Source organism: Mesoplodon bidens (genome assembly GCF_964165515.1).
Source record: "Mesoplodon bidens genome assembly, chromosome: 11".
Lineage (NCBI taxonomy): Eukaryota > Metazoa > Chordata > Mammalia > Artiodactyla > Ziphiidae > Mesoplodon > Mesoplodon bidens.
The window spans coordinates 80,762,851-80,834,939 of record NC_138167.1 but is presented as its reverse complement, the minus strand read 5'-3'; positions in this window follow the sequence as shown (position 1 = coordinate 80,834,939).

Below are 72,089 nucleotides of genomic sequence, written 5' to 3'. Positions count from 1 at the left end.
ACAGCTCGATTTTGAACTTGTGGCTCAGAGAACTTTGAGAGAATAAAGTTCTGGGTTGCTTTGCTGTTTGTTTGTGTTTTTTTTTTGCTACCTGGTTTGTGGTAATTTGTTATGGAAGCCCTGGGGAACTAATACAGGGGATGTTCTCAGGAATGGAATATGAGTGGCGCACCTGGCTCTTTCTTGAACGGTGTTTGTTGTCAAGGTAGAGACTGAGAGGAGAAAGAAAAGAGAATAATGAAAGGACAAGACTTCAAAGAAAGCCACAAATGATGTGGCAAGCTCTTTGAATAGGAATGGAGAAACCCACAAACATTTGAGACATAGTAGAAAGTAGGAAAAGTAGGCAATTATCAAGACTGGATAATTGGTGTTATGTGTGAGACAGACTTGCACAGGAATAAGCTAAAGATGGGAAACTATTACAAAAGCTAAAGGAAACGTAACATGGGATTAAATGGAAGCAATGGTAACAGAGTTGAGAACTAGCAGATGTTGGGCTGAGGATTCTGTGATTAGCTGGATGGGTTAGGGAGCATGAGAGAGAAGGCCAAGCAAAGCTTGTGGAAGCGCTGGTTTTAAGGGTTTAAATAAGGGAAGAGAAGCCAGTAAATGAGATCTGGATTCCACCAGAGGAGGAGAAAAAGAACTGGTGGAGTTCCAAAGGAGGCTAGAATTTGGAGGAGCAGGCACTGTCTAACGTTACAGACAGGTCACAGGCTTAACAAAGAGAGTTTGGTGATTAGGTGGTTGGTGGAAATTTTTGAGAGCCCAGTAGCTATGGAATAGCAAGAAGGGCATACAAATTATAAGAGAGTAAGAAAGGAAATGGACCTATCAAGTATAATGTACTCCCTAAAGATTATTTTGGTAAAAGAGAATAATATAGGATGTAGCTTGAACTAAACTGTGTGAAGAAAAGGTTTTTTAGACTTTGATTAAGCTTTAGTATGTTAACATGCTATCTCCAGAGAGCCCCTGCTAACCTGCAAAGTATATGGGAAACACTAATTCATAGCATGAATACCTTTGCCAGATGAGCTAACTGTCACTCAGAAAGAGCTCTCCTTCAAGGATGCCTGAGGGACTGGAATATAGCATGAATCTGCATTTACTAGGAAAGAGATCAGAGCAGAACAGCTTATGTTTTAATGGCATGTACAGCTGATGGTCCTGGAGAGCAGGGAGGTAGCATGAAGCCTTGGGAAAACAAGAGGTGGGAAGTGGGGACAGGGTAGGGAAAACCAGATGCACCAAATGACAACTGTACCTACTTTGCCATTCTGCCTAGGGACAGCCTTTGCCTTGCAGGTCCTCTCGTCAGTCACTCAGTGATTTGTCTGGTAATTATATAGCAAGTATCCTCCAAAGAGAATTCAAGAAATGGGTAATAACCTGAAAGTACACACTGCCTCTGATTTCTGGGCCTTTTCATATACTCAAGAGTATTTTTCAAGAGTTTTCAAGAAAGTGCAAGGCAATTGCTGCCAGTCCAAGAAAATTTTGTCCAAAGATCCTCTCAGAGTATCAGAAACAGAGAATTTCTAAGTGGAAAAGACAAGTGGTCAGCCAGCCCTGCTCTCTGCAGCAACACAGGTCATTATCCAATATGTATATCATGGAACAAGCCCTCAGCAACTCATTTCTTCCTGTTTGTTTACCACCTTAAATATTGGGGCCCATCATGCACAAGTTTCTTGCTAGCAGAGAATATCCAGAAACTTAACGACATTTATAAAGGAACATGAATAAGGTCAGAAAATCAAGATATTCAATGGCCATTTGAAAGCTCCCTTAGCCTCTCGTTTTCCTATCCCAGCAACTCTGCCTATGCCCTCAAAACTGGTAAGAATTTACTGTGGTTTTTAAATGTTTTATTCAAAATTCCACAGCCATGTGGAGCAGCTGAGGATTACGCAGGGGGAGGAAATATGGAAAAATAGAAGATTTCCATTTTGTGGAAGATAAGACAATTCATAATAACAGCTGACTTGGTTATTGTCAGGTTTGAATGGAGAGCACAGTCTGAACAAGCACCTACAAACTCAGCGTTTCATGGAACATAGGAAGCGCCTCAATCTCCTGGGAACCTCAGTGAACACGTTAAGGTTGGCAGTAAAGATCCAGTGACAATGAGGTTAAGACCTGAACAAAGAATAGCAATACATATTTACCCCAAGCTCAGAAGTCACAGACTTCCACTCACTCAACAAATATTTACTGACATCCTGCCATGAGCCAGACAGGGCTAGAAAGGCAAGGAACTCATTATGAATCAGGAAGAAGCCAAAAGATTCAGCCTTTATTATAGTATGAATCATTTATAATGTGACATTGCATGGTGGTCCTCAAATGTGGAAAGAGACTTCCTCAACTTTCAGAAGTGGTAACGCATGTGAGTAAGACAGAGACTACAGGACAGATTGTGACAATAGCCCACAGAGTGACTGGAGATGAGGAGGATTCTAGAATCCCTTGGAAGTATGTGCCTCCAATGGGAGAGCAACAAATAGACTCTGAGTCATCGTCAAGGGAAACTCCAGTGGTTCGGTTGTCCCAAGCCAAGGTCCTGCACAAATCCGATGGATGGCTCTTCTTGCCCCTGCACAGTATCTCTCCTCCTTGATTCTACTAACAGAACCCCAACTGCCTCTAGAAAAATCCATTCTACATGACTCAGGTGAGACTAAACCTGCTTTAACTCTGACCTTTCACAATACCCATCTCCCTTGTTCCTATGACGAGACTACCAGAGTCCTAGACTTTTATTGTCAGACCTCTCTTTCTGCTGCACTTGAGAAAGAGCTTGTCCAAGAGGTGGAGAGAAATGCAGAACCACAAAGACATGGCTGGGGCACTGGAAGCCAGAATCTACCCCTGGACTTTTCATTACCTGAGACTTAGCTGCTTTGAACCAGATTTCTATTAAAAAAAAAAAAAACTGAAAAACTCCTAACTATTACAAAAGAAAGCATGCTCCAAACCACTCCTAAACCAGGCTTGGTGAAGAACAATTAAAAAGTGGGAGGACAATGTTATGAGACTAGATATCAATTACAGGAAAAAACGTATAAGAAATACAAACACATGGAGGCGAAACAACACACTACTTAATAAACAAGAGAACACTGAAGAAATCAAAGGTGAAATCAAAAAATACCTAGAAACAAATGACAATGAAAACATGACGACCCAAAACCTATGGGTACACCAAAAGCAGTTCTAAGAGGGAAGTATATAGCTATACAAGCCTACCTTAAGAAACAAGAAATATCTCAAATAAACAACCTAACTTTACACCTAAAGCAATTAGAGAAAGAAGAACAAAAAAATCGCAAAGTTAGCAGAAGGAAAGAAATAATAAAGATCAGATCAGAAATAGATGAAAAAGAAATGAAGGAAGTAATAGCAAAGAACAATAAAACTAAAAGCTGGTTCTTTGAGAAGATAAACAAAATTGATAAACCATTAGCCACTCATCAGGAAAAAAAAGGAGAAGACTCAAATCAATAAAATTAGAAACGAAAAAAGAGAAGTAACAACTAACACTGAAGAAATACAAAGGATCATGAGATTACTACAAGCAACTATATGCCAATAAAATGGACAACCTGGAAGAAATGCACAAATTCTTAGAAAAACACAACCTTCTGAGACTGAACCAGAAAGAAATAGAAAATATGAACAGACCAATCACAAGCACTGAAATTGAAACTGTAATTAAAAATCTTCCAACAAACAAAAGCTCAGGACTAGATGGCTTCACAGGCGAAACCTATCAAACATTTAGAGAAGAGAACACCTATTTTTCTCAAACTCTTCCAAAATATAGCAGAGGGAGGAACACTCCCAAATTCATTCTACAAGGCCACCATCACTCTGATACCAAAACCAGACAAAGATGTCACAAAGAAAGAAAACTACAGGCCAATATCACTGATGAACATAGATGCAAAAATCCTCAACAAAATATTAGCAAACAGAATCCAACAGCACATTAAAAGCATCATACACCATGATCAAGTGGGGTTTATCCCAGGAATGCAAGGATTCTTCAATATATGCAAATCAATCAATGTGATAAACCATATAAACAAATCGAAGGAGAAAAACCATATGATCATCTCGAGACGCAGATAAAGGTTTCGACAAAATTCAATACGTATTTATGATAAAAAAACTTCCATAAAGTAGGCATGGAGGTAACTTACCTCAACATAATAAAGGCCATATAAGACAAACCCAGAGCCAATTTCGTTCTCAATGGCGAAAAACTGAAACCATTTCCACTAAGATCAGGAACAAGGTAAGGTTGCCCACTCTCACCACTATTATTCAACAGAGTTTTGAAAGTTTTAGCGACAGTGATCAGAGAAGAAAAAGAAATAAAAGGAATCCAAATCGGAAGAGAAGAAGTAACACGGTCACTGATGCAGATGATATGATACTATACATAGAGAATCCTAAAGAGGCTACCAGAAAACTACAAGAGCTAATCAATGAATTGGTAAAGTAGCAGGATACAAAATTAGTGTACAGAAATCTCTTACAGTCCTATACACTAATGATGAAAAATCTGAAAGAGAATTATGGAAACACTCCCATTTACCACTGCAACAAAAAGAATAAAATACCTAGGAATAAACCTACCTAAGGAGACAAAAGACCTGTATGCAGAAAAATATAGTACAGTGATGAAAGAAATTAAAGATGATACAAACACATGGAGAGATATACCATGTTCTTGGATTGGAAGAATCAACACTGTGAAAATCACTATACTACCCAAAGCAAACAACAGATTCAATGAAATCCTTATCAAGATACCAAGGGCATTTTTCACAGAACTAGAACAAAAAATCTCACAATTTGTATGGAAACACAAAAGACCCCGAGTAGCCAAAGCAATTTTGAGAAAGAAAAATGGAGCTGGAGGAATCATGCTCCCTGACTTCAGACTATACTACAAAGATACAGTAATCAAGAAACTATGGTACTGGCACAAAAACAGAAATATAGATCAATGAAACAGGATAGAAAACCCAGAGATAAACCCACACACGTGTGTTCACCTTATCTTTGATAAAGAAGGCAAGAATATACAGTGGAGAAAAGACAGTCGCTTCAATAAGTGGTGCTGGGAAAACTGGACAGCCACATGTAAAAGAATGAAATTAGAACACTCCCTAATGCCATATACACAAAAATAAACTCTAAATGGATTAAAGACCTAAATGTAAGGCCAGACACCATCAAACACTTAGAGGAAAACATAGGCAGAACATTCTATGACATAAAACACAGTAAGATCCTTTTTCACCCACCTCCTAAAGAAATGGAAATAAAAACAAAAATAAATAAATGGGACCTAATGAAACTTCAAAGCTTTTACACAGCAAAGGAAACCATAAACAAGACGAAAACACAACCCTCAGAATGGGAGAAAATATTTGCAAATGAAGCAACTGACAAAGGATTAATCTCCAAAACATACAAGCAACTCATGCAGCTCAATATCAAAAAAACAAACAAACAACCCAATCCAAAAATGGGCAGAAGACGTAAATAGAGATTTCTCTAAAGAAGATATACAGATTGCCAACAAACACATGAAAGAATGCTCAACATCCAAATCATTAGAGAAATGTAAACCAAAACTACAATGAGATATCATCTCACACCAGTCAGAATGGCCATCATCAAAACATCTACAAACAATAAATGCTGGAGAGGGTGTGGAGAAAAGGGAACCCTCTTGCACTGTTGGTGAGAATGTAAATTGATACAGCCACTATGGAGAACAGTATGGAGGTTCCTTAAAAAACTAAAAATAGAACTACCATATGACCCAGCAATCCCACTACTTGGCATATACCCTGAGAAAACTATAATTCAAAAAGAGTCATGTATCAAAATGTTCATTGCAGCTCTATTTACAATAGCCAGGACATGAAAGCAACCTGAGTGTCCATCAACAGACGAATGGATAAAGAAGATGTGGCATATATACACAATGGAATATTACTCAGCCATAAAAAGGAACGAAATTGAGTTATTTGTAGTGAGGTGGATGGACCTAGAGACTGTCATACAGAGTGAAGTCAGAAAGAGAAAAACAAATACCGTATGCTAACACATATATATGGAATCTAAAAAAAAAAAGAAAGAAAGAAAATGGTCAGAAGAACCTAGGGGCAAGATGGGAATAAATATGCAGACTTACTAGAGAATGGGCTTGAGGATATGGGGAGGGTGAAGGGTAAGCTGGGACAAAGTGAAAGAGTGGCATGGGCATATACACACTACCAAATGTAAAACAGATAGGTAGTGTGAAGCAGCCGCATAGCACAGGGAGATCAGTTTGGTGCTTTGTGACCACCTAGAGGGGTGGGATAGGGAGGGTGGGAGGGAGATGCAAGAGGGAGGAGATATGGGGATATATGTATTATGTTTTTTAGTTATAAAAGTTACATATTTTTATCACAGAAAGCACTTAAAAACAGAAAACATACTCCCACCACCCGGAGGAAAATAGCATTAAACATTTTAACATGCAGATTTTTAAATGCATATACAACTTTTAAATGCATTTTTAAATGCATATACAACTTTTAAAATTATCCTTCCCCCTTTTAACTTTAACTTAGTACTACATAAACATTTTCCACATGAATCATTATTTTTTTAACATCTTTATTGGAGTATAATTGCTTTACAATGGTGTGTTAGTTTCTGCTGTAAAACAAAGTAAATCAGCTATACATTTACATACATCCCCATATCTCCTCCCTCTTGCATCTCCCTCCCACCCTCTCTATCCCACCAGTCTAGGTGTACAAAAAGCACTGAGCTGATTTCCCTGTGCTATGCAGCTGCTTTTCACTAGCTATCTGTTTTACATTTGGTAGTGTATATATGTCCATGCCACTCTCTCACTTCGTCCCAGCTTACCCTTCCCACTCCCCGAGTCCTCAAGTCCATCCTCTACATCTGCATCTTTATTCCTGTCCTGCCCCTAGGTACTTCAGAACCACTTTCTTTTTTTTTTAGATTTCATATATATGTGTTACCATATGGTATTTGTTTTTCTCTTTCTGACGTACTTCACTCTGTATGACAGTCTTGAAGTCCATCCACGTCACTACAAAAAACTCAATTTCGTTTCTTTTTATGGTTGAGTAATTCCATTGTATATGTGTGCCACATCTTCTCTATCCGTTCATCTGTCGATGGACAGTTAGGTTGCTTCCATGTCCTGGCTATTGTAAATAGAGCTGCAATGAACATTGTGGTACATGACTCTTTTTGAATTATGGTTTTTTCAGGGTATATGTCAAGTAGTGGGATTGCTGGGTCATATGGTAGTTCTATTTTTAGTTTTTTGAGGAACCTCCATACTGTTCTCCATAGTGGCTGTATCAATTTATATTTCCACCAACAGTGCAAGAGGGCTCCCTTTTCTCCACACCCTCTCCAGCATTTATTGTTTGTAGATTTTTTAATGATGGCCATTCTGACTGGTGTGAGGTGATACCTCACTGTAGTTTTGATTTGAATTTCTCAAATGATTAGTCATGTTGAGCATCCTTTCATATGTTTGTTGGCAATCTGTATATCTTCTTTGGAGAATTGTCTATTTAGGTCTTCTGCCCATTGTTGGATTGGATTGGGTTTTTTTTCATATTGAGCTGCAGGAGCTGCTTGTATATTTTGGAGACTAATCCTTTGTCAGTTGCTTCACTTGCAAATATTTTCCTCCATTCTGAGGGTTGTCTTTTTGTCTTGTTCATGGTTTCCTTTGCTATGCAAAAGCTTTTAAGTTTCATTAGGTCCCATGTGTTTATTTTTGTTTTTCTTTCCATTTCTCTAGGAGGTGGGTCAAAAAGGATCTTGCGGTGATTTATGTCATAAAGTGTTCTGCCTATGTTTTCCTCTAAGAGTTTTATAGTGTCTGGCCTTACATTTAGGTCTTTAATCCATTTAGAGTTTATTTTTGTGTATGGTGTTAGGGAGTGTTCTAATTTCATTCTTTTACATGTGGCTGTCCAGTTTTCCCAGCACCACTTATTGAAGCGACTGTCTCTTCTCCATTGTATATTCTTGCCTCCTTTATCAAAGGTAAGGTGACCATATGTGCGTGAGTGTATTTCTGGGCTTTCTATCCTGTTCCATTAACCTATATTTCTGTTCTTGTGCCAGTACCATACTGGCTTGATTACCATAGCTTTGTAGTATAGTCTGAAGTCAGGGAGCCTGATTCCTCTGGCTCCGTTTTTCTTTCTCAAGATTGCTTTGGCTACTCGAAGTCTTTTGTGTTTCCATACAAATTGTGAAAATTTTTGTTCTAGCTCTGTGAAAAATCTCATTGGTAGTTTGACAGGGATTGCATTGAATCTGTAGATTGCTTTGGGTAATATAGTAATTTTCAAAATGTTGATTCTTCCAATCCAAGAACATGGTATATCTCTCCATGTGTTTGTATCATCTTTAATTTCTTTCATCACTGTCTTATAGTATTCTGCATACAGATCTTTTGTCTCCTTATGTAGGTTTATTCCTAGGTATTTTATTCTTTCTGTTGCAATGATAAATGGGAGTGTCTCCTTAATTTCTGTCAGATTTTTCAACATTAATGTGTAGGACTGCAAGAGATTTCTGTGCATTAATTTTGTATCTTGCTACTTTACCAAATTCATTGATTAGCTCTAGTAGCTTTCTGGTAGCATCTTTAAGACTCTCTGTGTATAGTATCATGTCATCGGCAAACAGTGACAGTTTTACTTCTTCTTTTCTGATTTGGATTCCTTTTATTTCTTTTTCTTCTCTGATCACTGTCGCTAAATCTTCCAAAACTCTGTTGAATAACAGTGGTGAGAGTGGGTCACCTTATCTTGTTCCTGATATTAGTGGGAATGGTTTCAGTTTGTCGCCATTGAGAACGAAATTGGCTGTGGGTTTGTCATATATGGCTTTATTATGTTGAGGTAAGTTCCCTCTATGCCTACTTTCAGGAGGGTTTTTATCATAAATACGTGTTGAACTTTGTCGAAACCTTTAACTGCATCTAGAGATGATCATATGGTTTTTCTCCTTTAATTTGTTAATATGGTTTATCACATTGATTGATTTGCAATATATTGAAGAATCCTTGCATTCCTGGGATAAACCCCACTTGATCATGGTGTATGATCATTTTAATGTGCTGTTGGATTCTGTTTGCTAATATTTTGTTGAGGATTTTTGCATCTATGTTCATCAGTGATATTGGCCTGTAGTTTTCTTTCTTTGTGACATCTTTGTCTGGTTTTGGTATCAGGGTGATGGTGGCCTCATAGAATGAGTTTTGGAGTATACCTCCCTTTGCTATATTTTGGAAGAGTTTGAGAAGGATAGGTATTAGCTCTTCTCTAAATGTTTGATAGAATTCGCCTGTGAAGCCATCTAGTCCTGAGCTTTTGTTTGTTGGAAGATTTTTAATTACAGTTTCAATTTCAGTGCTTGTGATTGGTTTGTTCATATTTTCTGTTTCTTCCTGGTTCAGTCTCAGAAGGTTGTGTTTTTCTAAGAATTTGTGCATTTCTTCCAGGTTGTCCATTTTATTGGCATATAGTTGCTTGTAGTAATCTCTCATGATCCTTTGTATTTCTACAGTGTTAGTTATTTCTCCTTTTTTGTTTCTAATTTTGATTTGAGTCTTCTCCTTTTTTTTCCTGATGAGTGGCTAATGGTTTATCAATTTTGTTTATCTTATCAAAGAACCAGCTTTCAGTTTTATTGATCTTTGCTATTGTTTTCTTTGTTTCTATTTCATTTATTTCTGATCTAATCTTTATGATTTCTTTCCTTCGGCTAACTTTGCAGGTTTTTTGTTTTTCTTTCTGTAATTGCTTTAGGTGTAAGGTTAGGTTGTTTATGTGAGATGTTTCTTGTTTCTTGAGGTAGGATTGTATTGCTGTAAACTTCCGTCTTAGAACTGCTTTTGCTGCATCCCATACATTTTGGTTCGTCATGTTTTCACTGTCATTTGTTTATAGGTGTCTTTTGATTTCCTCTTTGATTTCTTCAGTGATCTCTTGGTTACTTAGCAGTGTATTATTTAGTCTCCATGTGTTTGTATTTTTTTACAGATTTTTCCTGTCATTGATATCTAGTCTCATAGCGTTGTGGTCAGAAAAGATACTTGATATGATTTCAATTTTCTTAAATTTACCAAGGTTTGATTTGTGACCCAAGATATATCTATCCTGGAGAATGTTCCATGAGCACTTGAGAAGAAAGTGTAATCTGCTGTTTTTAGATAGAATGTCCTATAAATATCAATTAAGTCCATCTTGTTTAATGTGTCATTTAAAGCTTGTGTTTCCTTCTTTATTTTCATTTTGGTTGATCTGTCCATTGGTGGAAGTGGGGTGTTAAAATCCCCTACTATGATTGTGTTACCGTCATTTTCCCCTTTCATGGCTGTTAGCATTTGCCTTATGTATTGAGGTGCTCCTATGTTGGGTGCATAAATATTTACAATTGTTATATCTTCTTCTTGGTTTGATCCCTTGATCATTATGTAGTGTCTCTTCTTTGTCTATTGTAATAGTCTTTACTTTAAAGTTTATTTTGTCTGATATGAGAATTGCTACTCCAGCTTTCTTTTGATTTCCATTTGCATGAAATATCTTTTTCCATCCCCTCACTTTCAGTCTGTATGTGTCCCTAGGTCTGAAGTGGGTCTCTTGTAGACAGCATATGTACAGGTCTTTTTTTTGTATCCATTCAGCCAGCCAATGTCTTTTGGTTTGAGCACTTAATCCATTTACATTTAAGGTAGTTATCAATATGTATGTTCCTATTACCATTTTCTTAATTGTTTTGCGTTTGTTATTGTGAGCCTTTTCCTTCTCTTGTGTTCCCTTCCTAGAGAAGTTCCTTTAGCATTTGTTGCAGAGCTGGTTTGGTGGTGCTGAATTCTATCAGCTTTTGCTTGTCTGTAAAGGTTTTAATTTCTCTGTCGAATCTGAATGAGATCCTTGCTGGGTAGAGTAATCTTGCCTGTAGGTTTTTCCCTTTCATCACTTTAAATATGTCCTGCCACTCCCTTCTGGTTTGCAGAGTTTCTGCTGAAAGATCAGCAGTTAACCTTATGGGGATTCCCCTGTATGTTAATTGTTGCTTTTCCCTTGCTGCTTTTAATATTTTTTCTTTGTTTTTAATTTTTGATAGTTTGATTAATATGTGTCTTGGCGTGTTTCTCCTTGGATTTATCCTGTATGGGACTGTCTGCACTTCCTGGACTTGACTGACTATTTCCTTACCCGTATTAGGCAAGTTTTCAACTATAATCTCTTCAAATATTTTCTCAGTCGCTTTCTTTTTCTCTTCTTCTTCTGGGACCCCTATAATTCGAATATTGATGCATTTAATGTTGTCCCAGACGTCTCTGAGACTGTCCTCAATTCTTTTCATTCTTTCTTCTTTATTCTCATCTGTGGTAGTTATTTCCACTATTTTACCTTCCAGGTACTTATCCGTTCTTCTGCCTCAGTTATTCTGCTATTGATTCCTTCTAGAGAATTTTTAATTTCATTTATTGTGTTGTTCATCATTGTCTGTTTGCCCTTTAGTTCTTCTAGGTCCTTGTTAATCATTTCTTATATTTTCTCCATTCTATTTGCAAGATTTTCAATCATCTTTACTATCATTACTGTGAATTCTTTTTCAGGTAGACTGCCTATTTCCTCTTCATGTGTTTGGTCTGGTGGGTTTTTACCTTGCTCCTTCATCCTCTGTGTATTTCTCTGTGTTCTCATTTTGCTTGACTTTCTGTGTTTGGGTCTCCTTTTTGCAGGCTGCAGGTTCGTAGTTCCCATTGTTTTTGGTGTCTGCTCCCAGTGGGTAATGTTGGTTCAGTGGGTTGTGTAGGCTTCCTGGTGGAGAGGACTGGTGCCTGTGTTCTGGTGGAGGAGGCTGGATCTTGTCTTTCTGGTGGGCAGGGCTGCATCCTGTGGTGTGTTTTGGGGTGTCTGTGAACTTATGATTTTAGGTAGCCTCTCTGCTAATGGGTGGGGTTGTGTTCCTGTCTTGCTAGTTGTTTGGCATAGGGTGTCCAGCACTGGAGCTTGCTGTTTGTTGAGTGGAGCTGGGTCTTAGCGTTGAGATGGAGATCTCTGGGAGAGCTCTCGCCGTTTGATATTACGTGGGGCTGGGAGGTCTCTGGTAGACCAATGTCCTGAACTTGGCTCTCCCATCTCAGAGGCTCTGGCCTGACACCCGGCCAGAGCCCCAAGACCTTGTCAGCCACATGACTGCCCCAGGGCATAGCGTGGAAGTGGCTGGAGGGAGAAGCTCCCAATCAGTATTTTTATGCAGCATAACTTTAATGAAGCATACTATTCTATCAAACACATGTTCCATAATTTATTTAACCAGAATTTTAGGTTACTTCCAATATTGTGCTGGTATGCATAACATTATACACATTATAAACTTTTACATATATCTTCATCCTTGAGATATCCTCCTAGAAGTTAATCACTTGCTAACGGGTATTAAGTTTTCAAAATTTTTGATAAATGACAATGGGATTTTTAAAACACCGAAAGAACTTCTTTCTTGGCCCTTTTTGCACCAGTGGAAAAGAAGATTCACTAACATGCTACATTCCTAACACAAACGTTTTGGGATATGTATTAACATGTAGTAGTAACATATTGCTGCAGCATGTTACTACATGCTGTGGTAACATATTGCTACAAACTTCACAGTTATGGCATCCATTCATTGTCTTACCATTCTCTAGGTTAGAAGTCCAGGGTGCTTGGCTGGCTGCTCTGTTTAGGTGTCAGTCAGCCTGGGTTCTTATCTGGAGGCTCTGGGGGTACCTCTTGTTTCCACACTTGTTCCAGGCTCATTCAGTTGTTGGCAGAATTCATTTCCTTCTCACAGTTTCCACATGCCTCCTTCCATCTTGAAACCAACTACTGGGGTCCTTCTCATGCCTGGAATGTCTCTGACTTCTTCTGCTACATCTCTCTGACTCCAGCCAAGAAAGTTCTCTGCTTTTAAGGGCTCATGTGATTAGAATGGACTCACCCAATAATCCAGAATAATCTCCCTATTTTAAGGTCCATATCTTAATTACCTCTGCAAAGTCCCTTTAGGCATGTAATGGAACATATTACAGCTTTCAGGGATTAGAGTGTGGAAACTTTTGGGGTGGCTATCCTACCTACCATAGGGTAGAATCACAAAGCTGCACTAAATAACTTTACCATCTACAGTCACCTGACTAGACATCCTCCCCCCGCCAACGGCAATGTTTGGAGGACTAGTTCAGTCTTTTCAAGCATTTATGGAGAGATGCTCTCTTCACACCTACTGCACACACCCCAGCAAGTTCCCAATTGGTCAAAGGGATTGTCTTGTGAAACTTTCCAACACCTTTTGTTGCTAGGAAACCATGGTCCCCATTCCCTGAGGAGCAGGCTTCCCCTTAGATTTACATGCAGTGCTGTACCACTGTAATAAACTACATTGTGTCATGTGCTCAGGCTGTTGCCAGTCAAAAAGAATGTAAAAATTTAAGTGATTTTACATACAAATATAGACCTATGGGTGGCAACTCTGTCCCGAACATATGTATAGGTGTCTACATACATATAAATGTTATTGTGAGCTACTAAGTTTGTTCTTTTTCCCCCCTTGAATCTAACTCATTTATTCCTTATTAGTTTTCTGCAAAGGTTTTCTTTTCTATGGCTAATTTCGAAGGAAATAATGTGAGAGTTTTCAGCAAAAGCAGTTTCCATGGTTACACTGAAGTCTTGCTAAAAATAGCATATGATGTAATCAGTAAAACTTAGCTGCTAAAGTAACTAGACAAAATGGATCTGCATTTCTGTAGGAAGTTTGTTCTGTCGTTAAAGCTGTGTCTATGACACATGAAGAGAATAGTCTGAATTATTTTTGATGCCCGAGATTCCAGCTCCACAAACACTTCTGTGGGCAGCTCCCAAGCTGTTCACGCTCTGGAATTATTTCTAACAATGTGTGAAGCAGAGAGGCAGAGAGAGACAGGGAAGAAGGGGCAGGAGGGAGAGAAGGGAATGGAAAGAGGTAAGTACTTACCTGCTTCGTTTCTCCCCATGAGATAACCTCTCCCTTTTCTCAAATGGTCCCTTTAAACTCACCACCATGTGGCATAACATAAGGAAGAGGTGTTACTCCAATTTGATTCGTCTACACAGTCTAAATTCTACAGCGAGCTACCTACTCCGTCTTCCTCACTTTGTCTCGTGGGCTTTCTCTTGAGTGACTGAATCAAGGTTCGGTTCGGTACCAGAAGGCACTACAAGAGGGGTACCAATTCATGTTATTATTTCTCTTCCATTATTGCTGCTTGCTCCTTTTATACGACACTGGAAAACTGCAGATACCTGAGATTAAAACATCTTTCCTCTTGCACTTGCTGTTCTTTGTCCTCATTACGTTTGAACTGTCACTCTGCACATCTGGGTCTCTGTTTCTACTATCCTTTTTCCCCACACGTTATGTAATTGGAAAAGAGAGTCAAGAATGGCAGCCCCATCTGCTTCCAAGGCCATTTCCCCCCCAAATCTTTGAAGCCGTAAGTCAAAAGAGGTACCTGCATCTTCCCTGCTCGAGCACCACACTCAGCATCACCCCCTCTCTGACCACAGAGCCGACTCTAGCCTCCAAGGCTGCCATTTTGTTATTTCTGCCACAGTGTCTTCCTCAGACATGATTCCCTCTCTCTTCTCCCTCAGTTGTTCAAAAGGACTCTCTCAAATAAAAATTCAAACTCCGAACCAAGTTCTTTTCACTGGGTCTCCATCTAGAAAAGCCCTAGAAATATTTCTGGTTTCCTTTTGGAGCCAGAAGAGCAATGCTTGTTTCTTGTCAGTTTGGGGACTCAGGGGAACACCATCATTTTATTTAGAGTCGATAGCCCTGGAGAGAGAAGGCTGGAAATGATTTTTAAAAGGCCATGGCCATTGCATATGTTGGCAATTTCTGAAATGCATTTTGATTATCAGGGACATTGTTAACAACTGTATGGCCAAAGCAACTTGAAAGTCTATAAATTATGCTGGACCAAACTAACATGACAGTCTTCCTTTAAAAACACTGTCTTCTTAAGTAACTGGCTTTAGAAGGGTACTTGGAGCCAACATTTTTAAGTGACTTTTTATGGCACACCTTTAAGATTCATTTGCTTCTCATTACCTTCTATGGAATACTAACTCCTGAATATAGTCTCAGGGACAGTACCGGACCTGGTCCAGGAATTCTCAAAGTAATATGCATAGACAGTGTAATTCAAATGTAGAGTACATCAGGTTGGAAGCAGATGCTGTGAATTGAATGCATTTAAATTCCTACAGTTTTATTTATTGAGCTACTTGAATGGAGACATTCAGTGAAGGGTTCTCATTTCAAGGCCTAATTAAAGAAATCCACTTCACAGAGAGATGGAGGTGAGAAGAGAAAAGACACATGAGGGCTGAAGGCCAATGTTACACAGTAATGGTAGCCCAGGTGTTCCAAGTGGGGGCTTTGGGAGATGCAAAGGGCTTCTTCCTGCAGGAGATATTTGTATTGAGGGCAGGTGTTCACTAGGCATTGCGCCAGAAATCTTTTCTGAGTTACTGATCCCTCCAGATGCACTCTAAGTCCTACTCCCTGCCCAGAGAGTGCTAGCCCTGGGGGTCACACCCCATCGGTGGCTCCTATACTCTCTGGCTTCCAGCTGGGTCAGTCAATGCAGAGTCCTGACAAGACATGGGGGGAGTAGGGATGGGAGGAGAGTGAGGTCAGGATATTTATTTCTTTGGTTCCTTGACTGTAGGGTCTTCATGAGGTGAATCCAATCATTGATCTTTCCCCTGATCTCTTCAAACCTGGAGGTCTTAAAAGAGTCTCTGCTAGTAGCCCTGGGTTACTGCACTGTTTTTTGTGGTTCACACACCCTATCCAACTTTTTGTTTAAAAAAAAAACCCTCCTCAAATTCATATAATTTGCTAATTCGTGTCATCTATTGCTGGTACTCTAATTTCAGAATCTTTAGTAAATGAATACTTGTCTTAGTCCATTCAGGCTGCTGTAACAGAATGCCATAGACTGAGCTGCATATACATAACCATTGTTTATTTCTCACAGTTCTGGGGGTTGAGAAGTCCAAGATCAAGGCACTGGCAGTCTGGTGAGAGTCTCTTTCCTATTTCATAGAGGGACATCATTTTGCTGTGTCCTCACATGGCAGAAGGAGTGAGGGATTTCTCTGGGAACTTTTTTGCCCCCAGCTTTACTGATAAACAAAATTATAAGCTATTTATGATAATTTGATATATATTGTGAAAGGAGTCCTGCCATTGAGTTAATTAACACCTCCATCCCTCTTATATTTACCCCCTTTGGTGGGGGGTAGGGGGTACATTTAAGTTCTACTTTCCTAGCAAATTTAAATTATACAATACAACGTTATCAACTATAGTCACCATGTTTTACATTAGATCCCCAGACCTTATTCATCTTATAACTAAAACTTTGTACCTTTTATCAACCTCTCCCTGTTTCCTTCATCATTCAGCCCCCAGCAACTACTTTTCTATTCTCCATTTCTATGAGTTTGACTTGTTTTTGTAGATTCCACATGTAAGTGATACCATGCAGTATTTGTCCTTCTCTGTCTGGCTCATTTCACTCAGCATAATGTCCTCCAGGTTCATCCATGTTGTTGCAAATGACAGGTTTTCCTTCTTTTTTAAGATTGAATAATATTCCACTGTATGTATATATCACATTTTCTTGATCCTTCATCCACTGACTGACACTTAGGTTGTTTCCTTACTTTGGCTTTCGTGAGTAATGCTGCAATGAACATGGGAGTAAAGATATCTCTTTGAGATAATGGTTTCATATCCTTTGGAGATATACCCATAAGTGGAATTGCTGGATCATATGACAGTCTTATTTTTAATTTCCTGAGAAACTTCCATTCTGTTTTCCACAGTGACAATACCAGTTTACATTCCTACCAACAGTGCACAAGAGTTCCCTTTTATCCACATCCTCGCCAGCACTTCTCTTTTTTTTTTTTTTATAATAGCCATGGGATCTCTTTTATAAGGACACTAATCCCATTCAGGAGGGTTCCATCCTTAAGACCTAATAACTTCCTAAAGGCCTTCACTTCCTAGTACCATCACATTGGGGATTAGGTTTTAACACACGAATTTGGGAGGAAACAAACATTTAGTCTATGGCAACTCCTGACCCTTGATTATCTCATTTCTTCAGGGTGTCTTCTATGAGAGCTGGATATACATATATATCCAGTTTATATATACATATATAAACTGCTTCAGAATGAGGAGTCATATGGGAGATCTAAAAGTGATCTAGAGAAAGGGACACTGAGTGTAATTAAAAGCACCTAGAAATAAACAGAGAAGATGGGGAGAGGGTAGAAATCACTAGGATTCACTGGAACTAGCTACAAAATACAAAGAATTGGTTAAAGCACAGGGAAAGTAGAGTGAGGTCATCTCAATGTCTAAAAAATATTATTTTGTGAGTAATTTACTACCAATATGAAGCCAAATTACTCACTTCACATTACTGTTTGTCACTTTTAGAGACATATTCCCAACACGTTATTCTTTAAAAATAAGTTCAGGGACTTCCCTGGTGGCGCCAATGGTTAAGAATCCGCCTGCCAATGCAGGGGACATGGGTTCGAGCCCTGGTCCAGGAAGATCTCACAAGCTGCAGAGCAACTAAGCCTGTGCGCCACAACTACTGAGCCTGTGCTCTAGAGACTGCGAGCCACAGCTACTGAGCCTGTGTGTCACAACTACTGAAGCCCACGTGCCTAGAGCCCGTGCTCCACAACAAAGAGAAGCCACCGCAATGAGAAGCCTGCACACTGCAATGAAGAGTAGCCCCTGCTCGCTGCAACTAGAGAAAGCCCGCATGCAGCAACGAAGACTCAACATAGCCAAAATAAATAAATAAATAAATAAATAAATAAAATTTCTTTTAAAAGTAAAATAAAATAAGTTTAAAAAATAAGTTCAGTTCTTTGGGACATTCTGACGCAGTATTAATCATCCCAATGACGGTGATGATGATAAATATCATCACTGTGATCCCAGCTGCCAACCATTTAGCTCATTCTGCTCAAGATGCTGGGCTAAGCCCTTTGCATACTTCATCCTCACAGCAATCCCTAAAAATGGGTGTTGCTATTCTCCCCATTGTCAGATAAAACGGAGCTGAGAAAAGCTGCAGGCTATAACATGGAAGTGAAGAACTGGAATTCCAATCAGAGCTCCTAAGTCTTTGTTGCAGTCATCTTCCAACCTCCTCTTTCACTACCCAAGTGCTAGAGGAAAACACACAACCGTGCTAACATGTATTACCTTAAATGACCCCAAAGCTCAGAGGTACCTCAGCATCACCCAGCAAGAAATTCACTCTCCCACTGTCCAGTACTCACACCCAGTCTCCATGCATAAACCATCCATAAGCTGATTACTTCCAAATTTATATCTCTAGGCCTAACCTCTTCCTAAAATTCCAGTCTCAGGTATCCAGCTGTCTTCAGAGCATCTCCACTTAGATCTCTAATAGACAACTCCAACATGTCCAAAATTTCTTAAACTTTCATCACTCCCCAGAATCTGTTCCTGCCTAGCTTTTCCCATCTCTATGTCAGAATGTAGGCACATTTATCTCATTGCTCAAGCTGAAAACATAAGGCCACTCTTGATCCCTCTTTCCTCTGTCCCCCACTACAACCCATAGCAAGCCCTGTCCTGAGTCTGATATCGTAATGGAGTCTGACAGCTCCATTACTCACCACCAGAGTCCAAGGCATCATAACCTTTTGTTAGATTATTGCAGGAGTGTTTTGACTGGTCTCCCTGCTTCCATTTTTACCTTCTTAAAGGCATTTAACCATACACTAGGCAGAATGATCTTTTCAAAATGCAAATCAGATCACAGCCATTCCTTTGATCAAAACCTCTGTACCTCCCACAATCAGCTCCATGGCCTACAAGGCACTAGAGGGCCTGACTGCTGTCCCCTTGCTGTCCTCATCTCTCACAAAGTTCTGCGCCATTCACTTCATCCTAGACACACTGACCATATTGCTCTTTCTCAAAAATGCCAGTCCTCCTCACATCATGACCTTTGCACTTGTCATTCTTTCTGCCTGGAATGCTCCTCTCTTAGATCTCGTTTCATGCAGGCTTTTGCTCAACAGTCAGCTTTCCCTACCACTCTCAAAAATCACCCCATATTCCCTGCCCCCCATTACTCTTTATTGTCTCTTCTTATTCTCCTTCTTTTGGGGATGCTTTCTACTACCTGACATTTTGTCGCAGGGGTATTCATGCCTTTATCTTTCATTTCCTTCAAATGTAAGCTCCATGAGAGCAAGGACTTGATTGGTCAAGCTCTCTGCTGTATATCCAGAACCTAGAATCATGATTCAACCACAGAGGAATGCATAAGTATTGGTTTAATTAATGAAAGAAGAGAGAAGGAAGGAAGGAAGGGAGGAAGGGAAGGAAGAGAGGGAGGGAGAGGGGGAGGGAGGAAGGGAGGGAGGAAGGAAGGAAGGAAAAGGGAATCTGGAGCCTACTGTGGTAAGCAGAATTACTGCCCCTCAAAGATATCCACATCCTATTCCTGTGACTATGTTACAGATGAAGTTACAGTTGCTAGTAAGATGATTTTAAAGTAGGCATCTCATCCTAGATAATGCAGGTGGGCCCAATGCAATCACAAAGTTCCTTCAACATAGAAGAAGGAGGCAGAAAGGGAGGTGAGAGTGATGTGATTGATGTAGAAGGACTGGATGCAGCATTGCTGGCTTTGACAATGAAGAAAGGGGGACATGAGCCAAGGAAGGCAGGCAGCCTCTAGAAGCTGCAAAAAGTAAGGAAACAGATTCTCCCCTCAAGCCTCCAGAAGGAAACACAATGCTGCCAAAACTTTGATTTTAGCCAGTAAAACCCACGTCAGACTTCTAACCAACAGAACTGGAAAGACGATAATTTGTGTTGTTTCAAGCCTGTGACAGTCTGTTACAGCAACGATGGAAAACCAATACACCTATACACATGTTCTAGGCTATACCACCTCTCCTAATTTTCCCTATTACTCTCTTAGTGATTTGGGGCTATTTTTCTGTCAGTATAATTATATAGTTATACTTTCCTCTTTCCCAACACAAAAAAGGCATATTCTCCATCTCCTGTCTATATGTTAGCTATTAAACATGCATGATAAGCATATTTTTGAATCAAAAATAGGACACTGAAATGAAAAATGTAGGTAAGTTTCCCGGCTATGTGACTTTGGGCAAGATACTCTACCTTTCTATGCCTCAGGTTCTTCACTTGTAAAATGTATATTATAATAATAGTTCACTGTTCCCCAGACACTTAGAAGTAGATAACAAATACTCAATAAATATTAGCTACTATTATTATTAATGCATCCGATAGGAGAGATTATTGATGTCAAGCCCGTTTTAGAAAACTGAAGAAGCATAGACCCTACATCATTAAGCCATGTTACCACCAAATTCTATACTTTTCAGTATTTTTGCAGTCAATGTCTTTCTCATGCTGTCAAGAATGATTTAATCCATCACCTGAGCAAAGACTTTAAGTCTGACACTGCTCAGTGTGGGCAAAGATACGGAGAAATGGGCCCTCTCACACTCATTTGTAAGTAATTTGTAATTTGGCCTGAGTGTTAGATGTAAGCCAGGGACCTATCTTACTTTTGTTTTTCTGTGTTGCTCAAAATTTGTATAATAAGTATAAATTATATTTAATCTAAAAAATTTAAAAGCTGTTTTTATTTTGAACAAAAAAAACCAATTTAGCCTCACTGATTAAAGTTTAGTAATTGTCTCTCAGTCTTCTCTGGAGTATATTTGTGGCAGAGAATATATGACCATGGAATATTCAATGCTCTTGTCCTCAACCCAGACCAAGGACTAGTACTTAGAATTTCCAAGGAGCACAACAACAAAAAAAGAACAAAACCCTGAGAGCTCGAGGCTATAAATACGTATGGAGAAGTAATAATCTCTATTGCATTTTTCCCACACAGAATAAGATTGTTGTAAAACTTAGTAATGTGGTTCTTTCTTGAGTGGTACAAAGAATCCATGGGTTACAATGTAACAGTGAAGAAATAGAGCAATAAAAAGGAGTTAGACACTTGGTCCAATTGTTGGAGTCAACTTGCCTCTTTTGAGTAAACCAAATTCATTAGCATGTATTATGAGGATATGTGCATTCTACAGCTGCTTCCCACATTTCAAACTTGAGACTAGATAATGCTTCTGACAGGTTTCTGATGAGTTCTTCCAACTTTTGGAAATTAAAAAATCACTTTCCACGGCTAGTTTAATATTGCTAGGGGGAATGGACTGGGGTATTGAATTGGTCAGCAGGAAGATTTTAAATACTGCATTCTGAACTGAAAGGTAGAGTGATCCTTTTCTATTTATTGATTTATTATTTTATTCACTCACTCATTCATTCACTGAGCCATTTATTTATTCAACAGTTATTTGAGGTCCAAACGTGGTGCTAGGTGCTGGCAATGCAGCAATGGACAAGACAGATATGGTAGTGTCTTACTCTTCATGTAAAAATGAAAAGGAAGAATCAAAACTAAAATTTCCCTAGAAATCCACTGAGAAGGACTAGTAAAAATTCCCACTCCATATTCTTTGATTCTGCATATTCTTTCACCTTTATTAGAGAGAAAAGGAGACCTACACATGTCTCCCAAAAGGACATTATGGATATGTAACAAAGTGCAGTAAAAAGAGACCAAGGGCAGGCATTTTGTCCATTCATTAATTCACTCACTCTTTCAACAAAAATTTGGGGGGCATCTACTATGTTCCAGGTACTTTTCTAGGTGGTAGTGATACAACAGTAAACAAAACATATAATATGCCCATTCTACTGGAGCTTAACATTCTAAGGAAAAATATTAACTACTTACATTTAGGAAGATTAAACATTAACATTTACCAAGAGAAAAAAAATTAGGAAAATAGGTCTCTGAGTACCCTTCCTTCCACCATTCTAGCCTGTTGAAATATTGCCTTTATATGAATACTCAGCTCAAATACCAAGCTGGCTATTTTTCCTCCTCTATATCCCTTTTATATCTTGCTGACTCAGAGCTCTTTATGCCTTGTGTGTGTTCATGTTTTATACCCATTATAGATGAGAAACCTCTTGTCCATCTCCTAACAGCACCTAGAATATGGCACAACCTTAATAAATTCTCCCCCAATTAAGCACATATAAATAAAAGGATAAATGAATATTAAAATAGTTAATCATATTCCTTTCCTAGAAGAAAGCTGAATTAGATGAATACTCCTCCAGTCTATAAATAAAATTATTTTGATAGAAGATTCAATTAGTTTGCTATATAGTAATATTAATGTCAATTATATTTGACGAGTTTTCCCAAATTCAACAGAGTCAAAATTAAACTTTTTACTTTGTCTCTAAAACCTACTTCTCCTGTTGTTTTCCTTATATCATTTAATGACACTGAAATCCTCTTGGTTGCTCAAGTTAAAAACTCTCGTCCCTCTTGATTCACCAAGCTGTTTTTTTGTTTATTCACTCTCCAATCCTCACCAATTTCTTTTTGTTTTCCCTCATGAATATTAATCCCTTGAATCCACTTGAATTTTTCTCTTCCCCTTGGTCTCAATTGCCATGGCAATAGCAAGTCTAATTATCCCTTGCTTGAACCACTGAAGTTGCTTCCAATAATCTCCCTGTCAACATTCTTTACCATCTGCAATTTCACCTTCCACACATTTTAGGTCACTCTCATAAAAATCTTTAATGACTCTCAAATTACATTGTTAGAAGATGTTTCATTGAGAAAGTGTCCTATGGTTAAATAATTTGGGGCAAAATTGGCTTAAATGCATTTAAACAGGTTTCTTTGCTGCAGGACTTCTTAGAGTTTGTGATACCCTACCCTGTATGATGAGTCTCCAAGAGGAAGTAAGCATTTCCCAACATATTTGATTTGAGACCTTTTTCATGAGAAACTGAGTCTGATATTGTAGGTTGGCTCACTCCCTAACCATGCCAACATCTTACTTCTCTATATTCTTCTATTACAGATGTTAGAATAATAAACAAAAAACCCCTCATTTCCTAAACTTCCTGGCTGCCAGGGTGCCTGAGGGACAGTTCTCATCAGTGGGATATAGACAGAAGCCACAGAGAGCCCTTCCTATTACCCGTTTCCTGTCTTCTCTTCCTGAGGAATGGCACTATCTAGGGAAGAGCAGGAACATGAGAGGAGCATGTTTCCCTAATAACATCATTAACCCATGAACCAACCCTGGACTTCCCATAAGAAAATTAAACTCCTTTATCATTTAAGCTACTCTGTTTTAGATGTTCTGTTACTTGTAGCTGAATGCAATCCTAATCAATACAAACAACTCACAGACACTGAGCACTGTTTTGCAAATAACAAAATACAAAATAAAGTTTAGATTTCTAAGCATTGCATACAACCCATTATTATTATTATTATTATTTTGCAGTACGCGGGCCTCTCACTGTTGTGGCCTCTCCCGTTGCTCAGCACAGGCTCCGGACGCGCAGGCTCAGCGGCCATGGCTCACGGGCCCAACCACTCCGCGGCATGTGGGATCTTCCCGGACCAGGCATGAACCCGTGTGGCCTGCATTGGCAGGCGGACTCTCAACCACTGCGCCACCAGGGAAGCCCCAACCCATTATTTTCCATACCTCTCCCTCACTGCTAACCGTTCGACAGCGCTAAAATTCTTAATAGTCCCAAATATCTCTTGCTATGAGTTTATGTGATGTATATAATATATATACAATACATATAATATGTATGTCGCTTACCAGTTCTGTCCACTATGGCACGAGAATCTTAACTGCAACTGTTAGTTGTATTCTTCTGCTTCAGATGCCTCTCTTAGGTCACACCTGTACGTACTGTTTATTGAATTAACCATAGCCAGGTCTACTGCTGTTAGTAACTCTACAGATCATTGCACATTTGGGAACTTCAGGAAATACATCTTTCCTTTACTGCTCACTCTGAAAACTATGCCTGCTACAAATGCAGAGCCACACCTTCTAGTCTCTCCTGAGTTAGAAGTTTTGTTGCTGACTCAGACTCCGTGGCAATAGACCCTTCTGTGCTGAGCGCTGCCTCAAAGTGTTTTTCTGCCATTACCCCCATAGACACTCTCTGAGCTGCATCATCAACACACTCCACCGGTTATAGCTTTTGCTTTTCAGTTATTTTATACCCACTATCTTTCTCCTTTGGTATGACCTGCCCTTTTCTTCATTCACCTGGTAAATGACTCCTCATCTTGGAAGACACTGAGATGAAATTTTACCTCCCCTGTGAAGTCTTTTCCACAATATCCAGAGCTTCTAGAGCCTGTTCCCTTCCTTAGCATGTTGAACACACCTCTATTGAAGCACTGACTACAAGGGAATGTAATTTCTATTCATGTGGCTCTCCATCCTAATAATCTGTAAATCCTTTATGAAAAGACATCATGTCATCTCTACATTTGAAACTCCAGCATCCTATATTGTGCTTGATATATGCTAGATGCTGAATAAATATTTAATCAGTGAATGAATAAATGACTCAACCAGTCAATGATATATAGTTGGTAGGAATATGGTGCTCGCAAAGGCTTCAATTTAGCCAAGGTTGAATTTCTTCTCTTAGCAAAACTGTGTTAATCACCAAGAAGACTAGTGAAAGGACAGAATCCAATTCTAAACTGACTACCTAGTCATAGCTTTATCATTACATATTAGGTACTACATATTGTTTTATCAAATACAGTTGACCCTTGAACAACATGGGCTTGAACTATGAGGGTATACTTATATGAGGGTTTTTTTCAATAAATACGCACAGTACTATACGATTTGCATTCAGTCGAATCTGTGGATGTAGAACCACAGGTATGGAGAGCTCACTATGGGACTTGAGCAGTCTCAGGTTTTGGTATCCCCGTGGGCTTTTGGAACCAATCTCCTGCATATACCAAGGGACGACTGTATTATACTATAATTGTTATCAAGATATAAAACGTTTTTACCTACTTGTGAGAACATGTAAGTTACCCATTGAAATATAATTGCTATTAAATGTTACTGATAAGATATGCTCCAAAAAACACCAGTACAAGTAAAGTCACATCTCTTTCATTGTTGCCAATAATCAGTTAAGTTCCCACCTGCCATAGAAGCAGGATGTCCAATATTATCCTGTGTCCCTGCCAATTATCCAAGAACTCCTGAGAGCTTCCAAAGGTAAATCCCTTCTCCTCCTTTTCCAGGTGCACAGAAAATTCTGCAGATCATCACCATCATATGGTGTCAAAATTAAAGCTCCTCCCTACACAGTCCCACGGTCCCTAAGCTCATGTTCACTCTGGTTATGCCATGTCCATTTCCTCAGTGCTCCAAGATTGTAATTCTAGTGGACATCTTTTCAATTCACATAATTCCCAACTGTTAGGGCATAAGTCGGCATAAGGGCACCTAAATCCATCCCCTCCCCACAAGGATATGATGTCTAAATTATCCCTACACCTAAAACCATTCTTACATCTCCCAGGGATGAGTCCTCTTCCCTGCCACCCAAATATAAAAAGTCTCTTGTTACCCTTTTTTTCCTGATCATTCATGTCACTTTTCCTATATAACTCTACCAAGAGAAGCTATTAGTGTTTCTATAGTGTGTATTATGGACTGAATGTGTCTCCCTGCCTTCCCAAATTCATCTGTTGAAATCCTAACCCCCATTTGATGGTATTAAGAGGTGGGGCCTTTGAGAAGTGCTTAAGTTATGAGGATGGATCCCTCATCAATGTGACTAGTGTCATTATAAAGAGACCCTCAGAGAGCTCCCTCACACCTTATGCCACCTGAGGACACAAAGAAAAGACTGCCCTCTATGAGGAAGCTGGCTCTCCCCAGACACCAGATCTGCCAGTGCCTTGATCTTGGACTTCCCAGCCTCCAGAACTGTGAGAAATAAATTTTTATTGTTTATAAGCCACCTCGTCTATAGTATCATGGTATACAGATGAAGCCTGAACAGATGAAGACAGTGCCAAAAGCTACCTTTTTGAGAAAAGCTAAAATTAGTGGTTACCTTGTTGAGTTAACCTTTGCATGGTCTGAGCCCTAACAGGTAACTTCTGTAGGTAAAGAAGTGAGGATCAGGGGGCCTCAAGCATGACATTCCCCGGATAAGACACTCAGCTACATAAAAAGGAACATCAGGCCTTTGAGGCAACTGTCCTTTATTTCCATGGAAGACAAGAGAAACAGAAAGAAGCATATCAAGAGAAGGTAACCAGGTTAAGAAGAGTATTTTCAACAGTGCAGAATACAAAGGTATACACACATGAAGAAACATAGTGACTTAGGGCAATATTCCTGTCTAATTGTGCTTTAAGGGCTACGCATCTTTAGAGAGAGGAGGTCAAGCTCATTGTTTAAAAACACTGGCTAATATGCTTATCAGCATCTAGTTTTCCCTGCTCAAATCTGATTTAAATTGTCTAGAAGCAAAGATTGTACAGTGAGATCCTGATATATGTCATTATATGTGATTTGCTTGTCAGACATTTTTGCTTGAAAAATAGAAGTTTTTTCAGATAGTAAGATACAGAATGGACCTGCCGATATTTCACCCCCTGATAAACACTGATAATTTTACTATCTACAAATAGAGTCATCAAGACAGATGCCTCTGGGTGACTGAAATCCCTCTGTGTGAAATGTTATTTACTGGCTAAAGAGTCTTGAAACTGATTCTATTTTCCAAGTCTCTCACAGGTGAGCCATCATCCAGAAGCTACAGGCTATGAACTGGGGGGTGGGGGGGAGGCATCTTTTTCATTCTTCTGAAAATACTCTTCACAGTTGACAAGATGTATTGTGGTATTGTGCCAGAGGGAGCCTTTTTCTACAAACCTTCACAAAATAATTTCAGAACTGAAAATAAAAATTAAGACACATAACAAAATTCTCTCCTCTCTCTCTCTCCTCGCCACCCCCCAACCCATCTCCCCTCTCTTGCTCTTTTTCTTCTTCTCTTTCTTCTCTTTCCCTTCAAGTTCATTGAAATCTGAAATCCTATAGAAATTGCCTGTGGAAGTAAGAAGGTAAGATCAGGGTTTTAATACCAGTACTTGTAGAGCTAATTCTGGCAAACCAAAAGCTCCAGAACACACCATGGAAGCTCTAGATGAACTGTATTCTCCTTGAAGGCTGTGACTATATTTGTAGCACACTTTTCCTTGCTACTCATAATCCATTTCCCATTTCTGGTACTAACTTCATCAGATAAGGTTCTTTGATTGCAAGAAACAGAAACCAACTCTGCTAATTTAAGCAAAAAGGATTTTATTTTAAATATATGGAGAAGCCCAGAGATAAAGGACTTAGCTTGGAAAGGCCAGAAACCAGGGAAGCTCTTATAGTGTAGGTCCAACAACCTGAGAACTAGCTCTTCAAGCTACCATCACTGAGGATGAGTCAGTAATTCAGTTCTTTGCAATTTTGCTCAGGATTGAAATTCCAATGAGAAAACATTCAATTGGCTGTGCTTGAGCCTGTGCCCACTCTTTAGAAGGGAAATCAGGGAGCCTCAATTTACAATCTGTCCATATGGTACCCAATGGGTAAACTGTAGCTTTAAAAAAAAGGTGCTGTTACTAGAAAAAAGGGTAACAGATGCTGAGGGGCAAAAAGGGGAAAAAGGGAAAAGACACAAGTTCCAGGTGATCTGAATGTCTCTTAAGAGACTTTACTGTATTATATTTCTCTGGTATTCCCCAGAGTATCTAGCCAAAAAGTAAGTGCAGAACACAGAGCAAGAACTCGATATATATTTTACTGATTGGTTCCTAACACCACTCACTAGACTATTACCTCCATGAGGGCAGTAATACATTATCTTTTATGTATTTTTTTTTTTCTTTTTTTTGTGGTACGCGGGCCTCTCACTGTTGTGGCCTCTCCCGTTGCGGAGCACAGGCTCCGGACGCGCAGGCTCAGCGGCCATGGCTCACGGGCCTAGCCGCTCCGCGGCATGTGGGATCCTCCCGGACCAGGTCACGAACCCGTGTCCCCTGCATTGGCAGGCAGACTCTCAACCACTGCGCCACCAGGGAAGCCCTACTTTTTTTTTTTTTTTAACATCTTTATTGGAGTATAATTGCTTTACAAAGATGATATACAGATTGCCAACAAACACATGAAAGGATGCTCAACATCACTAATTAGAGAAATGCAAATCAAATGAAGTATCGCCTCATACCGGTCAGAATTGCCATCATCAAAACATCTACAAACAATAAATGCTGGAGAGGGTGTGAAGAAAAGGGAACCCTCTTGCACTGTTGGTGGGAATGTAAATTGATACAGCCACTATGGAGAACAGTATGGAAGTTCCTCAAAAAACTAAAAATAGAACTACCATACGACCCAGCAATCCCACTACTGGGCATATACCCTGAGGAAACCATAATTCAAAAAGAGTCATGTACCACAATGTTATGTATTACTTTTATGTATCCTCAATGCCTAGCAGAATATCTAGAATAAAGGACCCTCAATAAATATTTGAAAAATAAATGAATTTTTAAAACTATCCCAAGTATTTAGATAAGTTCACTTTCCTCTTAGCAACTTTTTTCAGCTTTCTCTATTCTTCATTTATTCATCTTTCGCTTTCCTTAACTTTAGCCTGAGCCAGATTTTTTTTTTTTTATCAGAGACAAAACACTCTCAAGTGTCTAAACATTAGGAACAAAAAAATCCACAAGAACAAAGAGCTTTAACTGACGTCATGTTGGTGGCAGTATGGCTTATTCCATCATATTTCCTATCATCTGAGCAAGAGAATCTGGAATAATACATTTCTTAAAAATCAACTTGTAAGCAAATTGGAGACTCTTAACAAAAATTTGCCCTCAGCAATTCACCACAGGCAGACCACATTCTCCATATGCTTATAACAATCTCAGGATTCAGAAACGCTGCTTATTATAGGAGACAGTAACTTGGAAAACCCCTTTTATTGGAATAATTCCAAGGCAGAAAAACCATATAGATCTGATACCTGAATTTCACCTTTAATGTAGCCCAACTTTTCTTTAAGAAGAAAAGGGGGGGGGAATAATTGTGTTCTTGACAGTTCATTTAATAGTTCAAATTTTAATTGTATTTTGTTAATTGGAAGGATACACACTCCCAAAGAACATTCTCTCTGCATAGCTGTTAGACAGTCACAATGAACCTAACTAGCCTTTTGTACGATTAACAGAGTTCAGTGGATGCCACTGCTGCCACCTGGCATGGCCTCTGTGTTTTGACAATGCGACTTCTATTTATGACTAGACTTGCCGACACGTGTGGTAAAATTTTAGGGCGAAGGTTAAGGGAAATTTTCATTAGATAGCTTCAGCCTCTGAACTTCCTTCTTTTGAAGAAAAATATTTGCCAGATAATATGGGTCTTAGATCTCTGCAATTTTACTGTGTGGTCTATTTGGTAAATAAGTGGTGGGAGGAAAAGGTGAGAAACTTAATAACTCAAAGTACCGGTGTAAAGTACGAGACTGTATCAGTACTTCTCAGACTTTCACATGCATTCAGGTCACTGGAGGTTTCGTTAAAAATTCACACTCTGATTCAATGAGTAGGCCTGAGAGTCTATATCTAACAAGTTCCCACACGGAACTGCTGCTAGTGGCAAGAACCTGAATAATGAGTTCTGATCCACCCAAAGCATTATAAATCGGTCTGCTTAGAACATTCTCCTCTTGGCTACAACTTTTGACACATCTTCCTTGCACAGCCCGATTTTCTTTTGAGCTTCAGACTGTGAAAATTAGCAGATACAAAGAATTTCCCCTTCAATCTATCATCCCCACATTTTCTTGTTTCTGAGTTTCACATGCCACCCTCATTTTGCATGAGCTCTGAACCTAACATTATATTAGGCTTGCCTCACACCTCAAACTTAATATGAATTTGCAATTCTTTATGAAAGTGTAGTCATACTTCATTCTTTTCATGACTTCTTTTATAATAAACTTCTCTTCGCTTCTTACAAGGATAAAGGGGTCACTCTCAGATATACACAAGGTATTATTTAAAGTATCGCCTCATCTACTTACCAAAAAAAAAAAAAAGGAAGAATAATCAACCTGCCCCTTAAGAAAAGCCATGATGGTTAGCTTGATTATTTTTAAATTTCAACCCACATCCACGGAGGGCAATAGAATCTCTTCTTAACTTTCAGTTCTTCCATCCTTTACAACTCACGATTATGCAGCAGTACTTTTTCATCTCTGTTCAGAAATGGAGATGGCATTCCATCCACAGTGAACTTCTTTCCACAATGCAAAGAAGTCATTTCAAAGGGGCTCATTAACTACTGCCAGGCACTGTGTTAACAATGAACTGAGACAAAAAACTCTGCCAGAGCCACTGCCATATCTGTTCACAGCATGTCCTTGGGAGATTTCCCTGAGGCCTCCTGGGACCAGAATAGTTAAGTTCACAAGTCCTCCTGCCCTCTCTACTAGACCGGATTGATGGCTCACTGCGTTTTTTCTCCTCCAAAGACGACGTTCATCACCGAGCAGGGGGATCAGTATTGTAATCCTTCTTAGATTCTGTTGAATTGGAGTTTACTGCTTTGACCTTTGCAATGATACATATTTTTTTGAACGACTTGCATGTTCCATTTCTTCAGGGGATTTGAAGTGATGAGGGCCAAGGAGCTAGCAGTGGTGGGGAGGGATGCTGGAGGAGGGATCTAGAGTGATGGTGATGTGGTTTTTGACCTTCTAGCCCAGAGATCTGTACTCTGTGACTGAAGATATCCTGTGGCTATATGGATTAACATTGCAGAGGCTAAATGGCAAACCTGAATTGCATGTAGCAGGAAACTAGGGAATTTTTCAAGTCTAACCAAGTGCTGTATTGAAGACAATGGGATCATCCATAATGGCTATCTGGCGCACCATGTCAGTCCGGACTGTTTTTCTCCATTTTATACACTCTGCCCTAAAAAACCACACTGGGCTTATTCACGTGCCAGTATGGGACATTATTTCATCGGATAAGAAGTCATGTAATACCAGCAGAGATTGAGCAGGAGTAGACATGCTGCCCACCGCTATTTTTAGCACTATGACAGGTAGCCATACACCAAGCAGGAGAATAAAAATCCACAACTTACACTACTAATTACATGGTCTTCTTATATACCTCTTGATTTTTGGGATCTGACTTTGCAGAGAAAAACACTGGCATCCAAATTCAGAGTCAAGGTACGTTTGCAGGTACCACTCTGTGCCTAGCACTGTGCCAGACCTCAAAAAGCCTTACGAGTTCCAGAGATGGTCAGCCCCAGTGGGGTTTGCAGATCTGCCCCTGTGCATGATCTTGGGAAGTTACTGAACTGGGTTTCCTTATCTGTTAGAGAGAAAATGATTTCTATCTCACATGGGTTGTTATAAGGATTAAATGATTAGAGAGAAAGAGAGAGAGAGAGGGGTATAGAAAGACATCAATATAGATAGATGTAAATATATCTTAGAATAGTAAAGTGAGCTACTATTATTATGAATGTTGTATTTAATTCTTAAAGGGAAGGTAGAATTTGTTGTGCTCATGTCTTAGTCTGTTCAGACTGCTATAAAGAAAAACCACAGAGACTAGGTGGCTTATAAACAACAGAAATTTGTTTCTCACAGTTCTAGAGGTTGGAAGTTCAAGATCAAGGCACAGGCAGATTTAGTGTTTGGTGAAAGCCTGCCTCCTAGAGGGTTATCTTTTCACTGTGCCCTCACATGGTGCAAGTGGCTAGGGAACTCTGTGGGGCCTCTGTAATAAGGGCACTAATCCCATTCACGAGGGTTCTACCCTCATGGTCTAAGCACCTCCCAGAGGCTTCACCTCCTAATACCATCATACTGGCCACTAAGATTTCAACATTATGAATTTGGGGATGACACAAACAGTCAGACCATAGCAACCCATTTTACAAATGAGAAAACTGAGCCTAGACAGCGAGATTGATGGGGAATTGCATTAACTCTTTCAAGCCATTTGATATACTGGAGTAAGACCAAAGGAAAAAAGAAGGACCCCTCCGCAAAAGGAAGAAAGGACTTCGCAACAGTGCCAGAAGTTGCTGAATAATCCAGAATCCCAGCTTAGATAATGTCCTGTACAACTTTCCTTCCACTGACCATGTGCATTTCCTTCCATTTGCTACGCACTAAGGATTGGGTAATTTGAGGAATATGGAAAGTTAAAGGAAATTCTTGTGTATTAATATCTGGGGTTTCACGTACCTATCCTTTTTTTTTCTTGTATGAATTTATTTCATAGATAAACTCACATAAATTTGCAAAGTCATGTGTACAGGATGTTCCTTGCTGATTTTTAATCATAATAAAACAAACACATAGATACAAATAGCCTAAATGTTTTTCAAAAGGTAGAATATACATTCATTATGGTACATTTTTCCAGCTTTACTGAGATACTGTCATATAACATATGTAAGATTAAGGTGTACACATGGTGATTGGATACACATATATACTGCAAAATGTTTATCCCAGTGAGGTTAACAGCTCCATCCTCTCCTCTCCTCTCCTCTCACATAACTACCATTGTGTGTGTGTGTCTGTGTGATAACATTTAAGATTTACTCTTTTATTTTTACCTTCCCATCTTGATATCCTGCCCCATGTTCTCTGATGATTAATATCTCCAGAGAGAAGTTACTCAGGGAAACACCCAAAATGTATGGCAGTGATTAGTACTTGTAGCCTGAATTGGACCTAACTGGGCTTTGTTTTTGTGTGTTTATTTTCTTTTCCCTGCTAAATACCAACTCAGAAAATAAGTGCCAGCTTTACTGGGGCTTTCTACATTTGCAAAAGAAGACCACAACTTTAAAATAAGTCTTGGATAAATGGTGATATAACTAAACTGTAGAAACTTGGGAATGTTAGGGGAAAAGTCCTTGTTGGAATGTTGGCAGAAAAGCGAGAGGTGAGGTTAGTATGAGGGGCCAGCTCTAAGGTTTGGGGTGATGGAGCAAGCACTGGGCTGCCGGCGTGTGGTCCAGTTCCGTTTCTTTACTCAGCAGAGCTCCTCGTCTCTGGAACCTGTGTGAGGAGAGTCCTGGCAGTACAGGGGTGAGGGAGATGCTGCCTCGTTCTTCCTGAGAGGAGGGACCTCTTACCCTCATAAATGTGATAACACAGGGTCTTGCCCTTCCAGTTCATATCCCAGTACTAGCCCACTATCCCTCAAATCCTCTCTACGCTTTAACCATACAAACGGTTCAGCATGTAACATGGACTTCAGCATGGCATGGGCAGTGCTGGTTTTGCCATTTAGTAGTTGTGTTACTTTGGGCAACCTGCTTAAACTAACTGAATTTCCATTTCCTCATCTGAAAAGTAGGGTTTATAACCCTCACTTCATCAGAAAACTATTATGAATGTTAGAGATGGTTTACATCAAGAACTTAGAATCAGGTATATACTAAATGGTCAATACTTGGTACACTTATTAACATATTCACTGTAGTCAGACTTTGAGTTATTAACAATAACAAATACCATTACATGAAATATTATTCAGCCATGAGAAAGGAGGATATCCAGCCATTTGCAACAATATGGATAGACCTTGAGCACATCATGCTAAGCAAGATATGTCAGACAGAGAGAGACAAGTACTGTACGATTTCACTTATATATGAAATCTAAAAGAGCCAAACCTATAAAAACGGACAGAAAGTGGTGGTTACCATAAGGGGACAAGATCGATGGTGTTTAAGGCTACAACTTTGTAATGAGTAGTGAATAAGCCATAGAGATCTAATGCACAGTGTAATGGATGTAGTCAACAATGTTTACACTATATAAATGATGTAATGTGATAAACATTGCTACATCAGCAATCATATTACAATATACAAATATATCAAAGTAATATACTGTACACCTCAAACTTACACAATGTTACATGTCAAATTTATTCAATAAAAAATTAACAATAAATACCATTACTATTTATTGCAAAAAACACTCAGTCCACTTTAAGGAAATGGGGGTTTATTTGAAGGATACAGCTGTATCCATTTCTGTGCCCCTGTCAGCCCCAATCTCAGTGCTTTCTTCACTCAACAGGTTGGGTACAAGCTCTGGACCCAGAGTCAGACTAAGGAAATGTGAATCTCTGCTCCTCTACTCATATGCTGGGGTGGCGGCGGGGGGGCCTTAAGCACGTTGCAGAACATCTCTCTGCCTCAGTTTCCTTGACTGTGAGATAAGGTTCATAACAGACCTTGTCTCACAGGAGTGCCATGAGAATAAAGTGACACCATCATGTCAAGTTCTTATCACCCAGCACCTAGCACAGAGTACATGCTTGATCAATGTCAACCACTTCAAAATTTTACAGACTTGTGTGGAATGGAATTATACAGGCTTGGACGTGAAAAGCTCCAGCATGGAAATATAAATCAAGTGCCCTTCAGAGGCAAAGGTGGCAATAGATATGTGTGGCTGGAGAGACCCAGAAGGGTTGTTATTCTTCTTTTTGCTTTAGCCTCACCATCTGTGAATTAACAGACCAGCTGGACAAGATGGTCTCCAAAGGCCAATAGTAGCTCAGGTTGGCTGTGATTTTAAGAAACGCCCCAGAGGAGCATCTAGTCTTCAGACTCAAGTGTGGGGAAAATCCTGGTGAGGATGGGTGGGGAGAAGAGTTATGGTAGAGGGGTCAGGACGAGGAGCCAAAGGCATGACCTCTCCCCTTGACAGTCTAATCCACCCTCCCCCAAATCTGGCTCACACCAGTCAGCACCCTCATTGCACTTCTGCTCATTACTTCGCAGAAATAAGCCAAAATGTGGTGGTCCGTGACCTCACAGAAAAGCAAGACAATATATATCACTCTGTAAATTGAATAGTGTGGCCAGATTCTGGTCTGGTTTGTAGTTAGGATGTAGAGAAAACACAGGCCAAATAGAAATTGGCAGCCTAGAAGCCAACCCCTGGTCAAGCAACATAAAAACCAATGGCTAATAGTGGAGACTCTGGTCCACTCCTGAAGCAGGAACCAGGAACATGGGCCCTCCCAGAGTTGTGGCTGCAGCTCACAGCTCATAATCTCTGCCACCCTTCAGGTATTTGGGGATGGTTTCACTTTTATTGTGATTTGAAATTATTCCATGACTCAGTTCTATTGTTCTGTGTACAGTGAGTACAAAACATTTTTAACAGCATCTTTTGGGCACCTGTTCCTTTGATTTTTCCAGCTTAATGACATTATTGTGAGGGCTTCAGGGACTGTTATGCAGATGTACTTCCTGGCGAAGTTGCTGCTTCAGGAGAAGTCATTACTTTTCGTGGGGCCCACAGGCACTGGAGAGGCTGCTCTGACAAACAGCTTCCTGCGACAGTTACCTCATGAAAAATATGTTATGTGTCAAATTAACTTCACAGTGCAGACCTCAGCTAAGCAGACCCAGGACATCTCCCTAACGGATCTTGAAAGGTGCCCAGAGTTTTAATTAAAATCAAGAATGTAATTGTGCTTAGTTTACTCCTCAGAGATTATCCACAAAATAATATGAAGCACTTGCCTTCGCTTTCTGACAGAATAAATGAAACTTGATTTGTTCCTCCCTGTAATGTTTATTACCAGGGAAACTACATTTTAATTGTTGTTGACAAATATTCTGATTTATGGGGTGCATAAAATGGAACGCCGTCTAGATAGCATGTGTCTACTTAACTTTTTCTTTGCAAAAATTTTGCTGCAGGAGGCTGTGCTAGCTGTCTGTCATGGGTATTCTTTAGGCCAAAGCATATTAAAGTAAATCACCAGATTGGATCTTGACTAGTAAAAAGAGCCATCTGTTAGGGAAAGATGTAAGCAGTGGGCGAGAGAGTTGGTACTTGCCAACACAGGGAGGGCAAAAAGATCAGCTGGAGGAATGGCAGTGTCCAGGGGATTCTATCCAGAAGCTGGTTAGTTTTCCAGCATCCAAATCATGCATTTTTAATTCATCACATGGCAAAAAGACAAGTCAGACACTAATTGGCACCGTAAAACAAAATTTGCACCATACCAGGAACTGTTCAGTCAGGGAGACTTTGTATCCCATTCCACATGGACTATTTTGTATTCTGTTTAAAGTTTCGAACTGAAACCTGAGGATGCAGACATGGCTAAAGCATCTACTTAAATCATAGATTCCATTCATAATGCTCGTTCATTATTAGGAAAACATTTGGAGGTAAATATGCCCATGGACTTTTTCAGAATATAGTAAGAGTAAAAGTAAATAGAGTAAAAGTAACTTTTTCAGAATATAGTAAGTAACTGGCATATATGGAATGTACCAATTTTACATATATATATATATATAGTCTTTCACATATATTATATTATAATCTTTCAGGTATATTATATACTCTTTCATATATATTATATATAATCTTTCATTTTCATATATATATATATATATATTCTTTCACATGTTAATGACAGAAAGTGTTTGCTACCATATCATCCATATCATCAGTGTGATGGTTCTGATGGTGGTCACCTTTTATATGTGTCTTTAAGAAAACTAGAATAAGGATTAATTCTAATGCTATATGTTAAAATATATATTAATATATTTGGGAACTATTAAGTTGAACAATCTTAAGACTCACAGTATTCCTTTCCACTAGGGATGGTTAGGCCTCAACAATACACAAAATTACTATTCTGTTCTCCCAGGTCTTTGTCCTAGAAAAAGCAAAATGGATATTAATGGAGGATCCTCTTTGCCCTCAGCACAGCTGTGGGCAATTACAGACTTGCATACTTTGGTCTCAAGATTTTTCTTACGGCTGCTTTCTCAAACTTGTATCCCGATACATTTCACTTTTACTGCATTTTTAGCTCAAAAAGCTCTTTCAGGCATAATTAAATCATTTAATGTTCCTGGAGTGTTATTTCCCTCCTTAAGAAAAGCAATTTCGTGTCATTTCTTTAATTTGAACTCCTTTTAGTGTTTCTGCTTTGGAATATAGCTGTCTTTATGAAGTTCCTGCAGGTACATTTCCAATGCCTAGGATTTTAAGAAATTAACCCACTACTGCCCCACTGCAGATGGGCAGGGCCAGACCACTACCCCCACTTGTGTACTTTCTGTGGTACACTTTGAGACTTGAACATCACTGAGAGGGCTCAGCATTAGATCACAGCCAAGTTCTCCATCCCTGTCTCCTGGGAAGAGAACAATGCGACAATCAAACCTTTTCTTATAGTTGACATTTACAGGGTTCAAATAGAAAAATGGAGTTTTTTCTTCTTTAGCCTTGAAGTTTTTCAAATCTTATGGCAAGTCTGGAAAGATATTAAAGAATTTTGATCATAGAGGCACGAAAGAATGGTTGGGACTCAGAGGGGCCATTGTAGAACCTGGAGGAGAATTTCGGAATAACTGCTCAATCTGGCAACTTTACCAAAAATGAAACAGTATCAAAAACAGCTGCTGTCTTAGCTCAGGCTGCCATAGCAAAATATCACAGACTGGGTGGCTTAAACAACAAAAATTTATTTCCTTACATTTCTGGAGGCTAGGAGGCCAAGAGCAAGGTGTTGGCAGGGTTAGTTTCTCCTGAGATCTCTCCTTGGCTTGCAGATGGTATCTGCACACTGTGTCCTCACAGGGTCTTTACTAAGTGAGTACATCCCTGGTATCTCTCCCTCTTCTTATAAGAACACAAGTCATACTGGATTAGGGCCCACTTATGACCTTTTTAACCTTAATTAGCTCTTTAAACACCTTACCTCCAAATACAGTCATATTCTAAGGTGCTAGGGGTTAGGACTTCAACATATGAATTTTGAGGGAACAGAATTCAATCCATACCAGCTGCAAATGCTTTTAAGTGTGGAGAGAGCAGCCAGTGGGCATAAAATTAATTAAATATGCCCAAGATGCAGAGCGCCCCACTGGGCAACATGAACAAAGAAAGGCCCATCCTTTGGACTTGAAGTATTTTCCTTCTGTGCCTGAAAGGGCTACATGAAAATCTATAGGATTCACAGCCCAAGACACTATCTTGGAGAAAGAAGAAGATTCAAGCAATAGATAATTAAAGCTAAGCAACTGTTCATAGGATGTTCCTGGTTAATCTAGCCTCAGATTCATTCTAAGCCCAGTATTAGGGCACCGGATAAAACTTCTCCCAGCGGCTCTAGACTGTGCACTCCTCCGAGGCAAGGACTCTGTGTCATACATCTCTTGTATCCCTCACGCCCAGAGAAAAACCTGACACATTCTGGGGAGATGTGTTTCCTAAACGGAAGCAAAGCCTTTGTCAGCAGAGCAAATGAAGAGACTGTGGAGAGCCTCAAGTCCTGCTGATTTCATTACATTAGGTGGAACTATCTGGTGTTTCTCTCAAATTAGAGCTTTTTCTGCCAGAGTGGTATTTGAAATAGAATGCACGACGACTGTGAATAAAATGAAGAATTCGCTTTAAAATTCACTTTATTCGTTCCCAGTGTTTACTCAGAAAGTACTTGCAGAGCATATTAAAGCATTCAAAGTTTCAGAGGGATTAACAGCCCCCTTGGAATGTCAGGGGCCCCATGGAAATGATCTAAATATTTCCTGAAAACTCTCATCAAACTTCAGCACACTACATCATTTACCTTTACATATTTTCTTACAGAAATATATGACATGTGCTTTCTTCTCCCACTTCTATATCTCTTCGTCTATAGTGCTAGATGGAAATTTCCACTAAGTTCCTAATTTTACCCCTTATCGGTTTTATTAAATACCAGCCATTCAGCCAACTCACTCTCAGACAAATCATTGTTTTTTATCAACGAACTCTGGTTTTCACTCATTAGCATGGCAATAAGGGGACTTGTAAATGTTTTAGGTCCAACATATTAACTTTTCAGTTGAAGACTTAGCTGGGAAGCATGATGCAGAGCCCATGAAAGAATCAAGCCCATCCTTCAGACTCCAAGTGTTTTCTTAGAAGAATAGCTGGAAGAGATATGGGAACATATGTATATGTATAACTGATTCACTTTGTTATAAAGCAGAAACTAACACACCATTGTAAAGCAATTATACTCCAATAAAGATGTTAAAAAAAAAAAAGAATAGCTGGTGTAAATCTTGGCTTGACTGTCCAAGATTTTCTTTTTTTTTTTTTTTTTTTTTGTGGTACGCAGGCCTCTCACTGTTGTGGCCTCTCCTGTTGCGGAGCACAGGCTCCGGACGCGCAGGCCCAGCGGGCATGGCTCACGGGCCGAGCTGCTCCGTGGCATGTGGGATCTTCCCGGACCGGGGCACGAACCCGTGTCCCCTGCATCGGCAGGCGGACTCTCAACCACTGCGCCACCAGGGAAGCCCCAAGATTTTCTTTATCCTTCTAAGTACTCAAAGTAATTTCACAAGTGTTCTCTTTTATCTTCACAATATCCCTCTCCAGAAAACCAGCCTTGGTACCTCTGTTTGGTGAATGGAAACTCTCACACAAGATGAGGTAAGTGTTTTCCTACAAGCCTCAGCGTGCACAGAGCTGGGCTCCAGGGCTTTGCTGATTTCAGTGGTAGACCTGACCTTAACAGCTTTGAATGACCCTTTTTGAAGGTGCCTGTTATCTGTAAAGCTCCTGGTATTTTGTGGGCACTCATTTCAACTCAACTTGATGTAGCAATAGATATCAAATCAACTGAGCTTCAGTTAAAAATCTCTACAGTGGTTCAGTACCACTTATAAAACAAAGCCCCCTTGTGAATATTGTTTTCTTTTTTCTTTTTTTTTTTTTTTGCGGTACGCGGGCCTCTCACTGTTGTGGCCTCTCCCGTTGCGGAGCACAGGCTCCGGATGTGCAGGCTCAGCGGCCATGGCTCACGGGCCTAGCCGCTCCGCGGCATGTGGGATCTTCCCAGACCGGGGCACGAACCCGTGTCCCCTGCATCGGCAGGCGGACTCTCAACCACTGCACCCCAGGGACGCCCCGAATATTTTTTTCTTGATGGAAAATTATCAGCAGAGCCACTTTTAGCAACCAGGAGATGACAACTGGGAGGTGTTAATAATCCTTGCTCTGTAAGGAACAGAACTGTGACTATTATTGAAAAGACAGAAGGGACTTTTCCCTCCCACCACAGGACTCTGTCTTAATGCCATTGTTGACTCTAGCTCTAGATGAAGTTTAAGTTAGAACCATGTAAGCATAGAATCTTAGGGTTGTAAGGGGTCTTAAGGGGCATCTTATCCAGCATTCCATCCAATGCTTGAATTTCTTCCATAATATCCCCCAACTGATTGTCACTAACTCTTTGCTGAAGCATTTCCAATGCTGTAAGGGGCATTTCTCCTCTGAACATGTCTGAAAGATGAGGGCCTTCCATGTTTCACTGCCATACAATGAACAGAAATGTCTTACTCTAACTTCGACATAATAATTCCCGTTCCACCTGGTGGGCTCCCAGAGAGCTGATCTAATTCTTCTTCTACAAAATAGTACTTTTAATAGTTTGTGATACCCATACTGTCTCCTTTTCTTCCAGCTAAACAATCCCAGCTCCTCTAACGGAGACAGGTTGGGAACTGGGACCTGGGCTGCTTTGCTGCAGTGCTTGCACCTGGACAAACATCTCCTTGAGCAACAGGATACTGCACATGCCTCCTGCACACAGCACCACCAAGGCAGTGGGCAAACCACCTAAGTGAACCCTCCAGCCTGACCCCTGGACCCCCCCGCTACCCTCACTCCATATAAGGAACCAGCTCCCACCCCCACCCCCACCCCCGCCAGTGAGTGAGCAAAGGAGACTGTTACGTGTTTTTGTTCCCTCCTGCTGCAGCAGGAGCCCCAGTAAAACCTTGCCTGAATTTCTGGTCTGGCCTCATCAATTTGTATTGATTAAGGAGGCCAAGAACCTAGGTCGGTAACAGACCCTGTTTTGCTCCTGGTAACCTGTTTTTGTTCTCAGCTCCTCAGAGGTGGCAGTTGTGTTTGGGCTTTTTGTATCTTGTTGTTCATAATTTGCCCCAACAGTGCAAGCACGCAGTTATTTTTAGTCCCTTATAGTTTCTTTGTGTTCTGTTGCTTGAGGAGATGTTTGTCCGGGGCAAGCACTGCAGCAAAGGGTCCCAGGTCCCAGGTCCCAGCCTGTCTCATAACCACCCTTAATAGGACACGAATCCAGGTCACCATTTTTCCTTGTGGTCTCGTCACAGACTGTATACATTTCAGTATTTATTCATTTGACAGATATTTATTGAGTGCCTACAGTATGCCAAGAACTCTCACAATATATTCATATCCTCTCACGTGAAGCCAAGAACTAAAAATCACGCTACAGATGTGATTTACAGCTCTGCAGACAGACTACAAAAACTTGGTCATTTAGTATCTTTCTGGATGAGTTTCTTCCAGAATATCATTTCCCATTAGACTAGAAGCCATACTTCTATTATTATAACTGAAGACTGAAGCAGTTTTATCCTGTTTCTATTTTTGGTTGTTGTTGTTGTTTTTAGTCGGCAATAATGGCGGTCATTGTGGCAACAATTCCAAAATCTCCAGGGCTTAACCCTTTAATGTTTTCTTTTGCTCATTTTTCAGGTGATATGAGGTCACAGGTCCGAAGGCAAGGGCAGGGGAGGGTGTCTGCTCCACAGAGTCTTTCATGGACCCAGAATTTGGCATCTCCTAGTGTAACAGAGAAGAACAAACCTGACTCCATATTGGATCTATTCATCTTTTTTTTTTAACTTTTTTTTTTAATATTGGAGTATAGCTGATTAACAATGTTGTAATAATTTCAGGTGCACAGCAAATCAACTCAGCCATACATATACATGGATCTATTCCTTTAGCTCTAACGCTTGTGCTCTGTTGTCTGTGCTTGGTCATGCTGGCTCTGCACCTTTGTAAAGGAATGTTGTCTAGAGTCTGAAATATACAGCCTACTCTCAAGCCCATTCTCAAGGCTCTGACCTTTCAAGGTATATAGAGATAAAAAGTTGCAGAAACAGAGAATAACACTTGTTCTCTTGTTGGAAGTTTACAGGAACATTGTGACCAGACCTGTGGACAGCTGTGAGAGCACAGGATTCCTACACCAAGAAGTCTGAAACAACCAGCAACACCCCCTCCCCTTTTAGTAGAAAAGAAGCCTGAATTCTAACTCAGGTGAGATGGTTCTTTGAGACACTAGTCCACCATCTTCTCGGTCTACTGGCTTTCCGAATAAAGTTGCTATTCCTTGCCCCAACACTTTGTCTCTCAATTTCTTGGCCTGTCTTGTGGTGAGCATTATGAGCTTGGACTCAGTAACACTAGGGCCTCAGAGGGCCCCACTGGATGAAAAGGGAAAAGAGAAATTGTGGAGAAGGCTTAGTGCTCTTAACTATCTTGGCCCACAGGGGAAGCACATCTTTTCCTCACGTTCTATTGGCAAAAACCCATCACTAGGGAGGTTGGGAAATGTAGTCTAGATCAGTGCCCAGGAAAAAGAGAGAAGCTGAATTACGTTGATTACAGTAGCGTCCACACAGCTTTTTTGGCAGCTGTCACTCACCATGGCCTTATAGCAAATTCACCGCCCATTTAAACCCTAAATCTCTTACAAAAAGCCACATGAATTGTACTGTCCTAAATTTGTAAAGTTGGTTTATTAAACTCAAGAGTAGATATGTTTGTTAAATTTTTGTCTGATTCAATTCAGACCATTTGTTCTGTATAGTTTATCATCTGTGTTTCCACAGGTTTTATTTACTATCACTTCCATGCTCATATCATCTTATTATCTGTACATTTCATAAAATTGCTGTTATATCCTCATCATAGACATTAATTGAACAGTTAAACTATTTGGGGCAGAGGGCGGAGCACTATGGCATAGTATTGGCACCCCCTTGGAAGGTAACAGAAATGAGCATCCTTTGTATTTATCATCCTTCCAGTGATGAGGCCATATATATAGTCATCCTACAAAAATGCACATCTCTACATTATTCCCTTGTTTGAAGTCCGTTATTCATTTATTGCATGGACAATTATCTATTAACCTTTACTGTAGGCCAAGTACCTTGCTAAGCTTTTGATACATTTATCTTTAATACTCACAACTACCTATAAAGTAGTTATGTTCACCTTTCAGATAAAGGAACTTAAATTTAGTGAGGTAAAGAAATCCACTCAAGCCACATAGTTTGGAGTCAGAATTTAAACCCTGATGTCTTCCTCCAAAGTGTCCTTGACTGCACTTCACTACCTCTTCTCTGCTTTCCTCCCTCTCGGGGCCCTATGGGCATGGGATCGGGAAGGGAGGATAACTTCCAACAGCACATGTCACCGTTATCCTCTAGGAACCACTGTTATGTTCATTATCACTTATTATTTTCCCAAGATCAAATGTCAAATAACCAAACCATGGAATTCTCCATGTCCAGTAGATCTCATTGCTGGCCTTTTCTCTGGATATACTTTGACTCTTTTGCCCACTCCTGCTCTTTGAAATACCCTCTTTTCTCAGCTTCAGTGATACCTCACTCTCCCAATTTCCTTCTCTCCCTCTAGCCATTCCTTCTTTTTCACTTCTCCTCTACTTAGCATAAATGTTGTTGGTCCTTAAAGTTGGAATCCAGGCCCCCATCTTCTCTTCTGCCTGTGGTTATGTCACCACATACATGCAGATAAGTCCAAATGTGCCTATGCCATTTTAGACTTTCCTCTGAGCTCCAGACCCAAATATCCAGCTACTTCTTTGACGCACCAAACTCAACAGTCCAAAAAGAGACATGAGCTTCCCTGGTGAACCTGGTTTTCTTTCAGGGGTCTCTTAGCTCACTGAACAGTACCCCTATGTGCACCAGAATCTGCGAATCACCTCTCTGCCCATTACCATCCTGTCATTTTTGCCTCATAATTATCTTTTTTTATATATAAATTTATTTATTTTATTTATTTATTTTTGGCTGCACTGGGTCTTCGTTGCTGCTCGTGGACGTTTTCTAGTGGTGGTGAGCGGGGGCTACTCTTCATTGTGGTATGCTGGCTTCTCATTGCAGTGGCTTCTCTTGTTGCGGAGCACAGGCTCTAGGCGTGTGGACTTCAGTAGTTGTGGCTCACGGGCTCTAGAGTGCAGGCTCAGTAGTTGTGGCGCATGGGCTTAGTTGCTCTGAGGCATGTGGGATCTTCCTGGACCAGGGCTAGAACCCATGTCCTCTGCATTGGCAGGCGGATTCCTAACCACCGTACCACCAGGGAAGCCCCATCTCGTAATTAACTTTACATTCATTCATTCTCTCTGTCTCTGCCACTTCCACCCCAATCCAGCCCTTCTATGCTATGTCTCCTGAAATAGCTTGCTGGCTAGCCTGCCAGCATCCATCCTGACAATCCATGCTCCACGCTGCAACCGGAGTGATCTCACCCAAACTTAAATCTACTTACAGCTTCCTCTGCTTTAAACTTAAACTCTTCAATGGTTCCCCATTTTTCCCTGACCCCTAGCCATCTTTTCTCAACCCCCTTTAAATGCCACACTCCCTCCTGCCACAAGACATTTGCACATGTCATTTCTTTTGCCTGAAGTGCCCTTTCCCATGACCATCCCACCCCCTTACCAGAAATAAATCACATTCCTGCCTCACCTCAGGGCAACCACTTCCCAGGGAAGACTAGGTCAATCTCCCTGTCATATGCTCACACTTACATACCATTTTCCTTTTTTTAAAAAAATCAGGGTTGTCATTTTACATTTATTCTGGTGATTCTTTGATTAATGCCTGCCTTCCCCACCAGACTGTAAGCTCCATAAGGGCAAAGCCGGTACCTCCTTGTACCCCCACTGTATTCCCATTGCCTAACAGAGTGCCTAGCACATTTCTGTTGAATAAATGAATGACCCAACGCATGCTCTAACTCTAATCATTTGACTTCCAGGAAACTGCCCTGATTTAATGAAGATAAAATATTTACTTCATTATTAAATTTTGTCTTCAAGAGAATTCATTACGGGTTAGGCAGGAGCCAACATTTCACCTAACCGGTAGCCGCATATTCATCGTGTGCACGGAATTTGCCATATTAGTGCACAGCACGTGGTGCAACATAAACTCCAATGCTGGAATGTTTTCCAGTCATGAGCTATTAATAATTTAACAAAATTAATTCAAAACACTTCACTCAACAGTGAAACAGAGATGAGGAGGAAAGGATGTGTATGCTGGTCTTCCAGGGTTGAATTAAATATGGCAAAACAAGTAAAAGGAAAAAGCCAGTGACACTTGTTTAAAGTGAATGTTCCTGTTTAGAATTTAATACAATTTTTATGTTTTTCTAAAGATATTAAAGAACAAACATCAGAGACATAAATAAAAAGCTTTGCTTACACAGGTGAATGATTTAATGTGGTAATAGTCATTTGTCAGGACAGAAAAGGAAAGAAAAATGGAAGGGATTTTTCTTCTCCAGCATGAAGCAGTAATCAAGTCAAAGAAAAGCTTTCAGTAATTATTATTATTAGGAGTCATCATTAGGAGTAAGGAGTGAGATAGACAATCCACAGAGCATAGAATTAGCTCCTACCCAGAGGATCCTACAAATTTCACTAGAACAGTGTGGGGAAGCAGGAGACATTTATTAGGTGAGCCAGTAATGGAGCAAAGTTTCCCACTTGAAATTTTACTTTGGATAGGGAAACCACCTGAATTCACCAATTCTGAATTCACCAAGCGTGAAATGGAGAAAGATGGTAGACAAGCTGCCATAATCATTATCCAGAAGACAGGGAGGGGAAGGCGAAAACAGATGTACAGCCAACAAAATGTAACTCTGGTCAACAAGAAACACTGGTACACAGACCAGTGGTCCCCAAACATTAGAGCATCACAATCACATGAGGGCCTGTTAAAATACAATGACTGGGACCCACCCCCAGAATTTCCTATTGGGTAGGTCTAGGGTTGAAACTGAGTCCCCCTAAAACTGAGTTCTTCTGCCAAGTTTATGATCCAAAACTTTACTCCATTTCTTTTCCTGAACCTGTTCCTCTCAAGATTGAGGGGTATCAAAGAAAAGGGGGGGAATGAAACCATATACATGCCCCTGTTTCCCTGTCTTTTGAAGTAAAAAAAGGTTTTTGCTTTAGTCTTCCAGGCCTCCCTTGGGCCTCAAACGGCTGACTCAAGAGTTAATGATTAGTACAACTGTTTTTCTCTTGTTGTAAACACTGCAAAATAAAGGTTTTTGATATATATTTTTAAAAAGAGTTAATGATTAGGAAATATGAAGATGGAGAAACAAAGAATAGGTATTAGATCTGGAAACTGGAAACAATTTAGACTATAAATCCACCGCATGGCAGAATCACCAAGCTCCTGGCTCCAGGGAAGATACAAAGGCCTGACGCACGTTCTTAAGTTGTTGTTACAGGAAACAGACCCCCACCAGATGGAAACTGCTGACCGCAAGCACATAGACCCTAGGCCGGTTGAAACCAGAAGGTTGACGATGCTTGAAACTTCACCTTGATGCCAACCAGTCGAGAAATGTGCATGAGCTGATCACACACCCTGCAGCCCCCCTCCCTCACACTGCCTTTAAAACCCCGTCCCTGAAAGACATCAGGAATTTCGGGTCTTTTGAGCATGACCTGTCTGTTCTCTTTGCTTGGCACCCTGCAATATACGCTGTACTTTCCTTCACCACAACCCGGTGTCAGTAGACACTGTGAAGGGGGAATAAATATCTCCATTTTACAATGACGAAACTGAGGCTGGGGCATTAGGTGACTGGCCAGCTCAATGAGTGGAAAATTCAGTCTAATTCTAAAGCCCAGTCATCTGAACTGCTACTCTGTATAGTCTTCTCAGCATTAGACCCAAATTTAAGAACCTCTCTTCAAACTAGGGCACTATCAATTCCAAATAAGTCATTACTGACCTTCCCCTGCCCACCCCCCAGAATTTAAAAGAAAATCACTATACTGACTTTCAAAGTCTATAGCAGCAGTAAGCCCCCAGACACACCGAAAGGTGTTTATGGTTAAACGTTATTGGTGCTGCAATAATGCACTGTGAAAGGATAATTAACAATACTGCAGACAGCATCTGAATGGATGTGCCAGGCCCTAAGGGAGAGAGAAATGGAATAAGAGAATGGAAGGCTCCAACAGAATTGCATTAGGAACTGAGAAGTGTGGATCTTACCACAAGTGAGTAATAGAGAAGACCACCAGGGAACCATCAAGGATCCTGGAGAGACAATGGGGACAGTCAAAATAGAAACGAGTTAGAAATCAGAGATCAGGACATGAAGAACACCACCAAGGTGAAACAGTGACCTACACAGGAGCCAGGGGACGAGCAGCAGGGTGGTTGTAGAGGGGCTTCTATGTCATATAAATGAATTCCCACCCACAGTTACTCCCATTGCCCTCCAAAGAAACCCATATCCTAGAGAAAAGGGAGCAGTCAGGAGTACGGCTTTGGAGTGTAGCAGTGGGTGCATGAGTGACATTGGTTACAATACCCCTCTATACCTCAATTACTCATCTGTTTAATGGAACTAATAATTCCTACCTCGAAGGGTTGTAAGAATTAAATGAGATAACATATGTAACATAGGCACTTAGTGCCTGGGGCATCATACTAGTTCAGAAGATTCTGGCTCTTTTATTATTATTGTTATTGTTGCTTGATTATTATCATCATTAATATCATCATCCTCGAGGGAAGAACAATTATTTTTAAAGGCAAAATATAATGGCCTAAATCATCTTCAGTGAAAAGTTCATGGGTATTCCTCTTGTTAGTCAAAAGCTTGGCAGTTTGGGTCACGCAGTTTCTAATGACACAGGTGTTCCTGATAGAATTAGCAAAAATAAAATAAAATAAAGCAGCATTTAGTGCCCTACTTTTCTCCAGTACCGTTTACATGTTCTCCTAATTAAATTTTTGAGTAAACTCCGTTCCACAGCCATGCTGGGTTTGCTCAGATGCACTGCAGAATGATTTACAGCCTCGATATAAACTTCTCCACTCCAAGTGCCAAATTCCTTGCTGTAGGTGCGATATCAGAATCCATTTATTATTTCACCCTCGCTTAATTAATTCTGCTGACAGCTACCTGTTGATGATGGAGTTCTGTTGACAATGCTGAACAAAGTTTTAATCCAAAGAGTTTTAATAACGTGTTTACTGCTGGGTGGTCTGCCACTTTTGATTAAACTTCATGAGGATTTATAACCATCATTCCCCCTACATGTCTGTAACCTTTAAGGGATGTCTGATAAAAAGCAAAGGTCGTGGGTTCCAAAAGCCCTTGTTCTAATAAATACGTTAGACAGCTGATCCTGAACATGTAGCTGTTTCTCATCCTTCCTCCACCCTTCCCTCTCTTACTTTTTACAGCGATCCCCAACAAGAATAAAAATTAACACGAATAGAATTAATGGTTTAATTTTGCAAGAGAAAGAGAGTTTACAATGTCTCACTGGGGAAAGGGGCTTCTGTCTTTGCTGATGACCCAAACACGTCTGCCAAGGAGAAATACGGTGTCCAGTCTCCCACTGAACTGCCACAGGAATGGATTGGCCGTGGCTTCTGGCTTGACAGGTGCAATAAATATTAATTAGTGTGCTTGGCTATAGAGGGAGTAATGATATACACTGCTCCTCCGAAGCGTTAAATTGTAGTGTTAGTCTTGATAATGCCTCATCTTCTCCATCACGGCAGGAAAACATTTTGAGTTACACGCGTCCCCGTACAGGCAAAGCAATAAAGGTTTATCTGTTGTCAGGAATTACAGGTGCGAAAAGTGGGGCTTAAGACTGATCCTGAGTTAGGTGCTAGGCATTCCCTGTGTAAATGCTGTATTCTTTTTTTAAATCTGCGTTTCAGGTGGCACGAACCAATTTCTAAAATGTCTGCTGTTAAGTGATAAAACTGAAACATTTTGCTATTGTCGATATTTGATTATGTTGGAAATGGATTTGAAAACTCCTTGTCTAAAACAACTGCCACAAATATGCATTAGATATTAGGGAAACTGTGTTTATTAGATAATGGGGAAGTTGATAGGTTTATGATGTTGGACTGAATGATTAGGATGTTCCTGAGTGTTTGTGAAGAAGTATTTATAACAGCCTGGAAACTAGAGATTGCTATTTGGGAACTAACGATAAAACTGCTCTTAAAATTCAGCTCTGATCAGAAACAAACAAAAAAACCAGGCAAGGAAGCTGTGATAAGCAAATTAACATTAGCACTGATTCTAGGCTTGCAACAAAATACGTTTTTGAAATGGGTATGTTTAGCTGTTTACACCTGGAGTTACAACAAAACAACAGTATTTCACCAAGAAAAGAGGCTCTAATTAAATACTGATATTTTCCAAATCCTTAACTATAACGGCTTACAGTTCTGTCTAAGGGCTTCTCTAGGAGCTAATTTGCTGGAATATTACCATTTACACTTTCATTTGTTGAAGATCTTGCTCCCTCATGAATTGCCTTTTTTTAGTTTGTTGTTACTTCCTTTGGCATTCTCTTTCTGGGAATGTTTCCTACCCCTGTATAGGAAAGACTAGCAAGAAATTTGGCAAAACAAGTTTCATTCTGGGTGGAATTCTTTCCCCTCCCACATGGCTCAAATGTGTAGATACCTGTTTCTGTACTGCAGCTGCAAAGAAATGGTTTTGAACAATGTGAACGCATGCTTGTTTCTTATTCCCTCCTGGAGCCCTGGGTTCTAGCAGCATATCCCCAAGCAAGCATTTCTGGAGCTACAGTGAGCACAGGAAAGCAGCACCCAATGGGCACTGAAATATTAACTAATGATGAGTCACCCTGAATCAGCAGGTGCCTGGGGACTGGGTCCAGATCATCTCTGCAAAGTACGCCCACCGGGCAATCTCCCAGGACACAGGCGGCTCCAGTCAGTGGGACATGCCGTTCCTCTATTCCCTCTTCCTCTACAACATCTCCACCTGCTTTCCCAGAGAGAAGCAGAGTCCATCTTCTCCCCAGGCACTTGGAAAAGGTTTGTCTACCCTCTGCAGGTGGGCTCCACAACTATAGTCCTCTATATTTCCTGCCAAGATCCTAAAGCACAGAGATCACTGTGTATAGGCAGCTGATGGGAAGTAGGGACAAATATGTGAATGGTCATCTCTTGTCCCCAACATGGAGACAGATCCTAGAACTTTGTCCTGGGAAGGGTGGACCAAGAGGAGAACAGGGAGGCCAATGGGATAAGAGCAGGGCATATTCTCTAGCATCAAGTAATAATGTGCCCCTTTACAATCCCCTGGACTAGAAGGTTCTGTCTAGTTGTTATGAAACAATTCATAGAAATGGCCAAGATTCTGTCAATAAAATACAGATAATTAATGAGATCCTTGAAGAACATTAGGATGCAGATGCTACGGCGCTGTTATTAAACACTGCCTTACTTGTGTGTGCTTGCTATCTACTTTGAAAATTTCCAAAGCTCAATCCCCTCAAACAAAATCAAGGTATGCATATCCAAAGGCAAACCAGGAGATCGTATTCAGGAACAAACTGGTCCCATGAAAATTAAAATTCCACCAACTAAATATTGAGAAAAGTATATAAAAAATTGAGCAAGCTTTGAGCTCCAGTGATTCTTTAAAACTCTCTTTCACATGTAAGGTGCCATATCTACTCTAGTCCTGGGCTATGACCTAATGATTGGAATTACCAAGCTCCTCCTAGGTATGGTTAAGAGACTCAAACAGAAAAATGACTAGTTAGATGCAATTATGCTTTTGCCCATAAGAACAGAAAATATCCTGTCGAAACCTCTAAAAATATATACCTTAAAAGCAAGTCTAAGTGGGGGGGTGGGGTTTAAATAAAAATGCTAATGAATTTGGAACAAGACAGATCTGGGTTTAAATATGGACTCATCAGGAGATTTTTGGTCTTGGGTAAGTCACTTGAGCCTCAGTTTCCTCATCTGTAAATTGAGTATAGTGGTACTTCTCTCAAAGGGCCACTAGGAGGATCAAATGAGATTATGTTTACAATGTTTGGCAGAGTGCTTAGTGCTAATAAATAGATACTATATATAGTAGTTACATGATAATAGTTATCACTATAATTATTGCCATTAAATTAAATTCCAAAATCTTCATCATGACCATAAGTCCCTACATCATTAGATTCCTCTCCATAGTCATCATACCTTGTGATAGGCAGAATTACGGCTATCAGGAAGATTCCACGCCCCAATCCCCAATCCGAGACTGTGAATCTGATGAGATATCACTCCCATGAATATGTTACAGTAAATATGTTTAAGCGACTAATCAATTGACTTTAAAATAGAGTATCATAGATGATCCAGGTGGGTCCAATAAAACCGCATGCACCCTTAAAAGCAAAGACAGGCAAGGTAGAGAAGTGAAATCTGAGAAGGACGTAACCTGCTGTTGTTGGCTTGAGGATGGAAGGAGTCACATGGATAGTGTGAAAAAGAAATGAATTCTGTCAACCACCAGTGAGGCCCCCCGAGCCCCAGATGAGAACTGCATCCTGACTGCCAGCTTGATTTCAGCCTTGGGAGACCCCAAGCAGAGAACTCAGCTGTACCCAGACTTCTGACCCACAGAAGCTGTTAGATAATAAATGGATCTTGTTTTAGGCCCCTAAGTTTGTGGTCATTTGTTATGGCAATGATAGAAAACTACTACAGCTGTCTACCCCATACCATAACAAACAGTTTTTGAGCACGCCATGATCTTTCTACCTCAGGGCCTTTGCACAGGCTGATTCCTCTATGATCTCTTTCCCCAACTCCTCACCCAGCTAACACCTTTTGTTCATATTTTGTATCAGGTCAAATTTCACTTCTTCATAGAAGCAGTCTTTGAAATTCTTATCTAAAGTGGGTCCCCCCCATTTCTACTCTCTTCAAAGACCCTATTGGTCTCTTTCCCAATCTTTGTCAGAGTTTGTAATTATTTTCTTTGTCTTTTTTCTTGTTTATTTTTCCCTACTTGACTGTAAATGCTGCACATACCATGATTCAATAAATAGTTGTTGAATCAACATGGGTTAATGCTTTACCTCACTTGATCTTTATGAATCGTGTCTACTTCCATGATGAAGTATTATTATTCCCATTTCCATGAGTACTATTATTATCCCCATTTTATAGATGAGGAACCTGAAAAGTAAAGAGATTGAGTAACGGTCCCAAGATCACACAGCCCCTAAGTGATTGAGCCCAAGCATGACCCCAAAGTTAGTGCTCTCAATCTCTGAACTTTTATATCCCTCTCATGTTAAGTTCTATAGGTAGGAAAATATAACATCAGAGCGAGCCAACAGATTTTATGCTCCTAAATTCAGATATTTGGGGCTATCTAAGATATAACACACCCTTACATTCAAAACTTGATGCCACAGCAGTTGAGATGTGGTCTCTGTATCAGTGTCAGGGCTGCCAAAACAAAGTGAGAGGCTTAAAACAACAGGTTATCTCATGGTTCTGGAGGCTAGAAGTCTGAAATCAAGGTATTGGCAGGGCCATGCTCCCTCTGAAACCTGTAGGACAGAATCTTTCCTTGCCTCCTCTTAGATTCTGGTGGCTTGTTGCAATCCCTGGTGTTCCTCGGGCTGTGGATGCATCACTCCAGTCTCTGCCTCTGTCTTCACACGGTGTGATCCCCTTGTGTGTCTGTGTCCAAATTTCCCCTTTTTATCAGGACACCAGTCATACTGGATCGGAGGCCCACCCCACTACAGTATGACCTCATCATTACTTAGCTAATGACATCTGCAATCACCCTATTTCCAAATAAGGTTTCATTCTCAGTTACTGAAGGTTAGGATTTCAACATATGAATTTGGGAGCCGCAATTCCACCCCTAACAATCTTCATACAACAATATGTGATTTTGATGTTTGTGTCCATGCAGGTCCTGCTCCTCTCTCTGCTGATGTGTGGCTCCTTGTTACCCAGGTAGACCACAGCGGCTAAGGTCAGAGGCTGCTGCTGCTGCCATGGTGGCTGCAACAGGAGGGAGCAATCAGAGAAAAGGCTTGTTTGTGAAAGCCAAGCTCTGTCACCTCATTACTTTCTCTCCCACTTCCTGCTTCCTTCTTGCTCTCTGCTCAGGCTCTTGGGTGGTCATTTATGGGAAAGCACGTGATAGGCATGCATCACTGCGAAAGTGTGATCACTGTCTTGGACATTTGATTTTGCAAATGAGAGTTTTACAAAAGCGTCTGCAGAAATCTGGTTGGCTCCTTTCTTGATGGTTCTAACTGGAGACAAAAATAGAAGCGTGTACAGCAACCACCGAAATTAATGGTGCCAGATTATCAAAACACTAAATACCTGCTCCTAGTTCTGCAGCCAGTCACGACTCATATACGTTTTATTGTACTAGCAAGAGACCACGGGACAGCTTGAAGTGTGACTTTGAGGTCACTGAATACAGGGAATTCTCCAACTGTTTCACAGCTACCTCTGCGTATGTGTGCAGAGCCTGCATATTTGCAGCGGGGAAAAGTCCGTGTTTTAAAATTAGCCAGTCAAAATTTTCCAATAACAGAAAAATGTGAGATGAAACCTTTGAAATATGCCTTAGGGCATCTACCATATATTGGTTATATTGGGACTGGAACAAAGGACCTCTGGCTTTTAGGAAAATATATGTTGCGTTTCTTGAGCTGTCTGTTCACACTCGTCTCAGGCTTCCCTATAGCCCATGGCTACCAAAAGGAAAGCAGTAAGGGAAAAACACTGTAATATCTGAACCACACTGCTGTTCATGGAGTCCTGGCATTTCTGGTTCACGTGTTCCAAAATAATAATTAGATATTTAAAAATTGGTATGGCTTGGACAAACTGGCAAAGAGAACAGACTCTGCCCTTTGCAACACAGGGACAGGCATTGACCTGTTAGTGCCTAGATGTTGGAGGAGGTCTGAGGGGTCCAGAAGAAGGATCAGGGTGGCCAGGGTAACAAGGGACACTCCAGGGACACAGGATCATATTTACCAACTGATCAGTTGTATCAGTGTGAACCAGGTAAAGACCAACTCTGTGCAAATTTATACCACAAAACTTGGCTTGAATGTAACTATCTGTAGACACACTACCATAAAGGATATTGGTAGGTATTTTCTTTGGGGTACATTGTGAGTTCTCCCAACTGTCCCTTGCTACAGCTCCCCAAACATTGTGAGTTCTCCCAGCTGTCCCTTGCTACAGCTCCCCAAGGTCCCCTTAAGCCACTGAGCTGTGGCCTTGTTTTACCTGGGCCTTAACCGTCTGTGAGGAGGGTCTCGCTGAGTCACAGGAGTCCCTATGTCACTAGCTGGTTAGCCCCCACTCGCAAAAGGTGATATTTTCCCAGGCATTTCCAACACAAGTTGCAGCAATTTTACAGGAAGCACTATGTTCACAGGAAACAAATATATTCAAAGATATTCATACAAACAGATTTTCTGCTCAAAAATAGATGACACTTGCTTAAAACATAGCTTCAGATGCCCTCCAGGTAATTTCCCATTTTACCCTGTGACACAGCTGTCACAGGTCAAAACAGAATAATGGCTAATTCCTATAGTAAAAAAAAGAATTGGAAAATCCATAAACTGTTTCTCTTAAGCTTAAAGGAAGCAAACTGATAACCATGAGGATAATTCATATTCTTGAACTAGTTGTCAACAATTGAAGCTCAAATTTCACATTTAAATAAATTTTGAATTTCCAGTTTGGCTTTAAAAATTGGATGATCTGGCCACCCTGGACCTGCCTTCCTACATCACAGCAGAGTCAGGAGGGGCCACTGGACCAGCCCCAAGTCACCACAATACCCACCTCTTATCTTATTTCTGTTACCTGTCTGACTTCTGTGGGCACTTGATTATGTCTGTGTATTGCCAAGGCGAATTTCTTTCTGCAAGGAAAGGCCTCTGTATGGATTAAAAGTTTTCAGGACATTAACCTGGATTTTCTTAGTCTTGGTACTGCCTGTGAAATTCAGTACTCAAACTATCCCAAAACATCCTGAATTGCTATTCAAGTCAGATGCATTTACTTAAATAAGCAATTAGCCTTGGCAATAAAGCCTGAAAAGAAATGAAGTGCATGAATCCGCTACTTGTTCTTCCCTAGATGATGCCATTAGTCAGTGTGCAAGTGTGTAGCAAATAGTGTGCCAATTCTGGTACCAAGAAGATTGAAGATAGGAATGTCTATTGTTTCAGAAACTTCAAAGGGGCAGAAGGTGGGGTTGGCTGAGAAATGCTAAGTGAATCTACTAAATGTCTGCATGAATACAACGCTCTACTAGGCAGGCTGTGGGCTTGGGCGGAGAGGTAGAGGCTGAGACAATGGACCCTAAAGTTACATAGTGTATGTATTATATATATGAATAGTGAATATATAATATGCATATTATGTATGTGAATATGAATATACACATATAGCACATATATATTCATATACACATACACACACACACACACACACACACACACACACACACACGACATACTTGCCACTGGTTGGGAAATCAAAATAACCATAAAATACGCCTGTAAATCAAAGACTGGTATTTAAGGTACAAGTATAACTTAAATATTTTACAGCCTAAATATTTTATAAATCAGAAAAACAAATTCACTGTGTTATCTAAAGACTCTTCATAGAAGATTGATAGACTGTCAAATATATGCACAGACATGCTGAAAAAGATTCAAAAATATATAGTCGTTTTTACCTCTCTGCGTGGAAACTAGTGTTGCCTGTCGAGTTTTCTCTGTGAAAGTTGACTTGGGTTTGTCAAGAAGGAAAAGATGGTTCAATTAAAAGGCCTACATATTTTACCATTGTCTACAGTAAAGGGAAAAGGAAGGCTTTGTAGAAATCATTCACATGCTCTCATCTCCCTCCTTTTCTCTAAATCCCAATACTTTCCCTACCCTGGGAGGCATCTTCGCCATATCCAAGATCCAGCACATGTCCTCCCCGTGGCAAGTCTCAAACCATAAACTGCAGCTGAGGTGACTGACTGCTCCTTCTCTTGGAGAAAAGGTACTTAATCTCCAAATATAAGGCTTGAAAGGAAAAAAGTTTAAAGACTAAAAACACTTTTCTTTCACAATTAAGCCAGACTAGACTGAAACAGAAGCTCTTGCTAAATCTGAATGGCCATAAAAACACATTTGACTCAATTGTTTTGTAATAGATTAGGGACAGGTGAGTTGATGTACATTTACATTCCTTAGGTTAATAAATATTTCTTGAGAACCTACTGTGTGCTAGGTTATGTGCTAGAGACTAGGGATATAAAAAATACAGCCCTTGACTTAAAAGGACCCAGTCCAGTAGAAGAATCAGACATAATGAATGCTATAATAACAGTATGTACAAAGTGCTATGGGAGTATTTCAGAAAGAGGTATAGTGGATTTATCAGGTAGCTATTGCTGCATAACAAAGCACCCCAAACTCGGACTCCAAACACCAACCATTAATAATTTCTCACATGTCTAAGGGTCAGCTGAATGATTCTGCTGATCTCAGCTTGGCTCAATTATGCATCTGCATGGGTCACGACTTGGCTCTGTTTCACATGTCTCATTTCCAGTGGAACTCCCTGTACATGTCCTCAGAGAAAAAAACGAAGAGGATCAAAGGGGAGAAAAAAAGCTTTTTTAAGCCTCTGCTTGAGTCAAGTTTTTACTGTTTCATTAGCCAGAGCAAGTCACATGAACAAGCCTAGTGTCAGTTTGACAGGGAAAGGGTATTCCAGGTATAAGAGGAACAGATGTACAGTTTCTCCCCTGCAAAGGAGAGACTGGAAGGAAGAGAGGAACTGGAAGCTAGGGAACCAATTAGGAGCTGCTGCAGGTGCACAAACAAAAAATAAATATCGACAAAATAAGTACTTGAGCCAAGATGGCAGCAGCAGAGAAGACAAGAAGGGGAGAGACTGAGAGGCACCGTGAGAGCAGAATCTACGCGAATGGATGGATCTAGGAGCTGGGCAAGAGAGGAGACTCAAATGTGCACTGAAGCATGTACGATGGATATGGGCTGGTGACAGTGCTCGTAACAGGTCATAAAAGAGAAGCAAGTCTGGGGACAAGGAGGAGCTCTGGTTTCGTCATGTTGACGTAGAAGTACCTGCAATAGTACTGAGATCTAGTAGTCTACCATATAAAGAAGAAAATTTTCAAAGATTAACGAGCACTGCTGAGGACAGTTGTGCTAAATTGGAAAGAGCCACAACTGCTGGACTCCCAGTTCTTCCCCTTACTAATTGTGTAAAACTATGAGGAAAAAGCAGAGAGGAAAGTGTGGAAACACGGGGGTTACCAATTGTTCATTTATGATATGTTTTAAATCCTTGTCCTGGCTTTCACTCTAGTGCTGCCTCTTCCCTCAGCCTCCATCCCTTGTTCATTTTTAAAACCCAGCCATGCCTACAAAATTCTTCACAAGAAAACAAACATCTGTGCATCCAGGGGGACATGCATTTCACCTACAGTTTTTGTAAACCGTTTGGGACTTTTTTTTAATATCAATGAGTTCTGTTCAGATAAGCTACTGCTGTAATTTTTTTCTTTAAAACTTTAAGTTACTGTAATTTAAAAATAACAGCTGTTTTGCATTTATATTGACTTATTTTTGCATTATTATTATTTCATCAGGAAAAACTTGACTCCAATAAATTTTAGATATGATTTCCAAAAGGTTACTGCGTTTATAAATGTGATTTGATTGGATTTGGTTGCTAAAAAGTTTTCCAGTGAAACTTATGTGCAATTTTATGTTGAAAGCGTATGGGAAAGTAGAGGGTCATTATACCAAAACTGACTGCGCAGATCATCTTCAGGAGTGTAGCTACTACAAAAATTCAAGTCAACTCTGGAGTGAAGAGAGCGCAGAATGACTAAGAAGTCTTTGAAATAACCAAGTCTATAGTCAGGCCAATCATGTTCCTGGATGGGGCTGAACTTAAGCTCAGTTTGAAGGAACAGAGAGCTGTAGGTTGAATGAGAGGGAGAAGACAATGCAGAACTGGCAAGGAAGATGGTCCATTATGCGTTTGCACCTGGAATAAAGACTTGAGTGGAAGGCAGAATCCTGAGACCACTGAAAGCCCCCTGAACTACATATGAAGATCAGACGCATTTGCTTGGCCTTTATGGCCTTCCTAGGCCTGCCCCACTCCTCTCCAAGCTTCTCTACTCCACTTAGATGGGTCCACTTCAATATCCTACCAGTCCACCATACTTCAGAACTATCAGCCTAGATTGAGAATATGGTTCTCAGCGCTGGCTATGCATTAGTGTCACCTGTGAAATTTTGTCAGCCTTGCTCTTTGTTTTTATTGTATCTATCCCTCCTCTCCAAAAGATGAAGGGCAGATATATTAAATTCCTTGGCATCAGAGTCTAGGTCTAATGCAAGTTTGTGGAGACAATGGTGAAGAAAGTCGACATTTGTTTTGACGGTGATTTTAATGAGTAGGATATTGATTGACACCTCCCTACAGAAACATGATACCTAGGTCACAAAGAGATATACACATTTGTCCTCCTGGTGGTAGATTAATGACTTTTTGAAAGCTGCCATCTTCAAGAGGCTGCGTGAAGTATCCGTAGCAAGAGACCACTGAAGAATAAAAGTCAGCAATTCTCTCCCAATCTTTCAGCATCCTGCAGATAGGCCAGCTTGGTCTAAGTCAGTTACATTCACAAAAGGGGCTTTAGGCTTCTGTTTTCCTCCTTTTAAAAGGTCTGGTATGAGAAGGTCTTGTAAGCAGGGCAAAACAGCCCAAGTTTGGTTGCCAAATAGTCTGCAGGTAGGTGCAAGGTGTTTATAGGAGTTGTTAGGAACACAGGCTGCAAAGGTAAGTGCAAGGACAGCTCCTCCCACTGGACGGAGGGTGTTCTTGAAGGTCCCCCACTCCACCCTCAGGTTCAGCAGAGGGACAAGACACAAACCTCCAGCTATCCTTTCCCAGTGGAGTTATATGGAGAGCACTTAATTCTCCCAGAAACAATGTGTGACAACACATATAGAGTATTGCCAACCAGGGAAGCCTTACTGTTCAAGGTGTTATTGGGGGTCAGCCACGTAGGCATGGATCACCCTTGTGGCTGACCTTTGTTTCTCAGCCTCCAGGAGTTCCAGAGGTCAAACTGATACCATGTGGTCCCAGACCCCCACCATAAATCACAACATGAGTATAAACCATCTGGTATGGTTCAAGACCACAGGTAAACAATGACACTCTTGTCAGGTATCCTATTCCAAGGTCTCAGAGGTTGTCTCTCAGGACCCAGTCAAGGGCCTTGACCTTTCTTTGGAAATGTGCAGGGTTTGAACATTCCAGGCCTGCTGAGTCAAACCTTTGCAGCACCGAAGGGGAGCTATTTGGGTTGTACTCTCAGGGCTGTCCACTGGTAAACCCTGCTTGTCTCTCCAGGAAGGGAAGGAAGCACTGCTCTGGGACCCCACATTCCTTATTATTACAGCAAAGGCAGAAACTGAAGTCTGATCATACATATCTTTGAAGTCTCGATTTTAGGTCTATAAAGCACAAGATTCTGCAATCTCACATAAAACAGAAGAGCACAATGTATATGCTAAAAAACAAGAACGAAAACTCAAGTCTTTCAACATTTTCTATGCTAATTAACCTTCTGCTAAACATTTTGAAAAGTCAAGAAATAGTCTTTAGCCTTGAAATGGTCTTTGGTTTTCAGTATTTTTTTCCCTCTTCCATATACTTGGTATCAGATATTTTTAAAATATGTATTTATAGAAAAATCCAGTATTGAAGTTCTGAGAGACCTGCAAGTCAAAACTTCTTAATACACTCCTCCTAAATAGAGACTTATATAATGTATACAAGACAATCCTCTCCCTCAGATTATCCCGCCTGTGAAATCTCTCTCTTGTTCTTTTTTAACACAAAACTCTGAAGATCTTTATCTATCTTTTTGCTGCCTACTTTAAAGTACTTGCAAATTAAGTCTATGCTCTTTGATCCATGTTGATTTCTTAGTGTCTGTATTTAATACTTTTCACCAAAGGGCAAAGGCAGCTTCCAGATACGCTTAAGAATCCTATCTTTTCATGGGTTGAGAGGAAAACAAGCTGCAACACTCAGAGAACTGAACAAAGATCAGAAGTTTGCACTGAACCTGAGACTCTCCCACACCGTACCCAGGCCCATGCCAAATTTGTACAGGTGTACACCACAGGAACAGATGAACAAATGTGATCAAAAGAGCTCTCAGGATGCGCCTGAGCCCATAACGCACCTCTCCCAAAGTGGACTTGTGCATCTGTTATGAACTTGAAATATTTGTTTATTTGCCAACAAAAACCTACTTGAATTGCTAACCTTGTACTCCATTGTGTCTTACGGTTTTAAAAAGAAAGAAAGAAAAACATGATAAGATAAGCACAGAGCACAATAGAAGAGGCACAAGATTTGAGGTGTCCCAATGCTTGGAATATTATAGTGATTAGATTTCCGTCCTTTTGTGCTGGGAACGCATTGTTACTTGGGAGGAATGTTGAGCTGTAAAGGTTATTTAATGTGGCTTTTATAATAAGGTTTGTTGCGGGCAAAAAACATGTTTATTTGGAAAATCAATATGGGAAGGTTGTTCCCCACTCCAGACCTGGATATTTTCAAAGATAGTCTCTTTATGTGGCCCTTATCCTCCTTCTCAGTAATACCCTCGATTCTTGCTCCTCTCCCTACTTCACAGTCTCCTAAACCTGATTTTTTCCCTATAAACCTCTCAAATTTTTTATTCACTTGACAAACGGTGTTAGTGCCCAACTATTCCTTGGCCCCACGGAGCTTAAATTCCGGTGGGGCAAAACAGGTAATTAACATACTGTGTATGCAAATTAAGGCTGTTAGGAAGTGCTGAGTGCTACTGGGAAAAGTAAACAAGGTGAAGGGGATGTGAAAGTACCAGAGGGCCGAACCCAAACTCTCCTGTGCTCCTTCTGTTTTCCTTATACCTCTCAGCTGTCCCAATACACTGATTCTGCTTGAGTTGCTGCTGGGAGGAAGCAAATTCTTTTCCTTTCTCTCTTGTTTCCCACTAGGATGTACAATGTGCCAATAATAACTAATATTTGAATGGAGCCTTCATAATCATTATTTCTTTTAATCCTCTAAACAATCTATTTGCAGAAAACAAGCCTCAGAAAAGTGAATAACTTGGTTAAGGTCAAAAAGCTACTAAATAACAAATATGAATCTTGAACCCAGGTTCTCTGAAACCAAGTGGCATGGACTTTGTATACAACGGTCACTCTCATTGTTTGACTCCCAAAAGAAAAGCAAGGTATAAACAACAGGACAAGTGGAGGAGAGACTGCCTCAGGTAAAATGGCAAAAGAATCATTCATGAAGGCAATAGGTAAATAAATGGTCTTGGTGGATACTATGGGTGCTCAAGCAATCATTCAACAAATGTTTATTGAGCACCTATTATGTGCTAGGTGTTAAGAGTCATTATCTGCATATAAGATGTGTTAGATTTAAATCAATATGCAGTGTCAGGCTGAGGCATAAATGTTTTAAATGATAACTTAAATATTAATAAATGTCTCATGGGTCTATTAACTTTAATAGGGGTCTAGAAAAAAGTTACTAATATATGGAGAAGAAGAAGAAGAAATAAAGGACATAGGAAGTGCAAATAAACTAAATTTAGACCTGAGGGCAGAATTAAGTGTTAAATCAGAGAGTGCTCCCATTACCTTAATCTATGTTCAGTAGGGTGAAGTCAGGCTATAGCATTAATCACTGTAAATTCCTTTTGAAAAACCTTAAAGAGAGACGTTGTGGGAAAGAGATATGGTGTAACAGACCAAGCACAAGACTTAAGACTTTTCACTCCTGACTCTGTCATTTAGCAGTTTATCTATAAAATGAAGTTAATAACCCTTACCCAGCACGGTTGGGATTGCATAAGGTCACACATATAAACGTGGCACCAAGTGAGAATATTTGTCTGAGCTCTTGCAACTGCAGGGAAAGAAATGTAACTCCAAAGGTTATTTATTGGCTTGCTGGGGCTTTAGGTGTGTCTAGAGGTAACAACTCAACTGTTGTCACCAGGAACCCAGCTCTCTCTATCTCTTGGCTATGCTCTCATTTGTGCTAACTTTATCCTCAGGTTGGCGCTTTCCTTGAGGGAACAAAATGGCGGCTGGCAGCTCTAGACTCACTTCTTCCCAGTTACAGAGCTTTTTCACCATAATTCTACCCAAACCCTTAATAGTGCCCTCGTTGGCCTGGATTGGGCCATGGGGCTACTTCTAAACCAATCATTAGGGACAAGACAATTCACTGCTCTGATTTGCCTGGCTTGGGTCATATGCTTTGCTTTGCAGCCAGAGATAAAGTCAGCCCCAACTGACCTACAAACACTGAAGGAGAGAAGGATGATGTCCCAGAGGAACCGAGAATGCTGTTGTGAGAATGGGGAATATAATATGGCCAAAACAAATTAAATCCACCAATATAGAGGTTCAGTTAGTATTTGTTGCTTCTGGATCAGTTGCATTTGGGTATCATGTCTCTGGATAGAACAAAAATAGAATACAGAACCCAGCCTCTGTGCTAATCATGTTTTCTAAATAATGTTTCTTCTACAAGAAAATGTAATAATAAAAATAATGCTGTTTTCGCTGAGCACAGAGAGCCCACTCAAATAGTCTTGTGCGTCAGAAAAAAAATTCATTGCTATGAAAAATGCATTTCTTGCTTGGCTCATGAGCTGGGAAGAGAATATTGAAATATTAATATTTAGTGCATGTACCTAGAAATGACCCTGTATACATAAATATGTCTTAGCATCTCCATTTATACCTACATCAAGGAAAAAATTAAATTATGATATGCTGTGAAGAAATGAAATGAAACACCGGACAGATATTAAGCTTAAAGAATAGAAATGAACCCACAACACGAGAAAATTTGGAATCTCACATACTCTGCTTTCCTTAATATGGCTCTCTGTGCTTTCTTGTCTGTTTCTATTGACTATTTGCAAACTTGGTGATATATAAAATTAACAGCTTTTTACCTTTCACTTTGCCTAAAGAACTTGATAAAGGAGGCCTCTTGCATCTTAAATACAGTATGTTTTTCTTTCTACCACCCAATTTCTCCCTTTTTTCACAGCCACAGTTTTAGATGAGGCAGTGTGCACTAGCTGTTTCTACTTTCTCAGCCCTGTCCCCACTCACACAAAGCTCAAGAAAACCTGGTTTCTGTCTCTAACACATAGAAACTGCCCTCACTAATGAGCTTTTTCCAAGTCCAACAGATCCTTTCTCATCCTTGCTTTATTTAATGTGTCTACAACATTCTCTCTTCTGGAAACTGTCCTTCCGCGATTTCCATTTCACCAACCTCTTCTAATTTTCTGTCTACTTCTTTGGGTGCTCCCTTTCAGGCTCCCTCACAGCACCCTTTCCTCCATGTGTCTTTTAAATATGATTTTCCTGGGTTGGTTCTTACTCTTACATAATCTCCCCTCATCCTATGTCTTCACTTTCCCCTAATACGCTGACAGACCCCAAATCTTTTATCTCAAGCCCAGGCCTCTATCTATATCAAACTGCCCCTGGACATCTCTCCACTGGACTGTCCCATGCTTGCACAAACTATAAAAAAAAATAAGGAGGACCAGGAAAAGATCCCGTGGAAAAAGCAATACCTAACAGATGTGTGGAGGAAGAACACTGAGGGCTCAGAGGCAAAAAAACAGGAGTGAGTGATGTCCTAGCAGCCAAAACAAGAGAGGTTTTTTCGAAAGAAAAAGAGGCACAAAAATATTGTAGGCAAGATCAAGTGACATAAGGACTTAAGACTATCCCTCTAAACTCATAGCTAGAAGTGCCATCCACATTTTTTTCTTTATGTGCATGTAAATCAGAATCTTTATTCTGATTTAAAATAAAATTTAGACACAAATATAACCACAAAAATAAACTAAGTAAATATCTCACTTAAAAAAAAAAAGAAGAAGTAAATAGGTAGGAAAGCACATATAGAGAACATGAGCCATTCTTTTAAGAATTTGACTAAGAATTTAAGAATTTGACTCCCATCTCAACATAGGAAACTGCTTCATGTGTCACATTATTCGTCAGTTTATTATAGTACTATAACCACACAATTACAAAGTTAAATTTCTGTAAACCATGTTTTGGAAATTCCTGGAGGAGACTGTGAGGGCTGTTCGTACTCAGTCTGCTAATGAAAGGACCCATCTCCCCAACAGAAAGCCAAGTGAAGAAAATATTTTGCTGTACTTCCCCTGGTTTGTTTCGAAGATGTAAAGGATTCTGTTAAGAATGTTTCCCCCCAAAGGCTTTAATTTGGAAGAGATGGGGAGGAGGGAGAGGAGTCTGTGTTCAACCATTGTTAAAGAGGCCACCTTGGGAGCTGGTAGTATTTTCGCTCCCAACTGATTAATCTATCAAACCCCCAATGTTTTCAAAGAACCATAGACTATGCAGGCAACCCTTATCAGGATGATGTTCCTGCATCATGAATCTAACATTCATTTCCGTAGATGGCAGCATGACTAATGATGAGGCTTTGAATTTCTATAACAATTTACAGTTTCCAGACCACTTTCACATTCATCATCTCATTTGATTCTCATGACAATCCTGTGAGGTCTTCAGGGCAGGAATTATTGCTCTTATATTTCAAATGAAGAAGAACTCAAGGCTCAGAGGGGATATCCCTTCCCCAACCAAGTAAATAATGAAGTCATGACTCTTTAACATAGGCCTTCTGATATTAATTTCAGTGCTTCTTCCAGACAATTTCCCAATTTTTTTCCTGAAGGACCATAGTTTTGAGAGCTATGCCGTGAAAACAAAAGCATTTCTGAGCTAACAAGACACACACACACACACACACACACACACACACACACACATTATACCCCTTGTATCAGCTGAGGTTCAGTACAGGAGACAGAAACCACTAAGCGTTTCAAGCACAAAAGGAATTTAATATGAGAAATTCAGTGATTACAAAATTTTTGAAAGGGCTGGAGAAGCAGAAGTCTGGAGCTGCCCCAGGCTATTCAGCCCAAGAGCCCATCACTGTCTCCACAATACCGAAGTCTGGAAGCTGCTACTGTCACATGACAAAGCCAAAACTGCCTATAAATAATAATGTCCCTATGACCTTGCTTGCCAGCTTCAACACAGCAGGAATATTGCCTGCATCTCACTTTTACTTCCCAAATTTCATAGGAATGCATGTGATTGGCAGAACAGAATTCTCAACCAGATTTTAGTTGCAAGGGAGTCTGGGAAATGTAGTTTTTAGAATGGGGTTGATAACACCAATCACAATCTCAATCATACCCCTTTTAAAAATGCATGGTGCTTATTAACATTTTAAGGCTATAAAAAATATCCTGCAGTAAAACTTTAACCTTGCTAAACTCAGCTTTTCCCCAAAGTATTTGACCATGGAACTCTTCATGCAGCAGCCCTTCATTAAGCAGAACACGCTTGGGGAAATGCACTGCAGCAAGCTGGGGGCAGTCATAATGCAGCACACACACAGGCATCAATGTGTCAATCAAGCAACCGATAAACATAAAATCAAAGAGCATCTGCTGCGGGCACTATGGTGGGCACTGGGGCAGCTCCATAGGCTAATCCCCGTCAGCGCAACAAACGTAAGGCAAAATCCCTTTCCCTGGAGAGATTACAGTATAGTTGAGAAAACTACTGTTTAGGCCTAGGCCCCCAGAATTTAAGATGCCAGAATTTATACTAAGTGGGAAACGAGTTAAGACTAATAATTGCGGTAGAACAGAAATCATGATCCATCATTGAGGGGCAAATCCAGCCAGCAATCCGAGTTTTTGAAAATAACTGAATATTGTTACGTGAGTCAAATACTTTCTGTAGACAGGCCACACCACTCTCTATTGTCTCTTATCTGCTCAAATCACAAAATTATGTTTCTCTTTGGCACCTGTAGGCATTTGAATATGACTTACGCAGGTGGACATGTGCTGGAGAGAAGACTTCGTGGAAAAGGTGGGATTTGAACTGAGCTTTGAAAGCTAAGTGGGACATCCTCAGCAGTATTTCTCCGGGACTCCTAAGAGAATATGTGAGTTACCTATGTTAGTGGGCATGATATGGTTCAGGGGGAATTCCTGATTCAGCCTCGCTGAGCACTCTGGAAACATGCTTCTGCCTCTCTGCAGGGAGAAATTTCTAATGAGAACAGAATATACGAGGCAGGTCTCAACTGTGATTTAGGGGAGAGAATGCATCTTTCCTAAAGGAAAGAGGGTACAGAAGAGGAAGCCAACATATCCCTCCTCATTTATGGGGGAGAGAGAGAAAACACATGCTGTATTATAGCTATTGCATCTCATTGTTCTAGTGGGGCTACCATGAATAAAGCAATCTTTTCTGCACCCAGACTCAACTTTTAAGTGGCTTAAGTGAAATACTTAAAACACAATTCCCCATGCACCCAAATTTGGAAATCTTATCCTATAACAATTGGGATTTCTTTTTTCCTCTCACTGCCCACCCCCCACTTACTTATACTGAAAAACCTAATACTCACAATCTATTTTTTTTAGTGCTTTCAAAGAGAAATCCATTTTCAGGAGGACTTTTAAAAGCCCTAAAGACCATTAATTAGGGAACATAAAAATGAAGGAGTTTTCTTGCGGTTTTTTTTTTTTTTAAAGATAGTAGCATTATTCAGGCTCACAAAACTGGCTTTGGGAAACTGAAGAGAAATCAGAATGAATGAAAAACATTCATTTTTTTTGTACCACAAAAAATATATCTTTTTGTACCACATTATTAGAATTATTTCCAAGGTGATCATTATGGAGTAAGAAACTACTCACCGTAAATGTTACCTAGCTGGTTTTATACCATAAACATCACTATTTATTTGAAACCAACCATGGCATCGTTGTCTTTAAATTGGATAGTTAGCATTCATTCTGAAAGAAACACACGTTTCATTCATCGTCAACTTCCTGGAAGCTGGATTAATGTTGCTTTCCCTCTTACAGCAAACGCACACATATGTCACCAGCAAAGGATACCCCCAAGGCACTCAGCAAATGAAGGGAAGAGTTGGGTCCAGGACGTGGAACTCTGGCTTCCTAGCCTATGTGAAATACACCAAAACCAACGCCCCTCAGATATCAGCCTGTTGTTCATTCAGTAAATAGTCACTGAGTACCTACTAGGCACCAGGTACTGGGGTAGGCACTGGGGATACAACAATGTATAAAAGAGGTGTATCTCTACCATCATGGAGTTTACAGTCAAGTAGGAGAGAAAGTGCACAATCAAATAAATATATAATTTTAAGTGATGGAGGACAATGGGGGAGGCAGAATTCTACCAAGAGAGGGTTACAGGGACAGCCGCTCTGAGGAACTAACGTTTGAGCTAAGATCTAAAGGACCAAACTTTCTGAGAAGAGGCCACAGTGAAGGCAGAGACACTGCACTGGGAAAGAGTGGGATGTCTGAAGAGTGTTCAGTTTGCAGTGAGCAAAGCAGATAAGAAAGGGAGGTGATGTGGCCAGAGACGGGGCCCATGGCGAAGAGCCCCGATTTCACTCTGGGGGCCACGGGAAGCCACTATAGGGCTTTATATTAGTCAGCTTGGGCCACCATAACAAAATACCATAGCCTGAGTGGCTTAAACAACAGAAATTTATTCCTCACAGTTCTGGAGGCTGGAAGTCCAAGACCAAGTCAGTTTGGTTCCTGCCGAGGGCCCTCTCTCTGACTCATAGACCACTGCCCTCTCGCTGCGTGCTCACGTGGCCTTTCTGTGGTATGCGTGCAGAGAGAGAATAAGCTCTCTGATCCCCCTTCTTATAAGGACACAAAGCCTTATAACCAGATCAACCCACCCTTATGATGCCATTTAACCTTAATTATTTCCACAAAGACCCCATCTCCAAATACAGTCACTTTGGGGGGTTAGGGCTTCAGCATATGAATTTGGAGGAGACATAGACATTCAGTCTGTAATGGGTTTAAAAGAGGGAAGTACCATCATCTGATCATCTAATTTCATTTTTTAAAGGTCACTTTGACTACTGTGTGGAGTGTGGCTCATGAGGACAAAGAGAAGAAGCAGAGGGACCTGAAAAAAGAAAACAGTGACTTAGACCAAGGTGGCAGTGGTGTTGCCAAGAAAAAAAAGTAGGAGAGAATTGGGTAATCAGATGTTTAAAAAAAACTTTCCTAATATTTGGAGAAAATGAATACGAGCTGGTATATTACGAAGGAAAATTAGAACAGGAAGTAACAAATTACCCACTTTTAAATGACTTTTTAGAACAATATCATTAAGTCATTTAAGGAGAGAGACAACCTGCGTGGGTCCCCACATGGTAATGCTGCAGAATTGTTTTGATCATTAGCCTGCCTTCTTGTATTATCATTGTGATTCATAGTTATGGAAAAATTCAAAAAGGTTGCAAGGTTCAGTTAAGATAGGCAATTAAACACACAAATGTTTATTAGAATACTTATTAGGTTCGTATTTCTACATAACAAATTTCCACAAAATTAGCAGCTTAAAACAATACCCATTTGTTATCTCACCATTTCTGTGGCTCAGAAGCCCTGGCGTAGCTCAGCTGGGTACTCTGCTCAGAGTCTCAGAAGGCTGAAATCAAGGTGTCACCTGGGCTGGGTTCCTGTCTGGACCTCAGAGTTCTCACTCAAACTCACATGGCTGTTGGGAGAATTCAGTTCCTTGTGGTTGTATGACCAATGCTCCTGTTTATTTGCTGATTGCCAGCTGGGGCCACTTTCATCTCCTACAAGCTACCCATGGCCCTTCTTTTAAAAGCTCCCCAAATTAGATCAGGCCCACCCAATAATCTCCCCCTTGATTAATTTAACTGATTAGTGACCTTGATTACATCTGTAAAGCTCTTTTTGTCACATAACACAACATAATCACAGGAGCAATATCTCATCATAGTCACAGCCTCCACCCATACTCAAAAGGGAGGGAATTGTACAAGGGCAAATGTTATTAGGTGGCATCTTACCCTGCTGACCACAGAATATCACCAAATCCTTGAACCTTGGGTAAAGACTTCCCACATCACAATCTCTTGCCATGCAATTCCTCACAATATACTCTGTTGAAAATCACAGAGGTTGAAATAGAAAAAAAAGTCAATATATTGGCTTGGAAAATCAATCTGTTTAAAATGGTCATGTTTGTCAAGGGCCAGCTTCTTGGCTGGTGCATAAGGGCTCTTTCAGTCCATCTCAATGTCTTCCATATTGGTTTTTGTCAGAAGATATCTTTGGAGGCCATCTTCTTCTAACTTGGGTTCTTTTCTAGAGAGTACTGCTCTTTAACTTCTATTTGCCCTTCAATAAAGCAGCAGGAACACATCTTCCTATAAAAAGGGACAGTCCTTCTCCCTAACTGCTCTAGGCTAGACTGGCTAATCTGAGCAGCAAACATGTAGACAACCATCAGCTCACCAAGGAGCACTTTAGAAAATCTAAGAAGGAACCCTGAGATAAGGAAAGGCGACAAAAGATGAACTAGAGGGTCCGGAAAAATATTTATGGAGGGTGACCTGGAACATGATGTGTGAGATAAGGAGCCAGATGTGCTTAGCTGGGCTAACCAACTTTTTCGCAGCCTTGCCATCAAAAATATAGAAATTGAAACTGAGATTCTGCAGAATGAAAGGAGACTATGGGATGGACATACTGTCTACCTCATCTATGTGACTTCATTGTAGTGGGCAATGTTTGATGACAGCTCTCTTCCTACCTCTCAGTATCCTAACAACACCGACTCCACAGTCCCTGGGCATCCTGGCTGTTACCTTGTCCTGCCCCCTTTGTCAGAAAGAGCAGATGTCCTCTACTTCTCTAGTTCCAGCCATACCACAAGTCCCATCACTCCGACGGGACTTCCAAAATCATGTATCTGGGAGTCACTCCTGAGAATAAATCCTGAAATTTCTACAGCCTGCTGTACATTTCCATATTCTACAATTATTTATTGAGCACCTACTATGTACTACCTGGAAATACAAAAGTGAACAATATATAAAATGTCCTACTCTTATGGAGCCTACACCGTAGCAGGGTGTACAGTGTACAGCCTCCAGTGTAACAGAAAATAAACAGATAAATAAACAACAACAACAAAAGCAAGATCAATTTAGATCATAGTAAGTGCTAGAAGGAAACTAAAACAGAGTGAAAAGATAGACAGGAATGGGAAAGAGAAGGTCTTTTGGAGGAGATGACATCTGAAGTAAAACCTGAATGCTGAGGAGTATCCAGCTTGGGAAGAGCTGGTGGAGAGGAGAAAGACAGGGCATAGGAGAATGTTCCCGGCAGAGGTAAGAGAGGGTTGCAGTGAACTTGATGGTGGAGGAAAAGAAAGCAGTCACCATGGCTGCAGTACAGTGAATGAGGCAAAGAGTAGAGTGAGGAAGTCACAGAGCTGGGCAGAGGCCAGATCACAAAGGATCTTTTATAGGCTTTAGGAAGATTTTTGAACTTCAGATCCTAAATTATGTCAAAATTACCTCATGCACCATCTTCCCTCAAACTATTCTTGCTAAATTTCCCATCTCTACCAAAACAGATTTTACCTCCATTCTGTTTCACTTGGCTCAAAATTTAGGATTTAACTTGTCTTCTTATGTCCCTTGGTCCTTAATAATCTATCAGCTATGTCAGTACCCCCCTCCTCCTTTTACTCCTCGTCCTTTTACAGTCCCACGTGACCACTCTGCCGCAGACTTTCCCCACCTCATGCCTAGATTATTGCAGCAGCATCCTAACTGGCCCTCTGACTTTCATTTCTCCTTGTACCAATCCATCAGACATGATTAACATGATTATTGTCTTAAATCATCATATTCATAATGTTACTCCCCTGTTTACAACCTTCCAGTTGATATCTGTGACTTAAAGGATCAAGACCAAATCCTTGATAGGGGAGGGGGATTCAAGTCCCTAAGCCCCGACATAACTTGAACTTCATGTGAATTCAGACCTTCCCTCTCCATACTCCTTTTTCTTCTCTCTCCCAAACACAGCTTGCTCACTTTCTCCTTCTTGACTTTTCTCACACTGTTTATTTGCTTGGATGCCCCGTCTTTACAAGTCTAAAATCTATTCCTTAGAATCCAGCTCGACATCCAGCTCTTTCCTCTCTCTTAGTCTCTAGAAGAGTAGTTTTCGAAGTGTGCTCCTGGGGGTCCTGACATGCCATTAGGGGGTCTGTGAGATCCTCCTTTCCCAACTATAGCCAGGTGAGGCCAGATTTTCTCCATGTACTTCAACCAAAGCAACAGATCACAACAGATAGACTGAGGAAGCAGACAGTAAACCAGATATTAATGAAATTTGTAAAACTGTAAAACAATTTCACACTTCTCATTAAATTTTTTTGGTTTTGAAAATGCCAAATAAAAGCAAAACAACACTTAGATAAGGGAAAACTTTATTTAGAGAGACTATTGCAATGAGGGAAACACTTTGACCTCAGGACCAGCAAGTGTCTCAAACTCCGACAGACAAAGGCTCCTCTTATATAGGGAGGGGTTAGCAGGGGTACCAGGGACTTTGTGGGGGAGGAGGACCAGCTAATGGGGTGAGAAGGACACTTCAACAAGAAATGTTTCTTTTCGTAGTTAGCCAGCTCTCAGAATGACCTGTTAAGGAGGGGATGGTCTGCAACTTTGTGCTTTGGTGGGTGCTCAAACTTGGAGGCAAGCCAATATTTAGGGGCCTGTGGGGAAGAGAGA